A 72,089-nucleotide genomic window follows, 5' to 3' on the forward strand; every position below is an offset into this window, starting at 1 on the left:
CTTTGACAGGACCAGAAAATACAGATGAGTAGAAGCAATGTGAGTTAGAACTTCTGAGCTTACACAGGCAGATAGCCCTGATACTTCCTGTTTTGTTCAGCAGAGGAGTGAAGACAGAAGACAGACATGGGAAGCAGTATAGGGGTATGGGGGATAATGCAGACTTGCTTTGGGTTAGCATTTCCTGATGCTTGGAATATGTTTTTCCATCTCTTTCTCTCTCTACAGTTTGCACCTAATGTCTGGTTTGTATGGTAATAGTTCAGCAGCTCTTCTCCTTTCAGTTTCTTTTTCCTCAGAACAATTCAATTTTTCCTTTACCTTAATCTATATGTGCCTTAGAGGCAAAATGAGTGTCCTATAGACAGGACAGAATTGAATCTGGTGTTGTTTCCACTCAGCCACTATTCATATTTTGATGGATTATTTGATCCAGTCAATGTAATTGCCAGTAGTGAAGGGCTCCTGCCACCGTATTTCCTTTTCTTGTCTAGAGATCATTTTTTTTCTTTCTTCATCGTTCTTGATTTTTTCTCCATTATTCTCCCCCATTTTCTTTATTGTTATGGTTTGATTTCCCAGGCCCCTGCCTCTATGTTTGCATAGGCAAGAGTGTATCGATTATAATGTTTCTGCTTTGTGGTTAACATTTCCTTATAATAAATCACAACTTTGTTAAGGCTGCTTGCTTTGAAGAAAGAACACACTAAATTTTTCCATGGCTTTTCTTTATCCTTAAAATATATGAACCTTAAGGACATATGAAATATGATTATATCTGTCTTTGCTGAATTACTTTGGTTAAATAATAATGATTCTTTTATGCACTTATATTTGAATGATCTGCCACCAGGGAGTGGTACTATTTAAAACGATTAGACAAATTAGATGATGTGGCCTTGCTGAGAAAGTGTGTAAGAGGGTGGGCTTTGAGGTTTCAAAAGCCTATGCCAGCCTAATGTCTCTTCCTCTGCTTGCAGATCAGGATGTAGTTCTCATCTACTCTCCCAGTGCTATGCTTGCTACCATGCTCCCTGTCATGATGATAATAGACTTACCCTCTGAAACTGTAAGCAATCCCCAATTAAATTTTTTTGTTTATAAGAGGTGCCATATTCATGGTATCTCTTCATAGCAACAGAACACAGACTCCTTCCTTCCACCCAATCTCCAACATCATCCTCAACATTATTCATGCCCAACATCATGTCTCTTTCTTCTCCTCCTCCTCTTCCACCTTCTCCTTCTCCTCCTCCTCCTCCTCCTCCTCCTCCTCCTCCTCCTCCTCCTCCTCCTCCTCCTCCTCCTTTTTTTCATCTTTTATTATAATCCACTAAATTCAGTTAAGGTTGCATGGTGAGTCACCACTCACTGGAGCATGGGATCCTACCAGGGAAGAAACTGTCAAGTATCAATAGCTCTTCAGTAAGGAGTGGGCCATAGCAATCATCTTCCTTTCAGTGCTGCGAGTGTGGCTGGCTTGACCTTATGCAGGACTGTCCATTAACCACTGCTGCTGTGAACCTATGAGTGTAGTAGCTATGTGGTGTTTAGAAAAAGGTGTTTATAGTGCTCTTGCCCATCTTCTGCCTTTTACTTTCTGCCTTCGTCTTTCATGACATATCCTCTTTTCTTTAGTAACTAACTGCTAGCACTTTACTTTGTGGGTTGGATAATGTCATGGTTTCTCATTATTCTTCATTATGCCATATGACAAATGAATTTATATTCAGAGAAATACTTATTCCAGTTTCTAGAGACTGTCTTTATCTGGCATGTCCATTTAAAAAGTCAGCTTATATCGAGATTTGTAGATGGGAAACATCTGGTGTAGTTCCTAGACCAGAGAAATCAGTGGCTCTTGTGACTATCTCTCTAATTCTGACACTGCAGAGGCTATCACAGAGGTAGGATAGAATCCAGGACAACTGAGTTGGTGATCACCTGGGAGTACACAAGTCCCACAACTGTAGGAAACTACCCACTAATATGTCTCATCCAGTACTTGACACAGCTGTAGCTGGTGGCAGCAGCATGAACAGATTGAGTTTCTTGTGGGGATCTATTAATTCCTGCCTGGCACCAGGGAAGGTTTAAAAGCTCACTCTCATCTTCCCAGGGCTAGGTGCTAGTATGGCAGGTCTTCGGGGTCCCAGATAAATTCGTATTCTTGATTTCTCCAACCAAACCTGCCTCTCTACATGAAATATTGCCAAATATTCAGGGAATGGTGATATGGGTATCATCTAAGTTGTGTTTCCTATATTCTTCAAGACACTGCAAATCCCACTGTAGTGGTCTTTTATCTGGTTTCCTTCACTACTGTGAATGTATTTTCATGATTGTGTACTGTTCAAATTAATATTACTTTGAAAGGCAATTACTAGAGACTTTCATAAGATTAGTCCATCTTTCATTAAGTTATTGTTTCAGCCTCACTCTTCCTGCAGGTGGTATTGCAGGAGGAATCAAATAAGGGGAGCGACATTAAGGGTATCATAAATGAAGAGAGATTTTTTTCCTTTGTTCTCTCTGTAGGTGTTGGAAATTTTATCTATTATTTTAGTTTTGGTTCTCTTAGAAATATATTGAGGCAAAGAGTAAAATGCACACAGAAAACCTGAGTCAGAATGTTCTTTAGAGGAAAGCAAACTTGCAGAAAACAATTGTTCTATATAGATGTTGGTTTCTCACTGTTCTGGGTGAGAGAATCGAACTTGTATTGTTTATTAATCAATGAGTTAATATGAGTTCATGATAGATTGGGGTTTATGATTATGCACAAGGATAAAGGGAGAAGAATCTGAATCTTTTGGCAGGGACAATATAGCAATCAGAAATGCAGTTCAAGCTAAATCATTTTTATCTTGTCACATGCTAAAAACTAACCATCACGCTTTACTATATTTTCTTACACTGACATCTAATAACAATTACCTTCCTGGTCTTAGCTTTAATCTGTGTCTCTGGCTCTACCTCATAAATAATTTTGATGTAAATATTCTGTGTAGTTTATCTGAGAGTTTTGTTATAGAATGTGGGATGTAGGAGATCACTACTATCTAACCCACCCCATCAAATGAAATTCTGTAACGAAAGAATAAAATATGAAACATCCTATATCACCACAATATCTCCAATATTATCTGACCATGTAGAAAACCCATGATAAATGGGTTAATAGCATTTCTGGCTTAAGCATTCCTATATTACTATATTAATTTATTTTGCTGCCTGATATATCAAAAAGTCAATTTATTTCTAATGATTCAAACCCAGTGTGCTGGCTAGTTTTAAGTCTAATTGACATAAGATAGAGTTGTTGAGGGAAAAAAATCCAAATTAAAATGAATGTTTTCATATAACCGGACAGTAGGAAAGACTGTAGGGTATTTTCTGCATTAGTAATTGATGGGAGAGGGCCCAGCTCATTGTTGGTGGTGTCATTCTTGGGCTGGTTGACTGTACCCTATAAGAAAGCAGTCTTGGGAAGCTATGTGGAGTAATCCAGTAAGCAACACTCCTCGTTGGCCTCTGTATCAGTTTCTGACTCCAGGCTCCTGCCTTCATTTGAGTTCCTGACCTGAATACCTTCAATAATGAACAGGAATGAGGTAGTATAAACCCAATAAGCCCTTTTCTTCCCAAGTTACTATTCTATTTATCACAGTGTTTCATTATATCAATATCGACAGCCAGCCAATATTTTTGCTAAAGTCTTTATAGTTCAATGATTTTTTTCATATTCATAATATAAGAATCTCTATAAAATGATTATATATACCTTAGGAATACTTCTCAGGTGCATGTCAAAGCTTTTTTCTTTCATCTATGTGTATATGAATATTTATTTTAATGTTGATTATGTATACGTTGTATAATGTTTTAACTATATTATCATGTATATAAGGAAAATAATTGCTTGCATTTTGATTGACCAAAATAAAAAGTAATACTGCCTTAGAAGCTTCTAATGATATTTCTTAACTGAATTATCTAATATTTTCACCACATTCACAGAATTATCCTGAGTTATTATAGAGACAAAATAAAAGGTAGAGAAATTATCAATATAAGAACTATGCCAATAGGACATGAGCATAGGAAAAGTACCAGTAAAAATTTTGCCTAGTTTATATAATCAGAATATTTTACATATGAAAAAAATCTACCTTGATTCTTTTTTCTTTCCCAATATCACTACCAATCATATATTTTTATTTTGACTTATCACATGCAAAACACTTTTAGATGTTTTATATTTCATGTAGACTTTTACCTGAATGTGAAAGGATTGATCAATAAAATTCTGCAATGTATACAGCCATCTGTGGCTCTAGGAATTGGCCTCACAAAATTTTCCTCATCAGTCTTAGCTTTCTAAGTGAGCTTTTTAAAAATGAAGTCTACAGACAATCACACAATCAGAAAAAGATAATTATTCTAAAAACAAATACGGGTGCTTGGACAATATTGTGAAAACTTGATCTCTTTGTTGGTTTCACATTTACTGTTCGTTTTTCATACCGAAATGCAAATGACAACTAATTATCGGATTTGCATTTACATATTGTATTTTTTAGATTTTTAGTGGTACAATATAAAAAGAAAACTGTAATTGATTTATTGGGTATTATGAAATCAGCCATGCAGTCATGTTTTTTTTTTTTTTTTTTGGCTTATGTTATAAATGTTAGGAGAACGAGGGGTGTGTTAATCATTTTCAGGCTCTCTGGAACCTACTAGATATTAATAAATATTAGTTTAATGAATCGATTAATCCAGGTGAAGAGAAGGTTTTATCTGTAGGCAAATATGGCACTTTATATTTTCAAAGTCAATAAATATGCTGCTTAATGTTTCTGACTTGTTTTCTGCTGAAAATTCTTTTTAATCTTGAATATGCAAATGAAGCTGTGTGTATAATTCAACAAAAACAAATCCCATAAGAACAAAGATTTATGTATTTGAAAGAGGTTATGGAAGAAAAACCTCATGAATAGTTGTTTTTAAAAAAACTAATTGTTTTCGTGGAGCAATTCAAAGGGAATCAATCACAAAGTGACAGGGAACCATATGTTCGTCTTTGTTAAATGTAAGCAGAACATATTATTTTTCTAAACATGAATAGGAAGAGAAACAAAAATGATAACCCTCCTAACACAATATTTTCAAAGACCTGCCACAGAAAAGTATACCAGTTAGTAAAATAATTGATAGCAATGGAAAGCCAGAATACTCATTTCTCAAAAACATAATGAAAAACACATTTTTTTATCTCCCACTGCATTGTTTGTTTAAAATTGTATGCTTTAAGGAATTGCAAAATCTACCCTATATGTGTAGTGCTCTCACTTTTAACCTAAGATTGCACAGTGTTCACCAAGAAAACATAATGCCCAGCATACTAAATCAGACAAAAAAATAAATAAATCTATAGAGTATTCTTTTCTTAATCTCTGCTGAAAAATCCATTCAGAAGATAAGATTCATATTATTTTAAATTTTAGTAAAACTACAGATGAAAATGTTTTCTTTTTGTGGTGTGTCGTGTGTGTGTGTGTGTGTGTGTGTGTGTGTGTGCACATGTATTCCTTCTTGTGTGTATCAGTGATAGTAGTTGCCCTTTGCAATTTAGTCATCAGTTAAAGTCTACTTTACTTATAATACTATTAAACTAAAATGGAAATATGATGCTATTAGAAGATTAGAAGGAGAGAATTTTTAAAGTATTAATACTACTTATTTTTTAATTGAAAATAGTTTTTTCTTTCATATAATATATTCTGCCTTCACTTTCTCCTCCCTCCACTGCTCCCATCCCCCACCCCCAGGCCTCCCCTGTCACCCAGATCTACTCTCCCTTCATTTCCCTTCAGAAAACAGCAGGCATCCAAGACATAGCAGCCACCCATGACAAAACAAGATACATTAAGACAAAGCAAAAGCCCTCATATGGAGGCTGAACTAGGAAACCCAACAGGAGGACACAAATGTATAACTGGCAAATGCCATCAATTTGGCTTTGCAGCATGGCAAAGAAATAAGAAAGGAGACAAGGTTGTTGCAGATTGTTGTTTCAGAGTGTTCCTAGTGAGTGTTCGTTTGCACTCTGTTCCTCTCTGACCATTCTCTTAGCTGGGAGTTGCAAGCTCATCTGTGTTTTTTCTTAATTTTGATTTCCACAGTACCCAAGCCTTGTGTTGTTCTTTTCTTATTTCTTTGTGTGTCCTTTCACTCTTTCTCTGTATTCATGCAGCTAGATTGGAACCTTGCTGCCTCATGGCTGGGGGCTTGTTCTTCAGTTTCTGTTGTTCCTCTGGCATTCCACAAGGAACCTGAGGCGAGTTTAATGCCATAACAAAATGGCTTGTGTTTCCTTCTTTTTTTTTTAATTTATTTAATACTTAATAATAATTCTTTGGTTTCCGGGCAAACATCCCCCTCCCCCCTCCCCTTCCTTATGGGTGTTCCCCTCCCAACCCTCCCCCCATTGCCGCCCTCCCCCCATAGTCTAGTTCACTGGGGGTTCAGTCTTAGCAGGACCCAGGGCTTCCCCTTCCACTGGTGCTCTTACTAGGATATTCATTGCTACCTATGAAGTCAGAGTCCAGGGTCAGTCCATGTATAGTCTTTAGGTAGTGGCTTAGTCCCTGGAAGCTCTGGTTGCTTGGCATTGTTGTGTTTCCTTCTTGTCCTAGAATTCCAAAATACCTGTGAATTGTTTTTTCCTGCCATGTCCGAGTTATTTCTTGCTTTGCACATTTTTTCACAAGCGCAAGACTCATTTAAGTATTTCTCTCTAAAGACTTGGCTGAATCCCCCACATGTCACCACCCCAGAAGCCTCTAAGCCTAGTGCTCAATAATCCTTAAAACAGTTTTCTTTATTTTGAACTTTCTAGAACATCAAGAGAAGTCTGTCACCACCTGCTTCTGCAGCAGCGACTCTTGATACAAGCCTTCTCTTAGGTTCACCCCACCGCTACTTGAATGTAGAACTATTAATTTCCAACGGATTTAAATTGTTCATTCAATGTTTCCTTTCTTTTTCTTACCACATTGAAATACAAAGCCCTCTTCCGTTAGTACTCTCATTTTACATGAGATAAATAACTTTCAGAGCTCTCTGAATCAGTATTTCTGGCTCACAGAAAATACTCTCTTTTTTTTTTCCCCCAAATAAGCATTGCCTTCACTAATGATGATTATCTATTTAAGCAAATCGATACTACATATTTGTCAGTTAGAAGGATCTCCTTTATCTCAGGTATCAGGGAATATTTTCATTGCTTTACATTAACAGAATGTCAATGCAATTTGAAATCACAAATCTGGAATCAGCCCTCAGTGATGTCGGTCTCTATTAATCATAGCTGATCTTGCGACCACAGAAAAGAAACCACACATTCCCAATATAAACTACCACACAAACAACTATGATAGAGTATTCACTTATCTGTGAAATTTCATAAGCTAGGCCTCCATCATTAATATCTCATTCAACATTCTTTTCTTCCAAACTCCCACAGTAGTCGACTTAGCTCCAAAACCTTAGCAACCTTTATAGCTCAAAGTTCTAAACATGTCTACAACCCTCCAGGAAAACAATATGGTTAGGTCCATCACATCTATGGCTACGTTTTGTCCTACTTTTTTTTCCTATGACTGGGGCTCAAGGACAATTTTGAAAGCAGGTGTGGAAAGATTATAAGAACCCAAGGTTAGGAGGATAAGATCAAAGCTGCATCTTCTGGACATAACAGGATCAAGGCACTCATTAACTCATAACACTTGTGGTTGCTTGGACAAGACACACGTAAGATGAAGCCCATCGGCATTCTAGCCTGGAGTGGCAGGGGGCTCATGAGCTATACCCATACTTGAGGAACTGTGCGATAGTTTGTATATGACTATGGGAAATGGCACTTTTAGGAGCTGTAACCTTATTGGAGTAGATGTGGCCTTGTTAAAGAACACATGTCACTATGGAAGTGAGGTTTTGTGGTCTCATATATATACTTAAGTTTGGCCAGTGTGATCAAGACCCTCCTCTGGCTGGTAGTCCTATAACAGGCTTCAGATGAAGATATAGAACTCTTGCCTCCAGCACCAAGACTGCCTGCATGACACCATGCTTCAAATCATCATGATACTGGACTGAACCTCTAAAACTGGAAGCCAGCCCCAATTAAATGTTTTCCTTTATCAGAGTTATCTTGGTCATGGTGTCTCCTCACAGCAGTGAAATGCTAAGACAAGCTACTAACAGATGACTGTTTCGAGAGGAGGGAGAATCAGTTTTCCTTAGATGGGTAGGTGTACCAATCTTCAGTAAATGGCCCTTCATATTTCAGTGTATGGGGTGCAGAAATTGGAGTTAATGATTCTTAAAAATCAAACGAACACAAACAAGCTGTGGGGGGAATATTGGGGTGATCTGGATCTGGGATGAGTTCAGAGGAGGATTTGGGGATGAGCATTCCTAATACAATGGATGAAATCTCAAAATTAATAAAATATTTTACAAGAAAGATGTGTCTGTTCTGCCCCCACATTTTACATTTGAGCTTTGCTCTGGAGTCTATCTTTATGAGGGTAGTCTGTGGAAAGCAGCATTTTGAACAGCAGTCGTCCTTCACTCTGACAAGTTGCAGTTTGGGATGCTCTGTGCCTCCGTATACTGTTTTCTTCTCTGGTGCTCTTCAAGCTTATTTATTTCTGGAGGTCAAAAATTTCATTAAGTTTTCTGTTCTATTTTTGACCTTCTGTCTATCAGCATTTGTGGTGACAAGAAATTAGGTATTTTCAATTTCTTAAAATGGTCCTGAGATACAGTTGTCATATGAATTTGCCAATTTGCAATTCATCTTTTCGTAAAACATGTCTGTGAATAAAACTGCAATGCATAGCCAAAGTATGACCCATAGTTCAAAGTTGAGAGCACAAATTATGAAAACTGTTAATTTTATATGTAGTAACGGTTTATTAATTTAAATCTCATTACAAGCTGTTAGCATCTTAGAACGAAAATGAATCTCTTTCTATTTTTTCTCTCTATTCTATCTCTTTCTAGAACGGTTTCAAAGAGGACTGTAGGTAGAGGGGTTGAATGTGGTGACAAGGAGATATGTGAACTTCAACATAAAAGATTTCAAGTCTGAAATAGCCAGGCTATGATGCAGTATTTATCCTTCATTGAGAAGGGAACCAAAAACTTAACGAGTGGAGAGAAGCAACGTTTTCAAATTCACTTGATGAATAGAAGATTAGCAAGCAAAGCCAAGAAAAAAGGTGTTTAATAAAGCACATCTGCTCAAAATTGCTTGCCATGTTATGGGGAGGAAGCAGCATTTCTAATTATGTTTAACTCTTCTATTACTTAGTTGAACTTCACAGTAATGAATATTAGTGAACCTCTCGAATAAATATTACATTTCCTGATTTAATTTATAATATTTAAAGGCAAATTTATAAAGTCAATAGATACACATACAACTGTGCATTTATTCAATTATTCAGTAGCTAAAAATGATAGCATATTTTAAAATTCTTGCAAATACCAAGCAGGTCAATTCATGTGATAGAATAAATTCGAGGTTTCTAAGAAAGAACAAAATCAATCAGAATAATTTTCATCAAAGATAAAATTAATCTTTATTTTCATCATAAAGCATTGCTAGTAGAAAAGTTGTATCCCTTGAGATTCACTGCTCGTTTTCACAAATAAAATTGTTAAAGTCTATGGTCATAGCACATAAATTAAATTACCCATTGCTTTTAAAAGTTATTAATGTGTTCATCTCAGAGCGCTTGTTTATTTCTCTCCATTATAGGTGATTTATGTAATTCATTAGATTGTGGTAATTATCATTTAAGACTCATAAGACTTTTGTTTCTGTGAGGTTTGGTACTAGTGACGAAGTGCACAGTGATCCACAAAACAGGTTTGATAAGCTCTCTATATAGGATAATGAAGCCATTCACATTATCTTTAAGCTACAACTAGATGTAATTTATTTTATTACTGGTAAGACTATTCTAGAGAGGACTTAAAAAAAGCAGTTATTACTTAGTGGCTATTGTGAAGTAGAAAGAAAGAAAATTCCTGAAAATTGGTTAATTTGTCTCCAAGATAAATATATTGCTAGAGTAGTTGATTAGTATTGGTTTGTTTTGTTTTTCTCTCTCCCACCCCACATAAAAGAACTATATATTAACTGACATAACCTCCAGAGTTCCAGAGTTTGTCTGTACAATGCTATAGTTATCATAAAAAGGTGCATTTGAATCCTAAGACCAGCTAATGAAAAATTTATGATAAATATCATTTGTTAGGCTTATGTTATTATTATTATTATTATTATTATTATTATTATTATTGAAAATAGCTTTTCCAGATCATATACCTGCACTATGGCTCCTCCCCCTTTACTCCTTCCATCTCCTTTCTACTTCCTTTCCCATCAAGACCCACTCCTTTTCTGTCCCTCAGTAGAAATAAGCAGGTTTCTTTTTTTTGAACTGAGGACCGAACCCAGGGCCTTGCGCTTGCTAGGCAAGCGGTCTACCACTGAGCTAAATTCCCAACCCCATAAGCAGGTTTCTATTGGATAATAAAATTACAACACAATACAATAAAATAAGGTAAATACAAAAGCTAACAAACAAAAGAACAGAAGTCAAAGAGAAGTCACAAAAGAATCAGAGAATCACTGAGGAATCCCATAAATCACTCAACTAGAAACAGGTAATATATTTTAAAGGACCTGGTGTAGACCCACGTGTACACTGTGCAGACTGCCTCAATCTCTGTGAGTTCATATGAGCTTTGATCCTGTTAAATGAAAGACCTTTTGTGTTGCTGTTGCTGGTGCTGGTACTGGTGCTTGTGGTGGTGGTGATGCTGGTACTGGTTTGGGTGGTGATGGTGGTGGCTGTCCTTTATTTTCTCTGGCTTACACTCTTTCTGCCTTCTCTTTCTTGGAGCTCTCTGAGCTCTGAGGTGAGGAGTTTGATCCATTTAGGGCTCACTATTTTAAGGCTTTCACTCTGCATGATGACTGACTTTGGATCTTTGTTTGCATCTGTTCCAGGAAAACCTTCTCTAATGATGGCTGAGCAACACACTGATTTAGATGGATAGCAGATGAGAATAGGAGTCATTTTACTGCTACTGTTTTTTTTTTCTTTTGTTGTTTGTTTGTTTGTTTGTTTGTTTTTTAAAGAACCGTAGTATTTGGTTTTAACTTAGGTCCCTTGCCTATCACGTCTCAGGTTCTTGGTCATGTAGCAATGTTAGGGATATGGGTCTCATTTCATAAAGTGGTCCTTATATCAAACCAGATACATTTTGTGTGCTTCCACAAGCTCTGGGCCACCACTGCCCTCTTATATCTTGCCAGCAGAACATCATTGTAGAATAAAAGTTTTGTAGATAGTTTAGCATTCAACTCTTTGGGTTGCATGCAAAGTAACTTCCTATTCAAAAATGCAAGAACATAGGGGTGAAGACTTTGTGCTTTTCTTCTTCAGCAATTGGTCTTTATTGTCAGTTTGTGGGGAGTAAGCTATAGACTTGTCAACAGCATGTGATGTTTGGGGAGTTCCATGGGACTCTTTGGACCAAAACTCAATTAAATAGAACCCAATTCCAGTAATGGAAGTTTCATTTCTTGAAAAAAAACTTCTCCATATTTTCGGATTTGACTTAGATCACCATCATATATATATACATATATATATACATATATATATACATATATATATATATATATACACTGATTAGTTTTATGTCAATTTGACACAAGTTACAGTCATCAGAAAAGAGGAAGCCTCAGTCAAGAAAATCCCAAGATCTATCATAACTGCTCTCTGAAAGGCCCAACAAGCAGCTGAAAGATTCAGATGAAGATATTTACACCTGTCTAATGGAAAAAAGCTGGTGACCACTGTTGTTGAATTAGGGAAAAGCTGGAAGAAGCTGATGAGGAGGGTGACTGCACAGGAAGACCAGCAGTCTCAACTAACCTAGACCTTGAGATCTATCAAGACAAGAGCCACCAGTCAGGCAGCAGACACCAGTTGATATGAGGCCCCAACACACATGCAGCAGAGGACTGCCGGATCTGGACTCAATCAGAGAAGATGCACCTAACCCTCAAGAGACTTGAGATCCCAGGGAGTGGGGAGGTCTAGTGGGGTAGGGACATCCTCTTGGAGACAGGGGGAAGAGGTAAGGGATATGAAACAGTCAGAGGGTGGACCTGGAGAAAGATAAAGTCTAGACTGTAACAAAAGTTTAATGAATAATAAAAAAAAGGATAAAAGAAAAAAGAAAACCCCTTTCTAATATCTGACTGTAGGCAAACCTGTGTGACAATTTCTTTTTTTTTTTTCTTTTTTTTTTTTTCCGGAGCTGGGGACCGAACCCAGGGCCTTGTGCTCGCTAGGCAAGCGCTCTACCGCTGAGCTAAATCCCCAACCCCAACAATTTCTTAATTAGTGATTGATTGTGAAGAAACCACTACTGTTGATGGTGCCATCACTGGGCCGGTGGTCCTGGGTTCAATAGGAAAGCAAGCTGAGCAAGCCATGATGAGTAAGCCTGTAAGCAATATCCCTCCTGGCCTCTGTGTGAGCTCCTATCTCTAGGTTTCTGATTTGTTTAAGTTCCTGGCCTGACGTCCTTTGATGATGAACCATGATATGGAAATAAAACTGAATAAACTTTCTTCCTAAAGTTGCTTTGGTCATGGTGTTTCATCATAGCAATATTATTAACCTTAACTAAAACAATATAAGTATATATTTTAGGACCCTTCTACTATGATGTTGATACTGCCCCTCAAATTGCCCTTAGATTTGGCTGTCTCTTCCAGAATTCCCTCCCTTGCGGCCCTCTCACTTTTCCTCCTACTGTCCATCACCCCCATTGCCAGATCACTATCTACACTATTTCTCTTTCCTAATGGGAGCAATCTGTGCCCCCAAGCCTGTATTCTATAGCTAATCTCTGTGATTCTATGGATTATTGTTTATTATTGACTCAATCGCTAATGTCTACATATGAGTAATTGTGTACCATATCTGAATTTCAGAGACTGCGATAACTCACTCGGGATGATATTTCATAGTTCAATTAATTTAACTGCCAATTTCATGATTTCCTTCTCTTTTAACAGCTGAGTAATACTATATTGTGTAAATATACCCCACATTTTCTTTACCTATTCTTCAACTGAGGGACATCTAGGTTTTCCAATTTCTGGCTTCTTTGAAAGGAGCAGCAGTTAACGTGGTAGAGCAAATGTTTCTATTATATGACAAAGTCCAAGAGTGCTATGCTGGATCTTGGGATAGATTAATTTCCATCTTCCTAAAGAAACATAATAATAATTTCCAAAGTAGCTGTAGACATTTGCATCCCACCAATAGATGAGTATCTTCCTTACTCTCTGTCCTTACCAACATGATCTGTCATTTGTTTTTATTCATCTTACCCATTCTGATGGGTAAATGATGAAACTTCAAAGTAGTTTTTATTTGAGTGTCCTGATGACTAGGAATGTTTAGTGTTTTTAAGTGTTTCTCAGCCATTTGCATTTCTTCTTTTGAGGATTCTCTGTTTATATCTCTAACCCATTTTTAATTGTTTTCTTGATTTTTTTGGTGAGTTCATTATGTATTTTGAATATTAACCTTCTGCCATCTTTGTAGTCAAACATCTTTTCACTTTTCACAGTTTAATTTTACAGGTGGCTGTTTTGAATAACAGTGTCCTTTGTCATAAAAAAATGTTCAATTTTGTTAGGTCCCATTTTTTAATTAATGATTTTAGTGCCTGTGCTATTAGTGTTCTCCACAGAAAATTTTTTTCTATGCCAGTGAATACACAGCTATTCCTTACTTCCTATTCTATGTGATTCAGTGTATCTGGCCTTATATTGAGTTTGTGGATCATAAGTATAGATCTATTTGAATTTTTCTACATTCAGCCAACCAGTTGACCAGTGTCATTTGTTGAAGATACTGTATTTTTCCAGTATGCATTTCTGCCTTGTTCATAAAAAATCAGGTATTCATAAGGGTGTGAACTTATGTTACTTATGTTGATTACTTTTATCAACATGTGTGTGTTTGTGCCAGCACTATTGTTTTTAATACAATATCTCTCTAGTATAACTTTTAATCAGTGTGTGTCAATATTTGATTTTTTGTAACTTGGGTGTCCTTATGTCTGCTGTATTAAGAACTGTAATATACTCTTGGTGAATTTTTCCTTTGATGAATAAATTGTGCCCTTTTCTATATCTTCTCATTAGTTTTCCTTTGATGACTATTTTATCAGCTATTAAAATTGCTATACCAGATTGTTTTTTGGGTCCATTTGCTTGGAATATCTTTTTCCATACATTACTGTAAGATGCTATCTGTCCATGATGGTATATTTCTTAGATGCGGCAAAAGGGTGGAGTCTGTTTTCAAATCCATTCTGTTAGTCTTTGTCTTTTTATTGGATGTCATCAGAGCACTGATGTTGAGAGATATCAAAAAGGAATGTTTGTTGATTTCTGTTTTGTTGTTATCATTGATGGTGGTGGTGGTAGTGGTGATGGTCTCTCTCTCTCTCTCTCTCTCTCTCTCTCTCTCTCTCTCTCTCTGTGTGTGTGTGTGTGTCTGTGTGTGTGTGTGTCTGTGTGTGTGTGTGTGTGTGTGTGTGTGTTTTCATATGTGCATGCATGGGCACAAGCACACATGTGCTTCTCCTCTGTTGACTTGCTGGTCAGCTATGGAATTACTTAGTACTTGTGTGTTCTTGAGTGCAGTTAATCGTTTTAGGTTTGAATTTACCTTGTAGCTCCTTTTGTAGGGCTCTATTTGCCATGGTCCTGTGAAGGTCAAGTTCTTTTAGTGACAACGTAACTAAATGCATTGCTTGCTTATTTCTCTCTATTTGATTACTTCAATTCGATTGTTGACAGAAATTGGAATTTGACCACATATTTTTGATCAATAGTTTAAGCAATCCACCAGCAGTAAAAATGTATAAAGTCAGCCTTTTATAGAATGAATCTAAATATTTGGAGGCAAAAAAAACTTTAGAGCAGACATCATCAAAACATACCCCACTTATGTCTAGAAGAAATATACAAAATCTATATTATAAAAAGAGGTTTAAAATATTTACAAAATGTAAATAATTATATAATTTTAATATATATTTATTTGGCATGGTTCTATGACATATTGTTCCCTGACTATTCCATCAATTCTTTCTTCATGTGATAGTGATTAATGCGATAGTATATTCTGATAGGAATATTTTCAGTCTCATTTTATATCATAGTGTTTGGTTATTATTATCAATTCTTGTTTAAAATTCTTTTTAGCCTAAAACCATTTGTAACGTCATGTGAAATTTTGGAGATTTTTGTTGTCAACTCTAATAAATTCTGGTCAACTGCAATAAAATTTGGTATATAAATCTTTTCTAAAATGTGTCTGCATAGATCATGTATACTTCAGCTACAGTACTCAGATATCATTTCTACTATTCTATTCTACCTACTAGTCATGCATAGAGCTGAAGATTCTAAAGCCTGTTGGCAGGTATGTGCTTGTGTGCTATGATGCCACCAACATAAGTAAGAAACACTAATATTAATAATGATATTGCTACAAGACAAAACTACAAAAAATTCCAATAAATCTAAACCAAATATATAATTTTCACCCTTTTTAGATACCATCTAAATGGCAATAGCTAAGCTCCTTCTACCAACCTAGTCAGAATAAATACTGTATTAGCAATAAGAACAGAAAAAGAAATTCTACCTCAGTAAAGACTTTGTTATTGTTGTTTTGGATGATGAGGATGATCTATAAATGTACTTGATTTTGTAAAGACCTAATTTATATTTTTCTGTTGAAACATTATATGTAGTCTTAGTAAGTAAAGATTTCCACATTTTGTTATAGTCCCTGCACTGGCTAGCTTTGTGTGTCAACTTGATATAAGCTTGAGTTAGAACAGAAAAAAGAGCCTCAGTTGTGGAAATGCCTTCATGAGGTCCAGCTGTAAGGCATTTTCTCAATTAGTGATCAAGGAATGAGGATCCAGCCCATTGTGGGTGGTGCCGTCCCTGGGCTGGTAGTCTTGGGTTCTATAAGAAAGTAAGTTGAGCAAGCCAGAGGAAGCAAGCCAATAAGTAACATCCCTCCAAGGTTTCTGCATCAGCTCCTGCTTCCCAATTTGCTTGAGTTCCAGTCTTGACTTCCTTTGGTGATAAAGAGCAATGTGGAAGTGTAAGCTGAATAAACCCTTTCCTCCCCAACTTGCTTCTTGGTCATGATGTTTTTGCAGGAATAGAAACCCTGACTAAAACAGTCCTTAACATTAACTATTTATGGAAAAATTATTAACAACAGCATAGTAAATGCTCCCTAGCTAACAAAACCTATGTAGATGATATAATGCTTTGAAAAAAGATCCCTGTAAACTGACAGCCAGTGTCTGTAACATGTTCCTCTAAGGTGATCATGAACTGTATTCCCCCCAAAAAAGTTGCAGAAGTTCCTCATTAGAATAAAGTCACCCTTTCTGTTATTAGCCTCTTTGTATGTAAAGATTTCCTTCCACTTATTATGAACACTAGAAACAAAAGCCACTGAATAGATTGTAAAAACAATTTCCTAATGAATTGCTTACATTTCCTTGAATGTATTTTTTAAATTTTATAGAGACTGTAATAAAATCTTTGGATGAAAATATTTTTATTGTTGAATATGCATAGACATCGTCAATAATAATGATTTTCTCTGATGATAAGAAACAAATCCTGAAAATCCCCCCTGATACTTCTCTGAATATGCTGGGAGAAAAGAGATATTCTTCACTTATATCTTTATATAACAACTTCTAGTTCATTGCATATACAGTACTAATGCACCACTATAAAAACACTAGAATCATCTGCATAGAAGTTACTATCTAATTTTAATATTTGAAACCTCTTTGTCAATATTGTGCATACAAAGAATGAACAAAATTACATTTTACACTCTAAAAAATTTTTTCCCAAGCAACAGCACAAAAAAAGCTGTCAATAAATGCTGAAACCTAGTACATGTTTATAATGATTTAGCTCTTTTTCTAAGAATTGCCACAACATAAAAATGTAAAGAGTAGTGGCAATTTTGAGAATATCTTAATGACATAAGTTTTGTCATGAAAAATAATCAATGCTGATTTTATATATCTTCCACTCTTCCAAAGCAGTAATGCCTACTTAAAAGAAGAAAACAAGATTTTTGGAACACATATGAATTCTGAATTTTCATTTAATCGATAGTAATTAGATTTATGGTTTAACTGTACTTTCAATAGATTTTACCACAGCATTTTATGCCTTACGGTTTCTTGACAAATCTATACAATAGGAGTTGTTTGAACCTCATTTTTTGAGGGCTTGCTACTCCTGTGGAATTTAATTTTCCTCTCTACAGATGTTTTATATTTCTACAGTGGCTACTGTAAATTTTGGAGATAAAAAGAGCAATGTAACTTGGACATAAGTCTTCGGTGAAAATTTGCTTGTATGATTCATTCCAGTGAGTCATATCCTGAACTGACATACTGTCGTGTGTAATTGAAAGATAAGGACATCATGGATACAGTTTGTGATTCCCTGTATGTAACATATATTTTGTAGTGCTAACAGGGTCTTGAATGACTATTTTTTTTTTCAATCTTTAGTGAGTTCGAAGATACCACCAGTCAGAGTCATGTTCCCAATCATTTAAAGCAAGGTGACAATGATTTAGCACCTTTCTGAAACGCTTATATCAGAAGACTGTAGAAAACTGAAGAGGTGAAGTTACCTGGCATTAATAATGCTGTAAATCTTTCCAAGGAGAACCCCATTTATATTACAATATCCCTCTACTCTCTACCCAGTTGTTTCGCATCAGTGTGTCCCTGCTGGGAATCTTCAAACATTGTAAATTTTCAAGTAGTTCTGAATATTAAATGCACGTCATATCTTCCTAAATACCAGTTGACATCCCTGACAATTAAACCAATAATCCCTCCACACATTACACCGGAACATGACAGAGAAATAAACACCAGTGTCTAAGTGAGTCTTCTTTTGGATAATTATTTCAAAACAAATTAGAGACAAAAGTAAAAAGATTGATGGATCAAATTAATGACAAATATTGAAGCATAACCAGGACTTTATTCCTTCATATCTTATTGGAAAGAAAGTAGTTTTCTTTTATAATTCCTGGTGTGAGATAATAAAGCATTCTGGTTACAGTAAAGAGAAATACTGGTAGTCATATCAACAGACTTGAGTTACCATTCAAAATGATCTGGGCTTACCAGATGGCTCATCAGGTAAAGGCACTTGCCTACAAACCTGATGACCTAAGTTCAAGGCCCAGGCACCAGAGCAAAAGGAAAGAACTTAGCCTGAAAGGTGTCCTTTGATCTCTACAGGTATAGGTTGAAGGTGATACATATATTATGCCTTTACAAGACACATACACACACACACACACACACACACACACACACACACACACACACACACACAAATGCAATACAGTTGTTTAGGGGAGCTGGAAATTTGGCTCTTCAGTGAAGAGCAGAGAATGCTACCCCAGAGGGAATGGTTACTATTCCTAGCACCCACATGGCTGGTCACAACCATCTTTAACTTCAGTTCCTCGGGATCCAAAAACTTTTTCTGGCCTCTGCAGACACTGCATGCATGTGGTACCCAAACATTCAGGAAAAACACTCATACATATTATATATGCATGTATATGAGTAATGACAGCTCTGCAATAAGCTATCACATTGGGGAGGTCTCATCAAATTATTACTGGAAAAAGATGCTTTAGCTTATAGCTCCATGAAGAAAAGATGGTGAAATTTGATTTATTAATTTATGAAAACATTTGTAGAGTATAACATTTAAAGTGGTGTAACAGGCTTTTATTTTTGCATGTTTCCATATATTAAAGTATTGTTAATTAGGTTATGAACCGGAAATTTGGATTTCCCTTGGCACAATAAATAGACTATATTTATTCTAGAACAATATTCTAGAACAAATATTATTCAAGAACATATGAGCAAAACTCATAGGTGGAAAAACTATGCAAATGCCAACTATTATTAATAAAACAATAAAAACCATTAAGAATCACTTCCAACTCTCACTTCGCTGTTTTAATAGCTCTTTATCTTAGTGGTGATCGTATCTATTCACACAGAAATATTTGAACAGCCCGATGACATTTATACTAGCTTTTAAAAAAAATGACTGAATAATCCTTGTGACTTAGTTATAAGTAATTGAAGACCACCAATGTATCATACAATAACTACTGTATTGGAATCTAGTGAAGAGACATTTGTTTAGTAAGAGATCTACTGCACTATGTGTATTGTTAAAGTATCATGCTTATCACTGTATGCTGCTGTGTTCAATCTGGAACTGAATATTTGTTACCCAGTGATTTTGGATAATTGATTTACTCCTCTAAACTTTTTTGAAGCCCCATGTTAACTGAATCCTAATATTGTCATACAAATTAAAAATGCCACTTAGTTAATTCTCCACAAATAGATGTAGTGCTGGAAGGATTTTCAAGTACTCTGAAATTAATCTACATCTTACTGTGTTTGTTTCCTTATTAACAAAAAAGCAATTTGATAGTAGTCATGGGATGAATTTTAATTATAGAATTAAACAACAGGAAATGGGAAATCAGCTGTACATTTAATCAGTCTACCTTCCAGGACCATGTTAAGGACAATATACATTCTACAGAAAATCTCTGAAATGTGCTTTGCCAATTGAATATTTCACAGTGAACTGGACATCTGGGGGATTTCTATTATTCCTGGGAAAATTGGATAAAAATGGACTCTGCATTTCAATTTTCATGAAAAGGCAATATTAATTTCACTTTACAACTTATCTGCTTTGAATTGTTGTTGAGTGTATCCATAAAAAGTTCTTCAAAGTTTGCAGATAGCATGGTAACATTGGATTACCTCCACTAGTTTTTCTTAAATAAAATTCGTTCAAACTTCTGCTTCGAAGTAAAACAAAAATGTATAATTTTTATTTATGTTTGAACATAAACCAAGGAGTCAAATAACTCACAAATCCTTAGTTCATTTGAAGTGTAATTTCATATGAAGAGAATGTTAGTTAATGAAACATCTATGGCATTGCAGCCAATCCTTCTTTATGAACTCTGTTTGGCAGAGTACTCATGAACCCTGTGAGTGGAAAAAGAAGGAATACGATAGGGACAGGTTATGCTGCATGTTTCAGATTTTCTACTCAAGGTGGCTGGGCAAAACTCTAAAGCTACCATGAGACAATTTGACTCCTCACTACTAGCAGATAAGGCTAATCCAGCTGTAGTCCAAGAATACCTAAGCCCTCCAAAGACATGGTTTTCTGTTGAGAAAGGTAATAGAAGAAGGATATAGTGACCAAATTCCCAGCTTACAGCACTGATGTTGAACTTCAAACAGATGTCTACAGTGAAGTCCCAGTACTGTGAATTGGGATGAATTTCTATGGAACAAGTGAGAAAAGAGACAGTCAAAAATTAAATAAAATTAAATTAAATTTAATAAAAAAATTAAAAGTTCCACCTGTGGGTGGTTTCGCTCAGCTACTCATTTACCTGAAAGAGTGCTGGAAGAATCTTGTGTGCCAGAACTCCAAACCAATGAAGTTTTATTGGAGAAAAATTGGGAGAGTGCTTGTTTTAGTCTCATGTCTGTTGGTAAAATGGAAAATGAGGTTCCATATAATTTGTAAAATTTAGAATTTATTTAATGTGCACTTTTGGAGGCCAGGAAGTCCAAGGTCTAAGAACTGTAACTAGTAAGGGATTTTTTTTTTTTCGGAGCTGGGGACCGAACCCAGGGCCTTGCGGTTGCTAGGCAAGCGCTCTACCACTGAGCTAAATCCCCAACCCAGGGATTTCTTGCCTATGTGAACATTCTGTGAAGACAATGATTCTAAATGACACAGAGGATCACATGGCAAAAACAGTGGATGGAAGAATGACTATAACAATCTCATGATGACCTACTATTAATAAATACATTAATCATTTTCATTGATCATTCATTAATCATTTTCAAGGCAAGCCCCTCAGAAATAAACTGTTCATGGTACATATCTTGATACCTCAGAGTTAAGTTTCACTATTTGGGTAAAAGTATTTTCACCATAAAATCACCCAGAAGTCTATGATGTGAATAGCAGCAAGCAAGTCAGAACAGCAGACAATATAATGAAGAGAAGCAGTGCAGTGGGTGGAAAGCCAAGGGCTGTCAGAAAAGTATCCTCAACACACATTTTGAGAAAGAAATATTGAAATATGAGGGAGCATGAACTTATGAGGAATGAGGCGAAAACATTTCTGAAGCTTAATGCAAGTTAGTTAAAAAAAAAAAAACCTCCCAAGTCACATACACACAGAAACACGCAGAAACACAAAAACACACAGAGAGCACACACACAAACGCACATACCTGCACACACACATGAACATACATATACAGTTCTCAATTGGTTAACTTCATAAATATCTTCTGTCTTGACCATAATGTTTTACCAATCAGTGGCTTAGTATGGTGTAGATGGAAACCTTACAGAGCCAGAATTTTATGATATAAAAAAGCAAACAAATTGAGAAAAGTGATCCGGACTGTGTAAGAAATAATCTTTATAGAGGCATCTCAGTCATTTGCTCAAGACATGCCAATGAATTATTCAAACAAAAATCAAATATCTATCATATAGAAAAAGGTAAAAAAAGTGAACAGTTCTCAATGGTTGTATTTTAACAACATACATTTTTAAAAATATCAGTAAAGTGGAAAAATAGCCATGGATGACATGTGCACACAGAAAAAAAAAAAAAAAGGAGTGCAGTGGTTTGGAAGCTCGAACCAAAATTAGAAGGTACGAGCCTTAAAATCAGAACAGTTTGGAACGACAGAAATAGCTTCCTGACAAAGAGCATTGTTTCACTTAGAGAGGTTCTGAGTTCATTTCTCAGCACCCACATAGGGCAGTGTACAACCTCTGAAACTCTTCCTTCAGAGCAACTTAGAACACTCTTCTGGAAAGCATAAATACCTTCAGTCACGTTCACGTACCTAAACTCAGAAACACACATAGACATATAATTAAAAATGATAAAAATTTATTACTGACATCTTATGGATGTAGCTTTTAACATCATAGAAATGTTTAAGTGGACAGAGGAAAGCTGTGTCCAAAGAACTACAGGCAACTGAGAAGTGCTGAGAGCACAAGAAAAGGTCTTCCCTAGGGAAGAGCACAGCAACTTGTTACCCAAAACCAAATGGTCAGCCCTGAAAGCATATACACAAGTAATATTATATAGATTGGTCAAGGAATATCTATGTATATGCATGTATGTATGTAATAACAATTAATGAAAAATAGAGACAATGAGTTTGAAAGAGGGCAAGAAGGGCCTGAAAAGAAGAAAGGGAAGTGGAAAATAGTATAATTACATTCTTTAAAAAAATTGATATAATTTTAAGATAGTAATTTTAAGAAAATAGACTGTCAATATACCCTCAAGAATTAAGAAAGCACTGTATAAATTATTAATCAAAGTCGTCAAATAAGTAGTCACCACTGAGATGGAAAAGAACTAAATGGCAAATCATAGAGTCAAGAAGTACATCAATTGCAATTCAGTACATGGAAATTAGCTCATGTTGTCACACTATTCAGGAGTGACTCTCCTATATATGGGTCTCCTGTTTGGAAAGATCTCGTACACAGTAAACTCTTTATGTGGAAATGTATATTATCATCACTAATAATTGTTAAAATTCAGAATTATCTAGATACTCCTCAATAAGCCAGTGAGAAAACAATGGAATATTCTTCATTGGATATTTTCAATTTTAAAATCAAGGGCTGTCAAAGAATAAAAGAAATGGATAGATTTTAATACAAGGGTCCGATAGGAAGAATCACTGAAAAAATTTACCCATATCAGAGTGTAAAATCTGACATTCTAGAAAAGACAAAACTACATGTGTGTTTCTGTATGATAAGTTCTGAAATATTTCGTGCAGCAGAGGAGTAGGACTATGTGTTAAATGTTAAAGTTAATTGAGGTTGCACACCGCAGGCTGGACTGGAAGTAGAGTGGATGATTGAAGTGGAGCAAATCAAATAAGAGGCTTTTGCTTAATCCCGGTGAAAGATGATGGTAGATTAGACTGATGTTTGAAGTAAAGCTGCACGGAGTACGAGGTATATGAGAGCAGAAAAACTGTGGAAGAGTGGGGAAGATCTTATTCACAGGGCATAAACATCAATCAAGAGTGACTTACGGGGCGGCAGCAGCAATAAAAAAAAAAAAAAAAAGAAGAATGACTTGCGGCTCCAGCCTATGTTATTCAGAGCTTCGGAAGTGGTATTTGGTGAAAAGTAAAATTATTCCACATTAGCGCACCAAAGATATTCCTAACCATGTAAAATATTTAAAATGTTGAGCACGAGAGCCAAACACAATTGACTTCTTTGAATGTGTTATCTCTTCAAGTAGTTTGTTATTAGATTTAATTTTCCAATAAGCTGTAACATGTTTTATGATTTGTTAAATCCATACCATTCTACTTTTGTTTCAGATATTGCTTTTCTAAGTGTTCATTACACAAATTCATATCTCATACCAGCTACAAGGACCTTTATATTTCTAAAAAAATACTGAATAATATCGTTCTTGGGTGTTCATATTTTTAGATCACCTAAATTCATTTTGTGTTGGACTGATTTTGCTAGTTTCATAAAAAAAGATGTATTGTTGACTTTTTAAAAGAATAATAAAATTCTACTGAATGTATGAGCCCAAAATGGGATACATACAACTAAGATAATTCAGCATATAAATAAATGTTCTATGATTGTCATTTGTTATTAAACTAGCCATGAATCACTTGCCTCAGTAAGTATTTATGAGTTAAACAACTCTATTCTATTCTTTTTATTTTAAACATATATATTTAGGATGCTTCTACTTTATGAAAATGTTAAGAACTCTAAGTATATAATATATAATAAACTGAACATATTGAAGAAATTTATAAAAGCTGTAAATTAAAGGCAGTGTATATTTCTGTAATTATCACACAAATGTCAAAGGTGAATGTTAGCATATATTTATGTATCATCATAAAATGCCTTTTTGATCTTTTTATGAGTGTATACAAATTTCTATATCCGTTCTTAAACTCTTAACAGATAGATAAGACGACAGGTTAGTGACAAAATTGGGGGCCGAATACAGAAGTGCCTGCTTGTAATCTCAGCACTTAGAATGCTGAGGTAGGAGGATCACAGTGAGTTTGAGACTAGTCTGTGCTGCATAATGCGATCCTGCTGCGGCACAAAGAGCATGACGAAGTTGGAATAACTTGGCAATAAGGAGAATAATATTTGCTGAGCCTGATCTGATACTCCAAAGAATAATATTATGTTTTGCTATTTAATCAAAAGTTAGGCAGTTCTAAACTGGTATCATATGGGTGTATTGAAGTTTCTATAAGAATAAATGAGTTTGAATATTGAAGGAATATATACACATGCAAAGCAATAGGTCGTGTGTTTTAATGGAAAGACTCATATTTCCTGAAGCCGCTAAAATTTAACTAATATGTAAGAATTTTGTAATAATTAATGAAAATCATAGGAATTTTTAATTTAGGATCTTGCAAGGATGTTCTAATTTCACATTGTTCTCCAACTGAGTATTTTCCATACTTTAATTTTCTTTTCGTTGTTGTTGTTTTATTTGTCTTTGTTGTTTTTTGTTTTGTCAAACTGACACAGGGTAGAGTCAAACGTAGAGGTAAACTCAGATGAAAACACTGTAAGCCATGAAATCAGCGAAACATTTCTTGATTAATGACTGATATGTGAGAGCATAGTCCACTGGGGTAGAGCCTCTCTGGAAGGTGGTTTGAGTTGTATAAAAGCTGAGTAAACAGTAAGCCAGTACGGAGGGCTGCCCTGTGGTCTCTGTTTCAGTTCCTGCATTACTCACTGCCCTGATTTACTTTCATGATTAGGTCGTAATCTATATAATTAAACAATCCCATCCTCTCAAAGTTGCTTCTGGTAATGCTCTTTACCACATCCGGTAGCAAGCTGGGACAAAGTTTGGTACCAGAATTAAGAAAGGTTGCTGTGACAAGGCCATGGTTGCTGTTGTGGTGGTTGTTGTTTATTGTGGGGGAGGGGAATGATCGAAGCATTTCAAAGGTGCTGCACGCATGGAGTTTACTGAGCTACTGTGGGTGCTTGGAAAATGACAATATTGAAAGCAAACTTAGGAGTCTAGCTTGGGAAGTTTCAACCAGAAGATTGAGAGCTCCTGCAGGACTCTTGTCAGAGCAGGTCATGCAATATTTTGAATGAAGAACCTGTGTCAGTCCAGGCTCAAGCATCAGTTCTACATTATTAACAAGAGCCCAGTACCACTGAAGTGAGACTTCAGCTTCACTGAAACAAGTGATACTGTTTAGCTGAGGTTAAACGATTAGCTGTAATTAGTAAGAGACCACAATCTGATTCAGGCAGGTCTAGCAAACAGAATCAGTGGTATACAGTTTAAATGTCAATGCTTTGTCTCAAACTTGAAGGCCAACTGGGTACTGTGTCAGAGTCTCCCTTGTGTAGGAATTTAAAGGCATGAAGGGATCATGGAAGGCATGTGAAAGGTCAGGGGAGGGCACAGGTGAAGGTACAGCCTCAGCTACAGTTGAGACTCCAGCAGAGTGGAGAAGTCAGGACTGTGGAATCACTGGTAGGTATATACTGGAGTCAGCCTAAAGTTGTAAGAAAATCTAATTTTTCTGTGGATTGCAGCAGAGAGGTGAGACGAACCAAGCTCTCTGGAGACCAGGAGACTGTGAGGAGGCCCCAAATATGAGTAATTGAAATTTTTATGTCACTAGATGAAACTACTAGTGTGCCGTGGATAGCAGAACCTAGGAAGTAGAGCTGTACAAGTTCAGACCACAGAAGGTTATGCCGGAGTTACAGGCATCAGATACTGAGCTAGGAGATTTGGTACTACACCCTGGACTTGGGTTTGGGTTTGCTCCATATAGGTCCTCATTCTGAAAATTTCATACAAAACTTCCATTTTATCCAGATTTAGTTTTCACTGGTGAGCTCATTATGCTTTCTTGGATAGATTTATTTCTCATGAACTGTAATGAAGTGTGAAGGGTATCTTTGGTGGGCCTGAGTCAAGGTGCATCCCTGAGAAATTAGATAGCAGATGTGGTATAAAAGAGGTTTATTTGGGGAGGAGAGAGGAGGGAGGGTCTGGGGAAGGAGTAGAAGAAGCAAGAGAGGGGTAGAGGCAGAGATAGGGGGACAAGTGTTGGAGGGAGCATCAGAAAGAGAGAAAGAGAGAAAGACAGAGACATAGAGAAACAGAGACAGAGACCAAGAGCAGGGGTGGGTCCTTTTATTGCCTGCACACACCTTTGACTCACCTGTCAACAGTTGGAGCAGGTCATAACATAAAGAGCTTCTAGGTCCCTGAGGGTGGCCAGTGGAATTGATTGTATAATAACAGTATTTAAAACATCTTTGTGCCCATCATGAAAAGAAGAACTATGTGTGTAGGGGTGTGTATGTGTGTGTGTGTGTGTGTGTGTGTGTGTGTGTGTGTGTATGTGTGTGTGTGTGTGTGTGTGTGTGTGTGTGTGATGTTTAATGTTTGAAGAAAGCTTTTATAAAAATGAGTGTCAATCAGTGGCTGTGTTTTAAAACAATTTTAGCGATTTTATTTATTTAATAAATGAAGAAGAGAATTGGGTGAAGGCTGTTTATAAAACTTGCAAGAATTTTATTCTATATTTTTACTTAATTTCCTATAAGTGAAGATAAAATTAGGAAAAATACACTGTCAATATACCCCATATGAACAACAATGCCAACCAACCAGAGCTTCCAGGGACTAAGCCATTACCTAAAGACTATACATGGACTGACCCTGGTCTCCAACCTCATAGGTAGCAATGAATAGCCTAGTAAGATCACCAGTGTAAGGGGAAGCCCTGGGTCCTGCTAAGACTGAACCCCCAGTGAACGTGATTGTTGAGGGAGGGCGGCAATGGGGGGAGGATGGGGAGGGGAACACCCATAAGGAAGGGGAGGGGGAGGGGTTAGGGGGATGTTGGCCCGGAAACCGGGAAAGGGAATAACAATCGAAATGTAAATAAGAAATACTTAAGTTAATAAAGATAAAAAAATTAGGAAAAATAGACAAATATCAGTGTTTCTAAGGCTTTCAAGTATAAAGTCTCATTAAGAATATTATCTACCTTTGGGTTAATTTTATGTGTCAATTACTTCTACGTATGTCATTGATCCACTACCATAGCTGAGTATGACATTTTCTGTTTTATTATGCCACAGTTCCTGAACTGACACCACCTCAAAGCACAGAGTGCTATTAGACTGAATAATTAGATTCTGCTACAGGGATCTATCAGAGCCAAGCTATCACTTGTGTACAGTAAGTGCTTTTCTTTCACTTTGTTACACACTTTTAGATTGGCTCTTACATGCATCCAGCTTTTATTCTTCCAAGGTAACAAGATCACCAATGAATAAAGCGCACAGCATGTCATTCTCTGGGCAGGATGAAATGAGGACTGGCTGATGTGCTTCTTACCATTTCCTTACGACGTTGCCTATGTTTGAAAATCGGGAACACCTTAATGCAGGTGGCATTGTGTAGGAAAAGGGATGTCACGGTGTTTTTGTTTGTTTGTTTGTTTGTTTGTTTTGTTTTGTTTTGTTTTTTAAATATTTTATTTTTAATCTTTAATGACAGAATGTTCCATTATGTAATAATACATTTTCTTTTCTTTTCTTTTATTTTTTTAACTTGGTTATTTCTTATTTACATTTCGAGTGTTATTCCCTTTCCCGGTTTCCGGGCAAACATCCCCCTCCCCCCTCCCCTTCCTTATGGGTGTTCCCCTCCCAACCCTCCCCCCATTGCCGCCCTCCCCCCAACAGTCTAGTTCACTAGGGGTTCAGTCTTAGCAGGACCCAGGGCTTCTCCTTCCACTGGTGCTCTTACTAGGATATTCATTGCTACCTATGAGGTCAGAGTCCAGGGTCAGTCCATGTATAGTCTTTAGGTAGTGGCTTAGTCCCTGGAAGCTCTGGTTGCTTAGCATTGTTGTACATATGGGGTCTCGAGCCCCTTCAAGCTCTTCCAGTTCTTTCTCTGATTCCTTCAATAGGGGACCTATTCTCAGTTCAGTGGTTTGCTGCTGGCATTTGCCTCTGTATTTGCTGTATTCTGGCTGTGTGTCTCGGGAGAGATCTACATCCGGCTCCTGTCGGCCTGCACTTCTTTGCTTCATCCATCTTGTCTAATTGGATGGCTGTATATGTATGGGCCACATGTGGGGCAGGCTCTGAATGGGTGTTCCTTCTGGATGGCACGGTATTTAAAGTAAGTAGTCTCTGTATCGAATGAAGAAACACGTGACCACAGTGAAATGTATCTGATAAGGCAATCTCACCATATCTCCAACCCAGGGAGGCAAGTAACAGGGTTATGGTCTCTGTCTCTTATCACTAACACAATGGGGAGCTTTGCTGCCACTCATTGTCTGAGATTCACAGTTGTAGTTTATCCAAACAGGGTATTTTAAGGGACTTTGGGGAAAGGGCAAAGAAATGGAGAAGAATGCACAACTAGCTAAATTTCGATGTTTAAGCATTTCAGGAAGTTGATTACAGTGGTCAAGCACATTTATTTTATAGAGGAGTAAGAAAAAGGATTCTTGAGGAAGGAGGGACCAAGAAGGGGTAACAGGCACAAGCCATTAAGTCCATTTTAAGGAAAAGAAATGACTGAATCTCTCATGAAAGGAATATATTTATTCAGATAGATATGCCAGCAAGCAGCCCACATAGTCTAGCTGAAGCATAAATGGTGGCCTTGAAACAGTTAACCACAGTGAGAAACGGCCTATGGGTAGGTTCTTAGAAAGGAACCTGAGATAAGCAAAGATCAGCAGGCTCAGATGTATTTACACTGGGCTAAGAATTAAGTCTATAAATTGAAATTGCTATTAGGGAAGGAACCATCATCAGAAACTAAAAACCTCAGCCCTAGGAAATAACTGATATTTTGGACTTCTGGACCACCCTTCTCCATGACCACTTCACAGAGGATCCTTTTCTCTGTGTGATCAAGTTGCATGCCTGTGCATTTGCACCCCGGTAAACATTTATAGGAAGAACATGTTCTTACTGATCATGCAACTTGCTGTATAGTGCCAGGGAAATGTTAATTCCAAAAATAAAAACAGGAGCCAATCTGATGCAACTCTCAGCAGGGTCCTTATTCTATTCTAGCTAGCTCGAGCCCCTCCAATGCACACTGTAATGCACAACGGTTTTGTGAGTGGGTGGGGGATCCCTGAATGTCTATGGGGCAAGACTATATAGTAAGCAGCAAGTGCGTGTGTGTGGGGTGGGGGGGAGTGAGTGTGCAAGCATCTAATTGGAAAGGTAAGGCTTCCTTTAACACAATTGGTGCTGGAAATCATATCATAAACTTAATTTCTGTTCCTCTCCGCATTGGGGGTGGTCTTTAGGAAGGGGGTGGGCTTGTAACTCCTGGAGTGTAGGTTTGTTGTGGGTCTAATCTGGAAACTCAGGTTTTGTTAGTGATTAGCCTAGAGACTGGAAGTAGGCTCAGATTTTCTTGAGGGGCAACTTGAAAACTAACACTAGGTTAGTTTACCTGAATTCAAAATTATGTCAGATTCTCTAAAATGTAGTCTGAACTTAAAAGTTGGTCTCTCGGTTGAGCCAATCTATCAAGGAGGGTCCTACACACAGGAGGAAAAGGATGAAAGACATCCCAACTTCAGAGGTCATACTGAAAATGAATAGTCAGTCGCACTAATTGTGTTTTTCATAGAAGAGAATTTCTGTGAATTAAATAATTTTATGTAAATGTTTGTTCAGCAATTAATTTTTTCCTATTTTGCAGCATTTATTTCATTCAGTCTGACACTTTCCTACTGTCCACAGTTTGCTTTTTATACAGGAGACAATTCTCATATTACAATTTATTATTTAAATATTTATAAATTATAATTAAAGGATGAAGACTCTTCAAGGACTGTTAAAGTCTCCAACTCTGAACGAGAAACCTCTATGTGTCCTGGAGGGTCTCTTTTCTTTTCTTTTTTTTTTCTGCTAGCTCTATGTGTGCGTTTCCTCACAGCAAACAAAAGCTTTTTTTACAGGCTGATTCTATCAGCTCCTGATGGTTTTATTTGAGAATTTCCCTACTGTTCTCTGTGGCACTGGAGGTTTTTGTCTCCTTTAATTCTTTAACTGGCAGAGAAAATGAACCCAATCAAAACCCATAGGTGGTCACAGTACTTCTAATAGTAAACAGACATCTGGCATGATTTTGCATTTCTCTAAGAGTGTTTTCTACCGTTTAGGTTCACAGTAAAATTGAGGGGAAAATCAGGCCTTTTCCATATTTCCCAGATTCCACACAGACAAATCCTCAATGGACCTGTTTCTAGCCTAATATTTAGCTCTGAAGTTTGCAGCTTACAAAGTGATTCTATCTGAATGCTATGTGTCCTGGTGGTTTTGGAGGGTTAATAACCTAAAAGCCTCAGCTGGGCTGAGAATCTCCAGACGTTAGTGTCGACTTGACTGGTAACACCTGTGTTCTGTAAGGAGTTGGCAAGTTCCTGATAAGGAGTCCAAAGCCTAACGTGGCCTCTTAAACTAAGGAACCTTTCTTTCCCCCCAGAAGAACACCCTTCCCTCCAGGTGAGAACAACATACCCTACTCCAACCTCTTTGAGACTGCATGGAAACTGCCCTAAAGGTGGATCCTTATATCTGCCAAGTACCTTCTTCTCAAAGAAACCTCAGTCCACTGGGTCATATCACCCAGTCTCCACTAACTAGGAGAAATAGGTGCCCTCACTTATTAAAGTCAAAGAGTAATTCAGTTCACGTAGAATTTGACCTCTCATTTCCTTGGTCTCCAAGTCAACTCCATCAGTCGTGATTTAACAGGTTCATGTGAATTTCACTATGACCTACAAGCACACAGTATCTACCTTGTCCTAAATTCACTGCTTTCCACTCGTTCATCCCCCTTTTCACCAACTGTACCAGACACTGATGTTTTGCGTGATTGTGAATTTTTTGTTTTCCAGAATATTTTAGGATTGTAGTAACACTGTATTGAGATCTTTAGTGTGGCTTCTTTCATAGACTAATGTGGTTTCTCATTTGAATTGTTTTATTTTTCCCAGTCTCATCAGACATTAACCCAGCCTCATGTCCTTATCTGGGTGAAGTATCATATACACATTTATTAGCTAAATGCAAAATATTGAGAGATCCAGAAAACATGGGATTTGGTAACAAGGCCTTAAAATCTGCCACCCACTTTGACTAGACCACTCTTGCCAGCCCACCTTGATCATGTTTCCTGCATTCCTGGCTGGCTTACCCTGGGATCATGTTATTCAATTCCAGTCACCTCTTCTGCAATCATGACCTCTCGATGTCTCCATGGTGACAACTGGGACCACATATATTGGTTCTGCTTGATGGGGTCCCCCTTTGTAACAATAAAGTCTATTTAAACCTTGAAAAAAAATCTGCCATCCAAAGAACAGCCTAGAGATAACCACAGGTTACATGAGTCGGTTTCTGATTGACTTGTGTCCAGGTGGTCAAAGGACTGCATTCCTATGTCATGAACATTAAACACAGGATGAGATACACAAACCACATGAGGCCACTCAGCAGAGATGGCCCATCCTGAGATAAGATAAAGTTTAGAGTGCCTAACCCTAGCTAAATTTCCCCAACTTTCTTACAAAAAGAGTTGTGCACATTGTGTGGCGTCACCGTTATGAGCAATGGTTGACCGCTACATACTGGTTATTTCTGCAGAATAAGTGTCCTTTGCCTTTGCCCATTACATGGGTCTGGGGTCCTCCTTCATAAGTTCTTCGACCCTAACAATATCTCAGATTACCTGTGAATATGTATAGATTGTATGTTGTCAGGAGCCCCCTAATCCTTTAGACCAATACCAACATGTACAAATGTGTTGACATTTGTGGTTCATTTATTTTGTTGTTTTTTGTTTTAGTAAGAAAGTGGCAAAATGTCTTCCAAAGGGACTGGGCATCCCTATCTACCACATCATATTTTACTCTCTATTCTTAGTTGTGTCTAAGTTTTTAAGTAAACTTAAACATTGATATCTTAGGCTACTGGGTCCTATATATTAATACGAATATTTGATGCTAAGTTACATAATAAAAATGGAGAGATTTATTTAACTGCTATCAATTAGAGCATGCAGACTGTGTTCGGAAGATCTCGAATATCCTTATCTCCATGAAAAAGGGAAAAATAAAAATAATTTAAACAAAGTGTTCAGTGGAACATGTGTAGCTGAAACACTTGATTTTCCCTAAAATATCTGAATAATTACTTGAATTTCCTACTTTATCATTTGTCCGTGGACAGCTGGTGTCAGGCTATAAAAACAACAGTAATTGGAGGCACAAATAGTTCTTTAAATTACCCTAAAAATCTGAAATTCACATTTTTTGTTGTCCAAAAGTGTTCTAATATGTGTAACAGCTGATTAGCAATTGGTTCATTTTTATGTTGTAGAAAAGTGAAATGAAAATAGAAAATTGAAGAGTAATTCCAAACCAAGGTGAGTTATTGCTGCTTTTCAGCACAGTTACTATTTGAAAAAGTGTGATTTGACAGAAGATCATTTCCACTTAGAAGTGAATAGAAGAAATATATTAAAAAGGGAATAGGCCTATGAATTAATGTCATAGACTTTAAAAAATATTCACAACAATATTTAAGGCTTCATAAATATAAATTATCTTATTCTGGAAAGATGTACAAGTACATTTTTCTTTTATAATTTTTTATTTTACTTTGTATTGGATAGTTAATGTATTTACATTTCAAATGTTATCCCCTTTCCTGATTCTCCCCTCTCCTACCCTCTCCCCCTGCTTCTATGAGGATGCTCCCCCACCCACTTCCACCTCAACACCCTGGCGTTCCTCTGCACTGGGGAAAAGGCTTCACAGGACAAATGGCTTCTCTTCCTATTGATGGCAGACAATGCAGTCCTCTACTATGCATGCAGCTAGAGCCATGGCTTCCCCATGTGTACTCTGGGTGGTGGTTTAGTCCCTGGGAGCTCTGGGGTGTCTGGTTGTTGATATTGTTGTTCTTCCTATGGGGTGGCAAAACACTTCAGCTCCTTTAGTCCTTTCGCTATCTCCTCCATTGGAGTCCGTGTGCTCGCCCGATGTTTAGCTGTAAGCATCTTATTCTGTATCAGTAAGGCTGTGGCACAGTCTCTCAGGAGACATCCATATCTGGTTTCTGTCAGCAAGCTCCATATGCAAAAAAAAGGGAAAAAAAGAAAAAATGAGCAATTGGACTTTGCAAAGTACTTGGAAAGGAAATGGAATGAATGATCATGATAAAAGAAATAAATCTTGACTTTTTGTCGCTAACACCAGGCATACCCACACATGTGTATTACTGGAGCATTGTTGAGCAGAGGCCTATGGATCCAGAAGTCCTATTAGCCCACCTTGAAAATGTTTTAAGATTAATAGGAGACCTTGTCTCAAAAACTAAGATGAAGTACAAAAAAAAAAAATAGGACACACTCTCTCTCTCTTTCTCTCTCTCTCTCTCTCTCTCTCTCTCTCTCTCACACACACACACACACACACACACACTCCAGGAATAATAAAATAAAATTAAAATAATAAGAATTGACAAGCTATGTTTGCCATGTCATGGCTTTTTCAAAGTACATACTAACTATGTATTAAAATAGAAAAGGAATCAATTTAAAAAATTCTGAGTTTGGATATTTTTGATCAGTATTCTAAGTAATTTGCCAATTTTATTTGTATCCTTTTGACTCATTGATGATTCAATTCTGGTCTTATATGTCTATGTTTTGCATTTCCAAGTTCCCTTCTGGTATATATATATATATATATATATATATATATATATATATATATATATATATATATATATTTCTATTAATTGCATTTTTTATATCTGTGATAAAAGACCATGACTATGGTAACTTATAGACTATTGTATTTATTTTGACTTAAGGTTTTAGAAGTTGGAATTCATAACAGAAGCCAGAGGAAACAGGAAACTATGGTCAGGCTTTCAGGGATTCCACTTGGGATTCAATAATACAAATACAAAGGCATATGTTTAGTATAAGGCTATTAGCGTGTTTTCTGGGGAAGTCCTTCAGCTACCCTTATTCTGCTTCTGTCCCTCTGCTCAAGCTGCCTATATTTTAGTTATCAAAAGCCACATTCCTTTCTGCTATAATAAATAATAGCATAGTTGAAGATGTTCCACAGTTTACCCATTCTGAGCAGATCTATGCCTTAGTCCGGATTGAAGGCAATGTGACCTCCTATGACCTTCCCTACTGAGGCATGCTTTTTAACATGACAATCTCAGAGCATCTTCTTTTGGGGCAGGTGAGGAAGTGACAAATATTTAAATATCCTGCTAGCCAGGTGCTGTACAGCAATCAACAATTGAGAACCCAGTATAATAGAGCCAGTTGATACAATGTGTGTGTGGAGACCCATCATCCCAACAGGCAACAGAAACCTCCCCAAACAGCACCACCAACTGGGAGCAAGTTTTCAAATGCCTGAGACTATTGGTGACACATATCATTCAAACCACCACAAAGTCTTTCTATTCAGCAAAGAATATGCTTTATCTATCTTTAGTTTTAATTTGCTACATGTGCTCTGTCTTTTACCATGTGGTATAACTGGGAAGATGTTTGTTGTCACCTACCAATGTACTCTCTATTACTTTCTGGAAAATTCTCAGTCTCTCTTACTGTCATTGTTTATACTACTCTTCAGTTTGTTCTTTATTGAGTTTTGTCTATATATTATAGCCATAATTGACAATGTAGAGTATGCCATTCATTTACTTGTTTGCATCATATAAACACACAAAGCAGAATTAGAACTATTAAGGCATCCCCCTATAGAAAGCATTGCTAATATATAGGTTATCTTCCAAAGCTTCTTTTTTATTTGTTTACATTTTTTGTTCAAGGCACTTTGAGATCAGTATGGAAATCACCCTATTCATTTGTTGTTCACTCAGAGTATTTTTTTTTGTGATTCCCACACTAGGTTTACTATAGTATAAAGTTTTCATATTACATGTACTCATGTTTTTTGCTTATGCTATGAAGCTTAGTTGGTCTTAACTAACACAATGTTCTCTATTCAAAAATATTGTATCATAGAGAATACTGTCACATCCTATATGGGTTTTCTATAATTCTTGCTTCTAACCTGTCCAAAATTACACATACATACTCTACTTGTAGAAATGTTACTTTCATAGTACATCACCATTTTAAAAATTTTCATTTGCTGATAAGAACTGAAAAGAAAACATGTACAGGTCTAGGGTGCTGAAAAAGACAGGCAAGGTTGTTTTATTATTTATTTATTTTTGAAGTATGCCACAGCTGACTAAAAATAAATCTACAACAAGTGTTACAATAGAAAGTCTTGTAGAAATAAAACTGAGGTAAAATAAAAGTGTGAAAATGTATGAAATTAGATTTATGTGCTATTGTCCTGGAATCTGCATGGAAGTGTGTCAAGTTGCATTAGTTGTATCTGTTCTATTGTGAAGAGCCTGGGTGAGAAATGTGACTCTTCTAAAGAAAATCACTTAACCAGGGACCAGCTTACAGTTTCAGAGGGTTAGTCCATGACCATCATGGTGAGAAGCAAACAGACAAAGCACTGGAGTAGTAGCTGAGAGCTTTACAATGACAGGCAGTAGGCAAAGAGAAAGACCTTTTGTATCCTCAGTGCCCACTCTCAATGACAGACACTCTCTAATAAAGCCATGCCAACCAGTCATACCTCCTAATCCTTCCCAAACCTTTACACTCCATCAGGACTAAGCATTCCAATATAGATGCCTTAAGTGGGGGGTGCAGTGTATATGTGTGTGAGGGGGAGGGATTCTTAGGATTCTTCTGAGAGGAGGGATGCTCAATTAAGGAAACGTCTCCAGGAGATAGGACTGCAATCAACTCTGTAGGACATTTCCTTCACTGGTCATGGATGGGGGAGGACACAGCTCCTTGTTGGTGGTGACATACATAGGATGGAGATCCTGGGTTCTTTCTATAAGAAGACAAACTGAGCAAACTCTAGGGAGCAGGCCACTCAGTAGAACTGCCCATTTCCTCTGTACCATCTCCCGCCTCCAGGTTTCTTGCTTGTTTGATTTCTTCTCCTGACATCTTTTGATGACGAATAGTGATATCAAAATAGAAGCCTAGTAAACGCTTTCCTCCCCTGCTTGCTTTTTTCGTTAGAGTGTTTCATCCCAGCAATAGTACCCCAATTAAGATACCTTTGTTTATGATAAATTTATCATTTATTACTCACAAAGAGTTTGAGCCATGAATCCTAATATTAATATTTGTTTTCTTTAAACTGTGATCACTTGAATTTGATTATATATTTGCACATTTTCATGAGAAAAAAGTCTTCATAGTTTTGAGTAGATTTTTTGAAAGAAAAATGTTTTGCAAAATAATGCGTAATGCCTTGAAACGAATGGACCTTTAATAGCTTTGATACCACTGTTTTCAAGCTGAGTGCCAAAGATCTTCCAAGGGCTATCACTCCTTGATGTGTGCTTTCGTGAAGGTTAAACTTGCTGATATCTCTGTGTGATTCAAACATCCTGTAAATATGAGATATTTGTATAATATTGTTCTATAGTAAAAGAGGTATGTAGGAAGGATTCAAATATAAGGAAGATCTGAGAATGAGGGGGTAGATCTGTTTCCTATATACAAATAAGAAAGAGCTTGACAAATCATTCAGGGTTGTTTTACTAATAAAGAAGCAAAAGTGATGTGTGTGACTTTTAAATAATATAAACAAAGGAAAGGAAAACCTTCCAGTTTCATGAGCAGTAGATACCCATGCTGCTACCAATGAATGATATTTTGTGTTTCCCATGCCATAACAAATACAGCTCCATTTTCCTCATATAGTTCTACAATTTATTGAATCAGACTGATAAATTTCATGAGATATGAGTTCAAGTGACTTCTATTTAGCCAGAAATTTGAATTTTCATGAATCAAAACAGTACTATTCTTCTCATCAAGCTTTATTTCCTTTTGAAACTGTATCTTAAAATAACATATTATTTGAATTTCCATTTAGTGTATTCTTTATTATGTTATTTTAAGTGAATTAATAAGAATTTGATTTGTTGCAGCAATCAACTATGTCTCTATTCTTAATAACTTTTGAAGGAATCTTTACAGTCTTAAAGGCATAGAAAACAAATATGTTCTCAAGCTTACTTACCCAGCATTGCTCAACTTCCAGTGTCTTCTTTTTTACTCTATGTATTTACTAGTTGATCTCTGATACAACTAAGGGGACTATGTCCTTGTTATTTGTAACCCATGCTGAGTCCAAACGTTCACTGGCCACTGCAGAGAGCTTTACCCCTGTACAGTGGACTCCTGACATTACATACACGTGTGGCATTAGATGACTTAAATTTGATATTTCCTCCTCTCAAAAACATTTCCTATGCCATGGTCATATATCAGTTTACAGGATTTCTTTCTCTGAATAGGTGGTTGTCCCAGGCAGAGAACTGAGTGAAACTCTTCTCAGAATCTGAAGCACGTGTTGTATGTGGTCCTTTGATGAAGCTCATTACCTCACATACATTGCCAAAGGTTTTGGTTGATAATGATGAGAAAATTCATCTGATAGGAGTTACTTCTTTAAACCTAAACCACTTTACAGTATTTTTTCAATACAGTGCTTATTCTCTTGGATATTATCATATTAACATTTTCCCTTCTTCAAGGAAATACAGATAAAATATTCATATTTTAGTAATAAAATTTATTATGGTCTAAATTGTGATACACTTTCTGTAACTTCAAAACAGTCATTATTATATTGGTAGTCAAGATTGTTTATACTTTTAAATGTACTGCATTTAGGATAATAATTTATGTACATTAACATATTTTTTTAAAGTTTCTACTTCAGGTTGTAACAAAACTAAATAGTCATATGAATACCAAGAAAATCAAGATGTGGTTGAGTCTGAAATTATTATGTTTTGAAATATCAAATTACTACTTTTCCAGATCATTAAAATGTTGAGCTATTTTATGGCCATAATGCTTTTCCCTTCCTCAAAATATAAAGTAATTTGAATCCTACAGAAAAATCATTTTAATCCTTCTAGATTTGCTATATATTACATATAAAATTTATATTTTAACACATAAATAGCTTGTCATTTTTATTGTTAGTAACTAGGTTTCAGTTTTCCATTCACAAGCTAAAGTATGCTTGATTTGTTTATGATTTAGATGGATTGTACTTGAAGATGCTAACAGCAGGAAGAACCAATTCTTGTGTAAACATTTATCTTAAAATGTCTTGGATATGTATCCAAGAGTGCAAATAAAGAATTATGTGGCATGCCCATATTTAAGTAATTAGAAAATAGACAAGTATTTTCCTAAAGGGCAATGCTAGCCTGTCTTCCTTTGCTAGTAGAAAACTTAATAACAAAATTCATTTGTTCCACATTCTAATAAGAATTGTTATGATCAGATTTCTATTCTAATATTGTGCGTGTATATTGATGCTTACTAATATTTTAATTTAAATCTCTCAGTATCTAATATGTTATTGCTTTTAAAAAGAAATCTAGTCTTTAAAACTTTTTATTAAAAATAAAAAATAAAATAAAATAAAATAAAAATTAAAAAATATTGCTATTTTTAATTGTGTAGATTTGGCCTCTTGCTATGTATTGTAATGCTAAATATTAGCCCCCAAGTCCTATTACCTAAAAGGAGAAGAGAATCCACACATACAATGTGACTTTGATCCTTATTTGAAACTATTGGTTAAATAACAATACTGACAGCCTTTAGATGTATAAGAGATAGGCAGAGTTTTGGTTCCTAGGCTAGGGGTCTGCGGAGAGAACAGAGAAGAACAGGGGGAACAAAAAGTAGAAAGAAGACTATGCCATGGGGTAGGAATCATGAAAACATGGGCATGAGGGCTGGTTAAGAACAAACCACTGAACTGAAAACGGGACCCCCGTTGAAGAAATCGGAGAAAGGACTGAAAGAACCGAAGGGGCTTGAGACCCCATATGAACAACAATGCCAACCAACCAGAGCCTCCAGGGACTAAGCCACTACCCAAAGACTATACATGGACTGACCCTGGTCTCCAACCTCATAGGTAGCAATGAATAGCCTAGTAAGATCACCAGTGTAAGGGGAAGCCCTGGGTCCTGCTAAGACTGAACCCCCAGTGAACGTGATTGTTGAGGGAGGGCGGTAATGGGGGGAGGATGGGGAGGGGAACACCCACGTAGAAAGGGAGGGGAAGGGGTTAGGGGATATTGGCATGGAAACTGGGAAAGGGAATAACATTTGAAATGTAAATAAGAAGTACGCAATTTAATAAAGATTGGGGGAAAAAAGGATAATCAAAAAAAAAAAAAAAACCAATCAACCAACCAACCAAACAAACAAACAAACAAAAACATGGTAAGTCCTATTGTGAGTGTATTGATGGGAAAGTAGATTTTAGTACTTGAGAGGGTCGATGTTTGTCCAGCTCTAATAGAGGATAAACTATTGACCTTTACATTCTATATTATCAATGTGTACCAAATTTAATCTTTAGCAGGTTTTAAAATAATCAATAATATAATTAGAAGCATATGTTTAAAAGTTATGGCTTCATTGAGATAAATTCTCTATATACATTAAAATAAATTTTCATTCATGAAAAGATTAGCTATTAGATTGCCTTTTATTATAATTTAAACTATAAGATCAAAAGCACTCTTATGATACCCAAGCAGAATTATACAACAAAAACATGAAACAAATGTTTCTAAATTGAATTTAGAAGTATAAAATATACAAAATCATAGAAATGTTTTTGAAATGGACAATGAAGTTTGAAAAGGACAATATAAAATGTTAAACCTTTTTGAATTGGCAATGAAACAGCTGATAGTCTGCAAATGGACCTGAACGTGTATAATTATATATATATATATATATGTACACACATATACATATTCATATATATGTCTTCATATAATAAACACATATGTATGTATATAAAATGTGTATGTGTGTGGGGTGTGTGTGTGTGAAAGAGAGACACCATTATCTAATATTCGTACTAATAAAGACACAGGAGGTGTAAACCTGATAGCTCAATGAGATAACTTTATTTTTTTAACTATATATAAAAGATCTACTTACACACCTGATTCTACAACTAAACTGTTAGCTTGTTAGACAATGATTTCTGTTTCATTCAAACCAAAGCAGGCTCCTTAGCTCTCTTTCCTAGAATAGTGTTTGACCTGTGAACTACCAGCTGCCTCTCTGTTGTTCCTGCCAGCCCAAAGAGAAAAATCCCTATCTCTTACCTAGACCTTCTTCCATAAAGGCTTTATTAAGAGTGACAGAGAGACAGATAGACAAAGACAGAGAGACAGAGGGGGAGGGAGAAAGTGACTTTTAAAAGAAGTCTCTAACTCCTCCCCTACAGTCTTTTTGTTTGTTTGTTTGTTTGTTTTATTGATAGCTTTTTTTTGTTTTTTTTTTTTGTTTTTTTTTTGTTTTTTTTTTTTTTTTATTAACTTGAGTATTTCTTACATACATTTCGAGTGTTATTCCCTTTCCCGGTTTCCGGGCAAACATCCCCCTCCTCCCTCCCCTTTCTTATCTGTGTTCCCCTCCCCACCCTACCCCCATTGCCGCCCTCCCCCCAAAAATCTAGTTCACTGGGGGTTCAGTCTTAGCAGGACCCAGGACTTCCCCTTCCACTGGTGCTCTTACTAGGATATTCATTGCTACCTATGAGGTCAGAGTCCAGGGTCAGTCCATGTATAGTCTTTAGGTAGTGGCTTAGTCCCTGGAAGCTCTGGTTGCTTGGCATTGTTGTACATATGGGGTCTCGAGCCCCTTCAAGCTCTTCCAGTTCTTTCTCTGATTCCTTCAACGGGGGTCCTATTCTCAGTTCAGTGGTTTGCTGCTGGCATTCGCCTCTGTATTTGCTGTATTCTGGCTGTGTCTTACAGGAGCGATCTACATCCGGCTCCTGTCGGCCTGCACTTCTTTGCTTCATCCATCTTGTCTAATTGGATGGCTGTATATGTATGGGCCACATGTGCGGCAGGCTCTGAATGGGTGTTCCTTCTGTGTCTGTTTTAACCTTTGCCTCTCTATTCCCTGCCAAGGGTATTCTTCTTCCACTTTTAAATAAGGAGTGAAGCATTCACATTTTGATCATCCGTCTTGAGTTTCATTTCTTCTAGGCATCTAGGATAATTCAAGCATTTGGGCTAATAGCCACTTATCAATGAGTGAATACCATGTATGTCTTTCTGTGATTGGGTTAGCTCACTCAGGATGATATTTTCCAGTTCCAACCATTTGCCCACGAATTTCATAAAGTCATTGTTTTTGATAGCTGAGTAATATTCCATTGTGTAGATGTACCACATTTTCTGTATACATTCCTCTGTTGAAGGGCATCTGGGTTCTTTCCAGCTTCTGGCTATTATAAATAAGGCTGCGATGAACATAGTGGAGCACGTGTCATTTTTATATGTTGGGGCATCTTTTGGGTATATGCCCAAGAGAGGTATAGCTGGATCCTCAGGCAGTTCAATGTCCAATTTTCTGAGGAACCTTCAGACTGATTTCCAGAGTGGTTGTACCAGTCTGCAATCCCACCAACAATGGAGGAGTGTTCCTCTTTCTCTGCATCCTCGCCAGCATCTGCTGTCACCTGAGTTTTTGATCTTAGCCATTCTCACTGGTGTGAGGTGAAATCTCAGGGTTGTTTTGATTTGCATTTCCCTTATGACTAAAGATGTTGAACATTTCTTTAGGTGTTTCTCAGCCATTTGGCATTCCTCAGCTGTGAATTCTTTGTTTAGCTCTGAACCCCATTTTTTAATAGGGTTATTTGTCTCCCTGCGGTCTAACTTCTTGAGTTCTTTGTATATTTTGGATATAAGGCCTCTATCTGTTGTAGGATTGGTAAAGATCTTTTCCCAATCTGTTGGGTGCCATTTTGTCCTAACCACAGTGTCCTTTGCCTTACAGAAGCTTTGCAGTTTTATGAGATCCCAATTGTCGATTCTTGATCTTAGAGCATAAGCCATTGGTGTTTTGTTCAGGAAATTTTTTCCAGTGCCCATGTGTTCGAGATGCTGCCCTAGTTTTTCTTCTATTAGTTTGAGTGTATCTGGTTTGATGTGGAGGTCCTTGATCCACTTGGACTTAAGCTTTGTACAGGGTGATAAGCATGGATCGATCTGCATTCTTCTACATGTTGACCTCCAGTTGAACCAGCACCATTTGCTGAAAATGCTATCTTTTTTCCATTGGATGGTTTTGGCTCCTTTGTCAAAAATCAAGTGCCCATAGGTGTGTGGGTTCATTTCTGGGTCTTCAATTCTGTTCCATTGTTCTATCTGTCTGTCTCTGTACCAATACCATGCAGTTTTTATCACTATTGCTCTGTAATACTACTTGAGTTCAGGGATAGTGATTCCCCCTGAAGTCCTTTTATTGTTGAGGATAGTTTTAGCTATCCTGGGTTTTTTGTTATTCCATATGAATTTTGAAATTGTTCTGTCTAACTCTTTGAAGAATTGGATTGGTATTTTGATGGGGATTGCATTGAATCTGTAGATCGCTTTTGGGAAAATGGCCATTTTTACTATATTAATCCTGCCAATCCATGAGCATGGGAGATCTTTCCATCTTCCTAGGTCTTCTTCAATTTCTTTCTTCAGAGTCTTGAAGTTCTTATTGTACAGATCTTTTATTTGCTTGGTTAAAGTCACACCGAGGTACTTTATATTATTTGGGTCTATTATGAAGGGTGTCGTTTCCCTAATTTCTTTCTCGGCTTGTTTCTCTTTTGTGTAGAGGAAGGCTTCTGATTTATTTGAGTTAATTTTATACCCAGCCACTTTGCTGAAGTTGTTTATCAGCTTTAGTAGTTCTCTGTTGGAACTTTTGGGATCACTTAAATATACTATCATATCATCTGCAAATAGTGATATTTTGACTTCTTCTTTTCTGATCTGTATCCCCTTGACCTCCTTTTGTTGTCTGATTGCTCTGGCTAGAACTTCAAGAACTATATTGAATAAGTAGGGAGAGAGTGGGCAGCCTTGTCTAGTCCCTGATTTTAGTGGGATTGCTTCAAGTTTCTCTCCATTTAGTTTTATGTTAGCAACTGGTTTGCTGTATATGGCTTTTACTATGTTCAGGTATGGGCCTTGAATTCCTATTCTTTCCAGGACTTTTATCATGAAGGGGTGTTGAGTTTTGTCAAATGCTTTCTCAGCATCTAATGAAATGATCATGTGGTTCTGTTCTTTCAGTTTGTCTATATAATGGATCACGTTGATGGTTTTCCATATATTAAACCATCCCTGCATGCCTGGGATGAAGCCTACTTGATCATGGTGGATGATTGTTTTGATGTGCTCTTGGATTCGGTTTGCCAGAATTTTATTGAGTATTTTTGCGTTGATATTCATAAGGGAAATTGGTCTGAAGTTCTCTTTCTTTGTTGGGTCTTTGTGTGGTTAGGTATAAGAGTAATTGTGGCTTCATAGAAGGAATTCGGTAGTGCTCCATCTGTTTCAATTTTGTGGAATAGTTTGGATAATATTGGTATGAGGTCTTCTATGAAGGTCTGATAGAATTCTGCACTGAACCCGTCTGGACCTGGGTTCTTTTTGGTTGGGAGACCTTTAATGACTGCTTCTATTTCCTTAGGAGTTATGGGGTTGTTTATCTGGTTTATCTGTTCCGGATTTAACTTCGGTACTTGGTATCTGTCTAGGAAATTGTCCATTTCCTGCAGATTTTCAAGTTTTGTTGAATATAGGCTTTTATAGTAAGATCTGATGAATTTTTGAATTTCCTCTGAATCTGTAGTATGTCTCCCTTTTCATTTTTGATTTTGTTAATTTGGACACTCTCTGTGTCCTCTTGTTAGTCTGGCTAAGGGTTTATCTATCTTGTTGATTTTCTCAAAGAACCAACTTGACCAGCTAAACCGTGTAACTGTCATGGAGGGGGCTCCAATCCAAGTCAGTAGGAGTCGACTCATTTCACCTTTAAGGTGAGGTAGGTTGAGTCTACCAAGCAAATAAAAGAACATAAGGTGTATCCCAAAATCTTACCTTAAGTAGGCAAGAAATATCCATTCTTTAGCATTTTTCTCCTATATCCAGACTTGGTAGTACTAGAAACTTAACATCATTTCAGAGTGTGATAACAAAATTCAGTGATAGGAAAAATCAAGTCACTACATTATATAACAAATCAGTTGGCTCTATGTATTTATCTAAGAATAAACATAGACATAAGTAATGAAAGCATAATAACAATAGATAAATATGAAGTACTATCTTTTAAACCATGACATAATCAAATACATTAAATAAATCTGCATATATTACAGATTATTTATTTTAAATGGTGGTATGTTGACAAAATCTATTTTCTAAATTATCAAAAGAATTTTGGACAGAACTCAGAATGTATATGTATACGATGTGTATACATATGTATTTATGTATATTCAAAAATTAAATGAGGGACCTATATTCTAATTGGGAATGTTAGCTCACATTTTAGAAATGATGCTTCCTTACTAGTAGGTGCATGTAGAAATATTTGCAAGAGATCTGCTCATTAGTTAAATGTCAAACAAAAAGTTCATTATGCATCCTTCAGTTTTAATGGTGAAAATTGTAACTCTTAACTACCAAGAGAAATTTCTAGAGCTCTCAGCCCTTGAATGTAGTTTGTAAAATCATATGTTGCCTTTAAAGACTATTCAGTAGCTTTTCATAATGTTGTAGATTAACCCCACTAAGTTTGCCCTTTCTACTCTTTTACAAACAAAAGGAGTTATATTAAAATATTCCCCATTATATTATAACAACAGATAGATATTTATTTTATTTTGTAAAACTGTCAAATTCATACAAATGTGAGCAAAATATTCTTTGTCAAGGGAAGAACGTAGACAAGAGCAATAATGGTATATTCATATCTGTAAACTCTTTTTTCCCCAATCTGTAAGCTCTTAATACAGAAACACTCTTTAGATATAACAATAATAAAAGATCTTGAGTGCTTACTCCACAAAGGTATTATTGTGACTTAGAAGAAGTTCTGTATTTAGTAGCTAAATGCAAAAGAGTTTGACAATGCCCATAAAAATCAGCTAAAGTCTGTTGTAGACAAAACTGAAATTAACGGTACAGAGATTGATAGCAAACAGAGAATCAGACATGGCCATGCATGTATAAAGTTGCTATACCTATGGATATATAATCTTTGGAATTAGTCTGTGGATTTTAAAGATAATAAGCAGTGTCAGATTCATTTTTAATGTATCCCTTTAATTAAATAGCTATCATGTCCATCCCTTTTACAAGTCTATTACATTTTGAAATAAAAATTAGCTTTCTACTTCACTGGCATATAAATAATAGAAAACTATTACCATACACTTTAAAGTCTAAAGCAATTTATATGGTAATTTATGACTTCTTAATATCTCAAAGAAAAGTCATCATATGGGATCTATAATAAGATTGCCATCACTAGTTTACAAGTAATTTAGGAAAAGTCTCCAGAGAGCATCCTCCCTTTCTGGAACTGGCTAAATGAGAAATAGTGCTTTAGTTTTAGGTGCATGAGAAAGAAACTTTGTCACTCATGTACCTAGAGATTTGGCAATACAGTCTTTCTAACACCCAAGATTCGTGTTTAGCTTACTAGGTATTTTGTTCAAATAAGAAAAAAATTTCAACTCTGAAACTTATTTTTTCCCAGACTCTGTCTTTGTATTGTAGTTTTCTTGCATGTATACACCTTAAATTTGCTTTTATTTCCTGCTATCCCTCAGGTAATTTTCTCATTTTTTCCATTCATTTTAGTACAATGTAATTTACTTTTGTCTGTTTGTCTGTCTATCAGTTTGTGTACTGTCTATGATATAATTATATGTAATTATAAAAATATGCAAATGTCATACACACACATATGTAGTGATAAGAAATCAAAATACACTTTCGTTTTTGGTTTGAAAAGTATGCCTAAGCCTATAGGAAATACTGAGAAATAGAATAGACGCTGGAGGATGAGCTCCATTTCAAGTCTCCGAATTGGTCTAAAGCATGATTAGACAATAATTTTTTATTGGTTATTTTATTTATTTACATTTCAAATATTATCCCCCTTCCTAGTTTCCCCTCTGAACAAACCCTTCCCCATTCCACTCATTCGTTTCTGTGAGGGTGTTCCCCAACCCATCCACTCATCCACTCCTGCCTATTGCCCTAGCATTCCCCTATGCTGGGGCATAGAGCCTCCCTACAACAAAGGGCCTCCCTTCCCACTGAAGCCAGATAAGACCATCCTCAGCTACATATGAAACTGGAGTCATGGGTCCCTCCATGTATATGCTTTGTTTGGTGATTTTATTTTATTTTTATTTTTTATTTGTATTTATTGGATACTTTTATTTGCATTTTAAATATTATTCCCTTTAACGGTCTCCTGTCCACAAGCCCCCTAACCCATTCCCCCTTCTACTATAAGGGTGTTCCCCTCCTCATCGCATCCCTCCTTCCCATACTCCATCCCGAGATTCCTCTACACTGGAGGTCCAACTTTGGCAGGACCAAGGATTTCTCCTTCCATTGGTGCCCAACAAAGCCATCCTCTGCTACATATGCAGTTGGAGCCATGGTTCAGTTAGTGTATAGTCTTAAGATAGTAGTTTAATCCCTGGGAGCTCTGGTTGTTTGGCATTGTTGTTCTTATGGGGTTGCAAGCCCCTTCAGCTCTTTCAATCCTTTCTCTAGTTCCTCCAATGGGAGTCCTGTTCTCAGATCAGTGGCTTGCTGCTAGCATTCAGCTCTGTATTTGACATGTTGTGGCTGTGTCTCTCAGGACACATCTATATATGGTTCCTGTCAACACGTACTTCTTAGCTTCATCAATCTTATCTAGTATCAGTCATTGTATATATATATATATATATATATATACATATATATACATATATATATATATATATGGGCCACATGTGGAGCAGGCTCCTTCAGTCTCTACTCCAAACTTTGCCTTCATATCTCCTCCTATGAATATTTTCCCCCTTTTAAGAAGGAGTGAAGCATTGCATTTTGGACATCCTTCCTCTTCAGCTTCATGTTGTCTATGGATTGTATTTTGGATAATTCAAGCATTTGGGCTAATATCTACTTATCAGTGAGTATATACCATGCATGTTTTTCTGTGATTGGGTTACCTCACTCAGGATGATATTTCCTAGTTCATTCCATTTGCCTATAAATTTCATGAAGTCATTGTTCTTAATAAGTGAGTAGTACGCCATTATGTAAATGCACCATATTTCCTGTATCCATTACTTCATTGAAGGACATCAGGTTTCTTTCCAGCTTCTGGCTATTATAAATAAGGCTGCTATGAATATAGTGGAGCATGTTTCCTTGTTATATGTTGGAGAATATTTTGGGTATACGCCCAGGAGAGGTATAGCTGGGTCGTCAGGTAATGCAATGTACAATTTTCTAAGGAAATACCAGACAGATTTCCAGAGTGGTTGTACAAGTTTGCAATCCCACCAACAATGGAGGAGTTTTCCTCTTTCTCCACATCCTTGCCAGCATCTGCTGTCACCAGAGGCTTTGATCTTAGCCATTCTGACTGATATGAGGTAGATTCTTAGGGTTGTTTTGATTTGCATTTCCTGGATGACTAAGGATGTTGAGCATGTCATTAGGTGCTTCTCAGCCATTCGCTATTCCTCAACTGAGAATTCTCTGTTTAGCTCTGTACCCCATTTTAATAGGGTTATTTGGCTCTTTGGAGTCTAACTTCTTGAGTTCTTTGTATATTTTGGGTATTAGCCCTCTATCAGATGTGAGATTGGTAAAGATCTTTTCCCAATCCTAATCTTGTCCTAATGACAGTGTCCTTTGCCTGGAGCACATGGGACTTGGGAGTTGCAGGACAGCCTAGGATAGGACCCTTCCAGTCTCCATCTGCACTCAGACCTGGGGATGTCCCACAACTTTGCAGTTTTATGAGGTCCCATTTGTCATTTCTTGATCATAGGGCATAAGCCATTGGAGTTTTTTTTTTTTTTTAAGGAAAATTTTCCCAGTGCCCATATATTGAAACTCTTCCCTACTTTTTCTTCCATTAGTTTAAGTGTATCTGGTTTGATTTGGAGGTCCTTGATCCACTTGGACTTCCAGCTTCAATCTCCAGAGGTGGGGCTGTCCCACAGCCCTTGGACACAAAAGCTGCCCTCCCTCCTAAGCCCACAGCCCACATGTGGGGCTCTACTTTCCATTGACTGTCTAAGAAGAGAAATGCCTGGAGCACATTGGGCTTGGGAACTGTAGGACAGCCTAGGATAAGACCCTTTCAGTCTCTATCTGCACCCAGACCTGGGGCTGCCCCATTGCTCTCAGAACCAAAAGTTTCCAGCACAGAGCTGGCCTGTCAGGCTCATTCTCACAACTAAGATGACAGGTTTACAGGCCCACAAGAGGAACAAGCTCCATTCAGAGACAGAAGGACCAATTAACATCAAAGATAATTAGATGACTAGAGGTAAGCACAAGAACCTAAACAAAAGAAACCAAGACTATTTTGCATCATGTGTACCAGGTCTCCTACCACAGCAAATACTGGATATCGCAACACACCAGAAAAGCAGGATTTGGTTTAAAATCAAAACTCATGATGATAGAGGACTTTCAAAGGGCATAAATAATTCTCTTAAAGAAATACAGGACAGCACAGGTAAACAAGTAGGAGCCCTTAAAGAGGAAACACATAAATTCCTTAAAGAATTACAGGTAAAAACAAACAAAAAGGTGAAGGAATTGAACAAAACCATAAAGGATCTAAAAACTTAATTAGAAACAATAGCAAAATCACAAGGGGAGATAACACTGGAGATAGAAAACCTAGGAAAGAGATCAGGAGTCATAAGGGCACACAAGCATCACTAACAGAATACAAGAAATTGAAGAGAGAGTCTCAGGGACAGAAGATACCATAGAAAACACTGAACCAATAGTCAAAGAAAATGCAATATCAAAAAGCTCCTAACCCAAATCATCCAGGAAATTCACGACACATTGAGAAGATCAAACCTAAGGATAATAGGTATAGAAGAGAGTTCAGACTCCCAACTTAAAAGGGTCAGTAAATACCTTCCATGACAAAGTTATCATTGAGTAGAGATTGTTCAACTTTCATGAATATATAGGCTTTCTGTTGTTTTTTGTTATTTAAAGACCAGTCTTAATCTATGGATGGCTGTGTTGAGCACCAATGGAAGGTGAAGCCCTTGGTCCTTCCAAGGCTGGACCCCCCAACCCCCAGTGTAAGGAAATGTTGCCTGCATGGAAAGGGGGATGGTTGGGGAAGGGAACACCCTTATAGAAGAAGGGGAGGGGGATAGGATAGGGGTTTAAATCCGTCTTAAGTTCTTTGTTTTGTATATTTGGTGTTTTGACTTTTATGTGATGGGAGGAATTTCTTTTCTGATCCAATCTATTTGGAGATCTGTAGGCTTCTTGTATGTTTATGGGCATTTCTTTCTTTATGTTAGGGAAGTTTTCTTCTCTAATTTTGTTGAAGGTATTTACTGGCCCTTTAGGTTGGGAGTCTTCATTCTCTTCTGTACCTATTATCCTTAGGTTTGATTTTCTCATTGTGTTCTTGATTTCCTGGATGTTTTGCGTTAGGAGCTTTTTGCATTTTACAATTTCTTTGATGGTTGTGTTGATGTTTTCTATGGTATGGTCTGCACTTGAGATTTTCGCTTCTATCTCTTCAATTCTTTTGGTGATGCTTGAGTCTATAAGTCCTGATCTCTTCCTTAGGTTATCTATCTCCAGAGTTGTCTCCCTTTGTGATTTCTTCATTGTTTTAATTCTCAGTAGTTTTGTTCAATTCCTTCAACTCTTTGGGTGTATTTTCAGGCAATTCTTTAAGGGATTTTTGTGTTTCCTCTTTAAGAGTTTCTACTTGTTTGCCTGTGTTGTCCTCTATTTCTTTAAGGTAGTTATTTATGTCCTTCTTAAAGTTTCTATCATCATCTTGAGATGTGATTTTAAATCCAAATCTTGCTTCTCCGATGTGTTGGAGTATCTAGGGCTTGCTGTGTTGGGGGAACTGGGTTCTGATGATGCCATGTAGCCCTGGTTTCTATTGCTTAGTTTCTTGCCCTTGCCTCTTGCCATCTACTTCTCTCTGCTCTTAGCTGGTCTTGCTGTCTCTCACAGAGACTTGACCTTCCTTTATGCCTGTATGTCTGCACTCCTGGAAACTGGCTTTCTCCCAGTGTAATCTGGGTAAAGAGCTGTGTCATAGGGTCAGCTCCAGGCACAGGTAGGAATCAGAATTATCCTGTCCCAGACTGCTCCTGTGTTCCTGTGTCCTAAGCGCTACAGATAGGTCCCTCAGAGCACAATTGGTGGCCTTACCTCTGCTCTCAGCTGTGTCAGAGCTTCTGGAAACTGACTTTCAGCTCTGGGCACAGGCAGACACTGGAAAGGATCCTGTTTCCAGAGGGCTCTAGGCAGGTTCCTCTTGGGTCAGGAATGTGAGCAGAAGTGGTAGTCTCCCCTTCTCAGGATTGTCCACACTTCTGAGAGTCCAGTTCTCTCCTCCAGCGCATTTTGGTACAGAGAGAGATGGGACCAGGTCAGCTCCTGGCCCAGGCAGAACTGGAAGGCTTGTTTTGTTGTGTTTTGAAACATGTTTTTTCTGTGTAGCACTGGCTGTCCTGGAACTCACTCTTTAGATCAGCCTGGCCTCGAACTCATAGAGATCCACTTGTTTCTGTCTCCTGATTGCTGAAATTAAAGGTGTGTACTACCATATCTAGCTTTTTTTCTTTTTAAAACATATCTAATCTATCTTGTCTTACCCAATACTGCTCCATATTCTGTTAGCCTGAATATGATTAATCTATCAGAGCTCATATACCTAAAAGCAATGGACTTTTTCTTTCCCAGCAACTATCAAATGCCAATAGTTCCCTAGCGACTGCTGCAGATCCTAGCCCCCCACCCCATCCCCATGAAGAAATTTTTCTTGCTTTGGTCTTGTGTAGGCCTTGTACATGTCACAGTCTCTGTGAGTTCGTATGTGCCACTGTCCTGTGATGTCCCAAAATGTATTTTGTCTTTGGGCTAGCATTTGTTTACGTGTATCATTGGGATAGCATGCTTTGGTGTTTGCTTTCTCCAGAATGTGTACTTTCAGACTTAATATTTTGGATTGATTATGCCATAAATTATACCAAGATTGTTTGAAAAGCCAAAGGGAAACATCATTTTATAGTTCTTTAAAAATACATGTGACAAATATGTGTGTGCTGTCTGTGTGTGTGTAAAATAATTTAATGGTGTTATGCCACACAAGCAATTGTGATCCCCCAAGAGTCATGAATTATTTAACACACCTGTTCCTTCCAGTTGTGGAAAAACTCTCTGGAAGTATTAGTCAGGGAATAGAAGAGATTTTCCAAACTATGTAATCTATTTCCAATATCCTTGTTTGCCTTACCCACACTTCCTACACATTACATAGAGAAATTGAGCTGGAGCTGATCTGAAAGCCTCCTACCTGAAGATTGGTTTACATAGTATCAAAAAGTATTGTGTAACCTGCTAAGGAGTGTGACGATAGGTGTCTTACCCAGCTATACCTCCTAGAAACCACAGAGAGGTGTTCACAATGGTACAATAACAGCATGTTAAGTTTGGAAGTAACCAATGGCTATTTGACTTAAGACTCATTCAACAGAAGATAATTCAACCACCTAATGACTGGGATGTCATAGACCCAATAGGAGAACCTACCACTGCTGTTCTCCTAGACTAACATTGTTCTGGTTGTATTCTAAGTACTTATCTACATTCCTACAGGTAAGTGAAGTGTTACCCCTCATCAAGGAAGCTTCCTTTTGCAATGCAATTTTTTTTTACAAAATCAGTTGAGCTGTTGGCTGAGGGGTTCCTAGGTAGATTTCTGCATAATCCAGGCTGATGCTGCGATTGAGGGTCACTATGCAAAACCTGACAACAGGGCTCCAGTGTTGAGGACAGCATCCATACAGCTCATTGAATGTAGAAAACTGGAGTTGGCACTTGTATAGAGTCTTTACCCCTACATTCTAGACTCTTTAGTGTGAGAAGGTACTTTGCAGGTTACAAAGAGAGAAGCCTGGACATCAACATAGACACAAAAATCTCAAGCTACAGCCTGTCTTGCCTACAAAATATTCTGGGCAATGGTAGCACAGAACTTATTGGAATGGCCAACCAAAGTCTTATTTAAATTTGAGACCCACACAAAGCCCATGCCCTACACTGCCTGGATAGAATAAAAATCTGAATATACAAGAAGTAATATAAAACCAAAGAGGACTGGCAAAAAAAATCGATGAAATGATTTCTAGTGATATTCGGATATGTTCATAGAACAGTGCCTTGTCCATTTGTCATCAGAGAGACTACCGCCAGCAGCTGATGTAAGCAGCTGCAGAGGCCCACAACATTATTGCTGAAAGGAAATCTAAATTGGAGATCTCCATCAAATGCCTATCATAGAAGCACCGGTAACTTCTGAGAAGAGAGGTGAAAGACTGTAGTAGTCAGTCAGGATACCAGGAAAGCATGGTCCAGTGAAGCAAATGTGCAGGGCTCACATCAGTTCACAGACTGAAGCAGCAACTACACGGACTGATTCACTCTGCACCTGGTTTTCTATACATATGATATAGCTGGTGTAGCTTGGTGTTTCTGTGAGATTCCTAAGGTTGACTTTTTTGCCTGCTCTTGAGACATTTTTCCCTTCAATTTTGGGTTACTATGTCCAGCCTCAATAAGAGGGCTTTAGCCGGTCTTATTGTATCATGTTTGTTAACTCTTCTTGATAACAATAAATTTCTTGGGGAGATGATGCTGTTTCTTAGCGGCGTGTTCTTTTATGAAAGGAAATGGAGAGAAAGTAGATGTGGGGTCGAGGGGCGGTGGTGAGGATTACTGAAAGTAATGAGTGGAGATGAAAATGTTATCTGGGTGTGCTATATGAGAAAAGAAACTATTTTCAAATAAACAATAAAAAAGAAAACAAAACAAAAATTCCATAATAAAAATGTTGGAGACTCTGTCTGAAAACTGAGTAAATTTAGTGCCTAGCCCCAATTTTTAGTGCAACTCCCTAACCTAAGGTTCAGAAATCATCAAAATACAAACGAAAAATGGTAATAGCCAGAAGACTATATACCTGCAATTTTCTAGTGTCCTCTGGAACAGGGATGATGCATCCACACAATCTCAACAATACTGTTATCTAAATGAGAAGTGGACAATGACAAAAGTGAAAAGGGGAAGTTTTGCAAGGTCCTCATATAGATGAATGCTGCATGCAGGTGGCTTCTGAGAAAGGTGGCTTCTTTATAGATGAGTCTCCTCGTATGTAGTCCAATCCAAAGTGGTCATATTTGGGTGGTCAAACATGAACATATACTCTATAGGTTGCATATACATGTTCTCTCTCTCTCTCTCTCTCTCTCTCTGCGTGTGTGTGTGTGTGTGTGTGTGTGTGTGTGTGTGTGTGTGTGTGTGTGTAAAACAGCAATAATTTACCAAAGAAGAGGTCATGAATTTGGAAGAGTGGGAGGGTTACAGGGGAAGTTGCAGAGGCATGAATGGTCTGGAGCAATATAGATGCAGTTCTTATATATAAACTTTTAAAGATAATTACAAATATACAGTAATGAAAGATAAAGCCATATTGAAAGCAATTTAAATACCAAGTAATTAACAATTTCAAATGTTCTTGTTAGGATAAAAAAGAAAAATTAACTGGCAGTACAGACACAGACAGAAAATTGTATAGTAAAAAGCCTAACAAAATTTATGACATCCCTATGTTTTAAAATGTTAAAAATTTTCCATGATGGATAAGCAGCGACATCAGCAGTTTCTGATGTCCTTTTGTGGGAGAAACTTAGAAAACTATGTGGCCACTATATTTATGCTGCACCTGAGGAAAAGGGTCTAAATCTACAAGAATCATAATTTTGTTTGTACACACAATAATGAAACAGTCACCATGAGTAAACACTTTGAATGTTAACTTTTCTTGATAACAGTGAATTTCTTAGAGAGTTTATACTGGCTATCCAATGTGACAACTTAAGCAGAACAGAGGTCTTAGGAGCATGTAGAGTGTGGTTTTGTTCCTGTTCTCATTCAGGATCTGTTACGTCACCAACATGACCTGTTGGAGAATGTTGCCATCATCAGTTTTAATTAACATTTTCTAACTTGTCAAAATAGTGTTCTGTTTCTTTTTTATTTCCTCTTGTTAGCATAAAAATGGATTTCACTTCTAACAATTTATTACTGTACACATAGAATAATGCATCTCTCAATGTTCATCAGGAAAGCATCTTGTGGTAGAGAACCCTTAACACAGAAATCCTAAATGCCCTACATGTGGAGAACAGGAGACTGAAGAGTGCTTAGCAACCTAAATGGAACATCTATACCTTACCCCCTTTCCCCAAGATTCATATATGATTGTGAAAAGTGGGTGGAAAGAGTAGATGAACCAGAGGCTGTAGATGACTGCAAATAAACCATACTGTACATAGCATAGCAATGGCACCCATGAACACACAACAGCTGTGACACTACGCACAAAATCTATACAGGCGCAAGCAAGAACATTCCAGCATGGAGGGTTGTAGTAAACTCCTACCCCTGGCCTAGGAAGTGTTGGTGATAGTTACTGATTAAGGGAGACTTCTTTAACGAGATGCCTTAATGGGTCAAGCAGGATTCATAGCAGGCCCCACACCCAAAAATAGTTGGACAGCACAAACTGGACTTAAAACTGGTTGGGTAGGGATGTGAATGTGGATCAAGAATGAACTGGGAGAAAGAATAGGATTTTTAAAAATCAGAATTCTGAATTAGCAAAAGCATTATAAAATACTTATTGCTCTTTAAAAAACATTTTAGAGTAGGAATAATACATTCTATTAATAAGAATACTCTTTTGTACCTTTGCAAGGTTCTTTTCTCTCTGTTTTTCTTTGTTGCTTGAAATTTTTGTGCATGTATTTAGTGAGAGATGGCATTTTCTACCCAATATAGTTGAAATTTATTAACCCCTTTGCAGCCTGTGGTATTTTCAGTAATTATAACACCAAATATTCAGTAGGGAAGGGTAGTAGGCTTAATTCAAGGATGAGTCTAATATTGACAATCTGTGCACATTTCTTCACTGTGGCCTCCCATAGAGACTTACAAAACCTCATATAGCTGTGCAGATCTGCACTTCTGTTTGTTTGAGAGGATTCCTCATATTAAAAGTAAAACTAACCATACATTCTTGTAATATTTTAAACCAAAATAGACCATAGAATGCTTGTGTTGGCAAGAATGGGGTTTTAACGAACATTGCATTGAGGGTTACTTGAAAATTATGCCCAATGAATTGTGTAAAATATCAACAAATATTGAAAACAAATATTTGAGCCAATTTCAATTGTGGTTGAACACACCCTCTATGAATTCACAATGTCTCACTTGCTGATGCTCCATAGGACATTGCAAAACATTCTCAGATATTAATTCCCTATAATAGTTTAAGTTGTGTGATACGATTAATCTATAATTTTAAGCTATTAAAATAGTTTCATGATAAGTGATATGCTTCAAACTTTAAATAACTAACACAGTTTGATATTGTCAGTATAGGGAAATAAACTAAAACACACATTTTCTAAAGATACCACACATAATTTTGTAAATGGGACTGGAGAACATCATAGTTCGTTTAAAGGAAATATTAGGACTTGCTCTTGAATTTTTCACTTCCAAAAGAATTGAAATGTTGCCATCCGTGTGAGTTAATACATTTTTTTCTAACAACATTAGACTCAAGCCAAATCCATATGATACACTAAAAAAATGCACAATGATAAAACTAGTTTGGGGTCTTCAGAACACAGGAGCATTCTAAGATCCCAGAACAGAGGTCATCTTCCGTTGGTTTTTCCATATCCTGTCCTTTTAATCTAAGGTGGAATATGATGTAACATAATGGACTCAGATATTTGGAAACAGCTTGAAGACTGAGGTTTTAACTCTCTGGTCTTCTGCTATGTTATATCAAGAATTCTAATGAAAGAGATCAAATTTTTTTAAGAATATGTATTATACTATTGAGATTTTTAAACAATTTCATAATGCAATGATTATCAGTTCTAATAAAGAAACCTTTTTATTAGAGAAATTATTCATAGTTCCATATATATCATTAGAGTATATATTACATAAAAATCGATCTGGATTAACATTCTTATTTTACCTAGAAGAAACATGGTAAATACCATTTTGTGTACGTTAGTGTGTGCTTCGGTGTGTGTGCACGTTCATATACAGAGGACAATATCAGCACAGAGTGTCTTCCTTGGTTATCTGGCTGTGAATGCCTGGCTACACTGGCCAGCTAACTACAGAGGTCATCCTGAAGGCCTCTGCCTTCTAAGCCCTAAGATTGCAGACATGTACCAACAACTGGGTTATTACATAGTTATAGAAATCTCAGTTCCTCATACTTCTATAACAAATACTTTGTAGACTGAGTAATTTCTTCAGCACCAGTGTTCTCTTATTTTCTAGGCAATTTATATATAGAATTGTGATATACAATCTGGAACTCTTGAACTTCTGGGTTGGAAAAAGTGAGCTATATTGTGATATTCCAGGAAAAGCACTTGCTGTGGTGCTGAAGTATAATTCCAAACTGGTTAGATTTCAGGTTTTAAGTCTCAGTTTCCCTTCATCCTACTTGTTATTTTATTTTTTAAACCAAGAATTGGAAGTCCAAAGTAGAGTCTTTCACATGCAAGTAGTTACAAAACAGAAGACAGAACAATTCCGTACTAGGTAAGTGGTATTAGCCAGGAAAGTGAAGACTAACGTCAGCGCCCAAACCATGCATAAAATGGCTAAGTCTGCATAAAGACATATCAAGAATCACTTGCCTAAGACTGCTTGAAGGCATGTAACAGCCCTTGAGCTGCCCTTAAGAAGCCAATTCTGTTTGTGTAGGGACATCTGTACAACGAAGTATTTAAAGTACCTACTGGTTATGTAAGATAATTTTCCTGCAAGGATTCATTGGGTCCCTGTAGCACTTATTGATGCTGTTTTTATAAGAAACAAAATCATTGCATTTAATAATTAATTAATAATTAATTCCTGAAAGGCAAAATTCCTGAAGGTTACCTCCAGGCAGAGAAGTCACTACATAAGGTAATACAAGGAATGTTAATATACTGGCCAATAAAAATTTGAAGGGAAAATAAAAATAATTAAAAATGAATAAAAGAAATATCTCTTGGTATCTTTATATTAATGTGTTGACTATATTAAACCACATTGTACATTATCAAATTGCTTTAAAATGTGTTCTAATTATCCTAGAATGTAGTGTCTCCATTATTATATTTCAAGCTATAATATGTTAAATTTTAATACCTAACAGAAAACAAATCTCAGTGCAAAGAACAATGAAACGTCTCCAGTGGAGGAGTTAGAGAAAGGGCTGAAGGAGTTGAAGGGGTTTGCAACCCCGTAGTAAGAACAACAATATCAACCAACGAGACCCCCAGAGCTCCCAGGGACTAAACAGCCAACCAAAGAGTACACATGGAGCAACAGGTGGCTCCAGCAGCATATGTAGCAGAGGATGACCTTCTGGGACATCAGTGAAAGGAGAGGCCCTTGGTCCTGTAAAGACTCAATACCCCAGTGTAGGGGAATGCCAGTGTGGGAAGGTAGGAGTGGGTGGGTGTGCAGGAGAGCACCCTCATATAAGCAAGGGGAGGGGGATGGGATATAGGGTTTCCAGAGGGCAAACCTGGAAAGGGGATAATATTTGAAATGTAAATAAATAAAATATCCAATGAAAAAATAACTGCATGCACACACACACACACACACACACACACATACTCGTGCATGCAGGCACACACACACACACATGTATGCATATGCACAAGAGAGAACAATCAACTTTATGGTTCTAAATAACGATAAAAAGTATATTGATGTTCTGACTGCTCATATAACCAATATACTATTGTCTAGGTAGTTTTCCTTTTGTTATTATGTATTTTTCCTGAAGTTTTGCTTCTTAAATGAAGAATTCACATTCCAGAAAGAGCAATGTTAGAAGTAAAAGGAATGTTTTAATGTGTACAAACACATATTAAGAGTGTCTCAATTTTTAAAGATTTAAAACAGAAGTAATTATGGCTAAATTATTCTTGGTAGGAACAGGAATCCAGTTGACTTTTCATTGACATAATTATTTACCTATCATTTTATGCTTATAAATGTCTGTGAGTCATATGTCAGCCAGATGTTGATTTTAAGCATCTAAAATGAAATGTGATATCAACTATCTTTATCCATTATCATCTCTCTCACCCATTAGCGAGTGAGGATTATTTGTAAGATGCACACTTATTACTATTAAATGAGTCTGAGAATGTTTAATAATCAATTACAGGTGACATTTTGGAGTTTTCAATTGAAGAAAGTCTCCAGGAAGTGGCCAAGGAGACAAATAAATTTTAAATGAAAAGGAGGATCCATCAAAGATACTGTCTTCAGAGGTATTGTTAGATGGTGTCTACCACTTCTAGGGAAGGTCAGGCACTGGCTTGTGCTGACATTAAAGTAAAAGTGTACTCAATAAGGGATAACTAATCAAAGAAGAATGAATCCAATCAATGTGAAATTTATATTAGAAATTAACATAAAACAATAGGTTCATCATCAATTATATTATTTAATGAACAGTCAATAAATCAAAATTTAATATAAGAATTTATAAAGCATTTAATATGTATTTTTAACCAGACCAACAAAGAAATAGGAATTGCCTACTTTTCAGATTGTCATTTATTTAGTTCTAAATCATAACTTAGTAATTTGTAGATACAACAGAATTAGATATTTTATATAGCTGTGACTGACCTACTTTACCTCAATTTATAATAATAAAAATAATATAATACTTAAATTGCAATTAGACCTCCTTGTGAATATCAGGGCAACATAATAAGGGAAGAAATTTGATAATAAACAAATACCTTAAAATCGGTTCTTCTTTTATTAATAGAAATTATGTATATTCTATTTGTTGAATATAATAATGGTTTTGCTTTTCAGATGAAATAAGAAATTTGAAGTTATTTCACCTTGTTTGGCATCAGTGGAAGGGGAGGCCCTGGTTCCTGTGGAGGCTTGATGCCCTAGTGTAGGGGGAATGCCAGGATGGGGAGGTGGAAGTGGATAGATGGGTAGGTAGAGGAACACCCTAATGCCCAGAGTAGTCAGAAGGTAGTGTCAGAGTTACTGGAACTGGAATTTTGGATGGCATTAGTCAATATCCTGGTAATGGGAATTAAACCTGGGTCTTCTGTAAGAGTAGTAAGTGTTCTTTGCCATCATGCTGTCTCCCTGGATCTCGGATAATTCTTTAATGTAGCTAAATGTTATAAAAAAAAACCTATATTGCTATGTGTACTATTTTGTTTTACAAAGTATAAAGCCAATGTAAACTCATGGGCAAATAATAGCCAGTCTTATAAAACATTTTAGTGTCCTGAAAAGTTCAAATAGTTATTCCAAAGACCTATTTAATTTTACAGGCTAAACATTCCATGGTGTAAAAAGATTATACTGAATTTTACAACAAAGTCAACTCTGTTTACAAACATTTATTTTTGAGAAAACAAAATAGAACCAAAATGCTGAAATCAAAGATAGAAGACAGATCAGTCTAATACCATTATACTCCTCTGATGTTTAAGAAATACATAGTCAGAACCTGTAAAGAGTAGATTATAGTAGAATGGCATGTTTTATAAAATCCAGCAAGAGTAACCATTATGGTCTGTTGCTTTGTTATGTTATAGGAAGTATGAATGGAAGATCAGGGTAGATCAGAGGATCAGGATACAAGAAACACAATCTCTTTAATCATATTTTAAAGTATTTTCTCTGGGTTTGGCTTTCAATAGAATAGATCCTTAAATGACCCATCGCTCATCCAAAGTTAAGCCCACAGGTTTCTGCACAGTTGAATGCATCTTAGCCAAAGCTGTAATCTGAAGGTTATATAAAATATTCCAAAGTGGTTATTCATCAAGTTGTGATTATCTAAGACAACCATTCTTACTAAATTTGCTAAAAAGTAATTAGGCAAAGAAACTAGAGACGGATCAATTTTGATTTTTTTGTTCATGTACTTCATCTAATTGGCCTCTACAAATACTATATACATTATGCCTAGAATATAATAACTTGGTAAATGAATTTATTTTATATTTAGACCAGGATTATTGGAACCTTAACATTTTAAAATATTTTCTTAGAAAATTCAAAATACTCTCTTTCACTCACTAATAAAATTATGGTAGTTTCACTATAGTGACCACATCACACTATAGATTATTATTGATGTTACTTTCAAGAAACTGTACATTGGTGTTCACTGTCTGTTCTTTCTTTCTTCTGACCATATGTATTATTTACTGTGTAGATTGCTATACTCTATGTAATTACCACATTTAATTTAAAACACTTAAAAGTCCTATAAATGTCCATTTACATTTATGATATCCTGTTATGGGCTCAATATTTTACTTTCTAAATATAATTTGTACATTATGTATGAAAAATGGTTTACACTGATTCTCAAATACATTTTCTCTTGTAATTTTATAATTGTTTATAAAGAGTTGAAGTAGAATTTTGCATGGGACATTAGGTCAATCTTAATGGAGAGTTAAAAAATGGGATTCAATTTCAAGTTGTTAGTTGACTTTTTCATAGTTAGAATGAGACAATAACCACTGCATGTGAAGAATAAGCCCGAGGAGAAGGATCAGTGTGCAAAGTGCCTGTCTCACAAGCATGCTTACTCCATTTTGAACTTTAGTACCTAAGTAAAAACAAGGGCATACATCGGTTTTTTTTCTAGTGGTTTTATTTAGTTTTGCATTGTTCTGTTTTTGAGTAAGGGCCTCTATTATGTAGAGTCTGAATGTTCCTTAATGACTGTCCTGGAACTGCTATGTAGACCAGGTTGACCCAGAACTCATAGAGATTTGCTTACCACTGCCTCCCAAATGATGGTATTAAAGGCATGTGCCAATACGCCCGGTTTAGTATTCTCAATATATGTTGGGTGCTAACTCTTGGGCAGATTTTACTTGTGCCAGAAAATACCATGAATTTATTATAAATTTTGCATGTAATGTGGATAAGGAGCAACAAGCACTTTCAATGTCATCCTCAGTTATATCAGCTACATATTTGGGGGACTTCATAAAAGTGTATGTTGTTATACTGGTACTTTTAATTGATTAGAATAGTAGGCATTGTGGTTAGAATCTGAAGTGTTCCTACATTTCATGTTTTGAGCACTTAGTGTCCAGCTTAGGGTAAACATTTGATGGTGGTCAAAGTCTGTAGAAAGGGGACCTTGCTGTTCACAGAATGTCATTAGGGGTCATATCTTTCACAGTGACATCCTAATGCAATTCAGCCTTGTGCTTACTGCTTCCTGGTGAGCAAACATGTGAAAGTAAGTGACAGGACCTATGTCCATGGCAGAACTACCTAGTATTCTCAGTCATGAAGAACCACAACTAATGAATCTAACGGCCAAATAAACCTACCCTCCCTTAAGTTGTCCCTGCTGTAGTTTCTTAGTTATTAAACTATGCAAAGTGCAGGTCACAATAAAAGGCAGAACTTTTTTCTTTGACTATATCCCCGTTTTTAATGTTATGAGGTATATACATAATTATATGAGTTGTTAGTTAAAAATGTACAAAAGAGAATGATGGTGCATTTTTGTATTATGATTAGGAAGAATAATACATATCTGCTCTCATACTTTCTCTGTAACTTAATAAAATCTCAGAGATCTGTGTGCTTATACTTAATGAGGGGTGAGAATGTAATTCAAAGATGCAAAGTAGGGAGACAAGAGTGGTGAAGCATAGATAGCTCTTCTAAATGTGTAATTAATGTGGGTGGCTTGTGAATGAGTGAGAATTAAAGTTTTTTTGAGTGTTACTGAAACACTTTAGGGTAAGTCCACAATAATGCATAAACTAACAGAGACTTCACAGAGACACTTTTTATATGCTGTAATGTCCCAAGGAAACACGTGAGAATAAAGACTCTCACTGTGTTAGCTCAAAAACAGACTTTTAAATTTAATTTATACTTGACTTTTTTGACATTGAACTTTAGGAAATTAGACTTTATTTCTGAAGTTATTGCTGGAAACATGGGAGTAAAGTAGATTTTAATTAGGGAAATGGACAAAACAAGAAATAGCCTCGTGAACACATGTAATTTTTGTGTGTGTCTCTGTGTGTGCATCTATGTGTGTGTCTATGTGTATGTATTTGTGTGTGTGTGTGTGTGTGTGTGTGTGTGTGTGTGTGTGTGTCTGTATCTAATTCTTGCTCATTTTCAAGCCATCCACACTAATTGCACATCTATGCCGCCTCATGTGGATGCTTGCAGAGGTCACAACAAGGCATCTAGTACCTTGGAGCAGGAGTTATAGTTGCTTCTAAACTTCCTGATGCTGATGTGGGTGTTGGGAAGCAGACTCTATCCCTGTTTCAGAAGAGTCAAAATTCTTAACTGTTGGGTCTCTTATTCAGCCCATATGGGAGCTATTATTTCATCTTTCCTTGGCAGCATTTTCACAGGGATTACATGGTGCTTATTCTACAATAAAAACCGATTGTACTTCTAAAGTATGCTAAGCTAATTTTAGAATCAATCAAAAATCATCCATCCAACAAATATGGTTATTTTCAATTCAGCATTATATTTTGTTTTCCATAATTTTTATTTTTCACTATTAATAACTCCCATACTACATGTTCTCCTCTTGTTTCCTTACATACATACATATGTGTTTCTTCTGCATGCATGCATATGCATGTGTGCTAGGCCATACTGGCATGTGAAAGGCACAAGTTTATTTTTAGATGTCTCTCCTCAACCACTTACCTATTTTAATTTTTTACTGTGTGGTCTATTATCGAGTCTGAGAACACCATTTCAACTAGAATGGGGGAATCCCTGACCTCTAGGATTATTCTGTCTCTAACTCTGAGTCCTGGGTATAAAAGCGAACCTGACATGTAGGTAGGTGTTTTTCTATAGGTGCTTGGGGTCTGAACTCAATTCTTCATGTTTTCACAGCAAATCACTTTATCTGTTGAAGGATGTCACCAACACTCACTGGAACTCACCTTCCATGTATACTTGAGAGGAAAATACATTATATTTGGTAATACTATTTATTTAAAAGCAGTGAACATATTTACTTTAATTAATAGTTAAATGATTATATATTTATTATTTAATCACTATGTATTCATCCAAAATGTGTAGACATATTTAGATTGAAAATTATAATCTCAGATATTCGTTCAGCCTTTGATCTGCTATTCTACCTGCCATAGGAGTATATTAGGTGAGTTTTAGATGATATGATTAGCACGTAATAATATTTATACCTTTTCATGAGCACCATACCGTGTACCTGAAATAAGAGCTCTGGAGAATATGATCATTATCTATATTTTAGGATCCCAAACAGTTTTTGCTAGTAGTTATACCCAAAACACATTTTATATTACATTAGATAAAATAAAAAGGATAATAAAATTAGTTTTCTATAAGTACATGCAAACACTGAAATTAAACACAAAACATTAAATCACAAATTTAGTGTGCATTTATTTACTACATACAATAAAGCATATCATGCTTAAATAAATATAAAATAGCATATAGACATATATTCAAACAATGCCATATATTTACTGTACTGTTTTTGTTTTACTTTGCAATTAACTGAACTAATATTTATAAAATTCTAGGTCAGCCGTGATATAAGAGTGAAACATTGTGGTAAATAATATATTGGTGATGATAAATTAATTGTATGAAAAATAATGCTGTCGACATTGCAACCATCATTTTGATTTCTCTTGAATATTCTTTCAAATGTCTTCTTTTCATACCACATTTACTGGACAGCCAAAAAATGAATGAAGAGATTTCCCTACTGGGAGTAGCTAAGAGACTGAACAAAGAACAAGGTGTTGCAAGAGCTAACACACCTATTGGCTTTATTTATTTATCTTTTTGTCTTCTATTTTGATACTTGAAATACTGGGGACAGTGAATGACATAGGGTTATTTACTATAAAAACTTCTTCGGTTACACATAGGTGGAAATATGTGTAAATAAAAACGTTGCTGTTATTTATTGCTTCAGATTCCTGGGGTCTGGTATTTTTTTCTTTCCTGGTTAATGGTACAAGTGGCTGCCATATTGAGCCCCTGAGGACTTTCTGTTGGAGATTCAGTCATGGGTAGATTACTGCCATGCTTTTTTGTTTAATTTTGTTGTTATGGTTATTGTTTTTGGACAGCTTCCAGGTCAGAAGCAAAGGATTGGCTGTCAGGTGGCTTTTCTTTTTTCTTTTTCTTTTTTTTTTCTCTTGACTTATCTTTCTTTTCTCTTATTTATTTATTTATTTATTTATTTATTTATTTATTTATTTTTGGTGTGGTATTGACTGAATCTTTTTTAATTTCTGTGTGCTGAGTCTATTCTACACCTCTATCTATCCTTTTCTAATGAGTCTGACCTCAACTCAGCAGATTCTTCACCAGCTGCACATCACAGGGAAAGGACCTTACAGAATGACTCCAAGTTAGTAGTCAGATCATGATGTACAAAAAGCACTCTACACAACATTGATATCTCTTCAATACCCTATTAAACAATTCAATGGATATTATTCAAAGTCAACAGCCCCCCCAAATAAGCTAAAGTTTCAGAGCTAAATTATGGAATAAAATATGTTTTCAATGGTAAATAGCAGAATTGAGAAAAGGATCAAGCCGCTTGTTAATTATCAGGACCTCGAACAGCACACAGTGTCAGGTGGAAATTATGATGGAAAGATAAGTACTGTGCTTGTTTTAACCCTGAGCCTGCAGAAGATGTTTGAGAGAACCTGAGATGCACTGTTTCCTTTTAAAATTTTTGTTGTTTTCATATTATCTTAATTTTTATTAAATTATTATATTTATTTACACTACAAATGTTGCCCAATTCCTTGTCTGCCCCCTCTAAGATTTCTTTACCCCCTCCCTTTTAACTCTATAATGGTGTCCCCCTACCCCTACCACCTCACCACCTCCCTCCCAGCACCCCGCTTCCCTGGGGCATCAGTTCTCTACAGGATTAGGCACATTCTCTCCCACTGAAGCTAGATATGTTTTTAATGGCAATAGAATTAAATAACTTTGGTCCCTCCCTTCTCTGCTTCTAGCCACTTCCAATTACCATCACCCAAACTTTCCCATGCTCCCTTCAAGTTGATTGCCTCCTTTGACTGTTATTGTCACATACAATGTTTGTATGTACAAATGCGTATAAATAATACATGCTGTTTATTTCAGACGCTTATGCATGCATGGTGTCTGGATTGAATACTCTGTATTGACTAGCTAATTAGGTAGTTCATCCATGTAACAATCTAATTCTCTTTGCAGTCAGTAGTTATCTATAGTTTTGTGTTTGGGGGATAAAACCCACAAAAATTTTTTCTCGTCTACAGGAACATGTACATTGAAGTTGCCATTGATTTGGTCTTGTTAATGTAGCCATTTCCAGAAAAGACTGTTTCACAGCAGGTTTCCTGGTGTTCTGACATTTGCAATCCCACCTCTCTCATCGGTGATATTAATTCAGCTGTAACTGGAGGACTATGATGTAGATGCATTCATTTTGGCTGAGATGTCACAATCTACTGATCTCTGCATTGTGTCCAGTTGTGGTTTTAGGTAATGATCTCCTTTTGCTAAAAGGAAAACTTCTTTCATGAGGGCTGGGAGCTATACTTATATGTGGATTTAGATGTAGTGAAGCATTATTTTGGGCTAGAAAAGTGACAGTAATAGATTTTTTCTTACAGTTCATAATGTCATGTCTTCGTTAGGGTTTCACTGCTGTGAACAGACACCGTTATCAAGGCAACTCATAAAGAACAACATTTAATTGAGGCTGGTTTACAGGTTCAGAGATTCAGTCCATTATCATCAAGGCAGAATCCAGGCAGACAGGGTGCAGGAGGAACTGAGAGTTTTACATCTTCACCTGAAGGCTGCTAGCAGAATACTGGCTTCCAGGCAGCTAGAATGAGGGATGGTCTTAAATCCCACACCCACAGTGACATACCTACTGCCACAGGGCCACACATTCAAAAATGTCATTCCTTGGACTGAGCATAAACAAATCAGCACATGTCACTAGCTCCAGGAAGCTTACTAGGCATGATTTCCCTTCTGTTGAATGGTCACAATACCCACTTAGACAGCTTTTGGTTGCTATCAACAAGCGAGTACAATTTATTGCAAATTTCTGATTATATTGCCATGCTGGTAATTGTTGTAGTTAATAGTTGTTTCAGCTGTGGAAGGAAGCAATTAAATACCCCTAAAAAACTACAGGTATTTTTGCAACACTGAATTTTTTTTCCTAGAAATTTCTTTCAGGTATTCTTACACATAAGTGAAATGTCAAAGACAAGAAACATTTGGTATTCCAGTGTATATAACATGACAAGAAAATGAAGGGACAAAATATTTAGTAGCAGAGAAATACTACAAATACAGATAAATATTAAATAAGTAATTTTAGTGGATTATAAAAGAGAAGATCATGTATGAAACTTTAATAGATATACAGTAAAATAATGACGTCTACAACAAATCTAAACATAATAGAACATTTTAAAGGACTATACACACCAGTGTAATACTGTTCTTACATAAATAGTTGTGGCAAGGCCTGTCACTGCTGCCAGTATACCGTTAAACTACTTTATTTGCAATTAAATATGCATTATACATAGGAATCTAGAGATTTGAGAGATGAATATGTTTTTCAGACTTCATCAGTTGCTTAAGCAGCCATGGGACAAAGTAGAATTAATGCATTATATTTATTACTTACTGTTGTTGCTATGCATCTGCTAGCATTTTTCTATCAAGCTAAGCTTTAATGGGCAGAGTTAGATATATATCTCTACACCAAAATAAAGAAACAATGACTTTATGAAATTCGTAGGCAAATGGTTGGAAATGGAAAATATATCCTGAGTGAGCTAACCCAATCACAGAAAGACATATATGGTATGCACTCATTGATAAGTGGCTATTAGCCCAAATGCTTGAATTACCCTAGATGCCTAGAACAAATGAAACTCAAGACGGATGATCAAAATGTGAATGCTTCACTCCTTCTTTAAAAGGGGAACAAGAATACCCTTGGCAGGGAAGAGAGAGGCAAAGATTAAAACAGAGACTGAAGGAACACCCATTCAGAGCCTGCCCCACATGTGGCCCATACATATACAGCCACCCATATAGACAAGATGAATGAAGCAAAGAAGTGCAGGCTGACAGGAGCCGGATGTAGATCGCTCCTGAGAGACACAGCCAGAATACAGCAAATACAGAGGCGAATGCCAGCAGCAAACCACCGAACTGAGAATAGGACCCTCGTTGAAGGAATCAGAGAAAGAACTGGAAGAGCTTGAAGGGGCTCGAGACCCCATCAGTACAACAATGCCAAGCAACCAGAGCTTCCAGGGACTAAGCCACTACCTAAAGACTATACATGGACTGACCCTGGACTCTGACCTCATAGGTAGCAATGAATATCCTAGTAAGAGCACCAGTGGAAGGGGAAGCCCTGGGTCCTGCTAAGACTGAACCCCCAGTGAACTAGACTGTTGGGGGGAGGGCGGCAATGGGGGAAGGGTGGGGAGGGGAACACCCATAATGAAGGGGAGAGGGGAGGGGGATGTTTGCCCGGAAACCGGGAAAGGGAATAACACTCGAAATGTATATAAGAAATACTCAAGTTAATAAAAAAAAGAATATAATCACACAAGTGAACAGAGACATTTATAAAATAATATTTTGAAGTTTTGATTATGAAAATAAAATACAGAAAATAAGTAACTTTCTGAGAGGATTGAATACAATGTTGATTCAATTTAATACAGAATTATGATGGAATGTGTTACATTAAAATATTAAAATATACTATCACTACAAAAAAAAAAGAAACAGGTGCTTTTTACTGGTAAACTGGACAATGGTGGCTGAGGCTTCGTTGTTGTCTTCCTGCTTGACCAGTTATGGGAAAAATATTTCTTCCAGAAAAGCATCAAATTTATTGTGTGATTCTTTTAAAACCCTCTTGTGCTTATGCTACTTAAATAATCTTTGAGTTTCACAAGTGGTTGAATTTATTTGTCTCACATAATTTTGAGTTGTTCTTATTGCCCAGAAAGGGGAGCAATTTTTAAACTTTCTCATAATGAAAATTACATATATGAATATTCTCCAACTGAAATGATGTTTGTAAATTCATCTTTATATTCAAGTAATATAGGGAAAATTCAGGACAGACACCTGATTCAGTGGGAATGAATAGTGTGAAAAAGATGATTATGAAGATGACCGAAGGGTAAACGTGACACTCTTTTTGGAAATATTCATGGGTAGATGAGGCTATCTTTTTTTATCAGTAGATAGAGATTTTGCTGGACACTTCAGTGCCTTTTAGTGCCGATAGTAAAGTTAAGGGAATCTAAACTTTCCTATTTTATCTAGGCCTATAATCAATTAATGTTCATCAAATCTTAAACTATAGGAAGTTTGTAAACAATAATTAATGGCATAATCACTTTATGGGTGAGCTCAGAAGGCAAGGCATGGGAGACAATGATGAGTGGATGGAAAAATGGCCTGAGAGTTAAGAGCACTTCCTGCTCTTGCAAAAGGCCAGAGTTCAGTTGCTACCACTCACACGGTAGCTCAAAGTTGCCTGTAACTCTAGAGTTAGGTGTCCGGTGCTATTATGTCATCCATAGGTATTGCACATATACAGCACAAACACATACATGTAGTCAAAACATACATATAAAATAAAAATAATTCTACGTTTTTTAAATACTACAGTATCTAGCATATGTAATATGGACGTAGAGGACCATTTAGGCTTTTGTTTTCAATGACAGATTTGTCATAAAATTCTGATAGAGATCCCTAAATATTGCAAGGATGACTTCTTGTTGTTTTGTTTGTTTGTCTTAGCACAGATTAAGAGTGTGATTAATTCTGATAACAGACTTTTTTTGTTTTTTGTTATAAAATCAACTAAACTGATAAACGACAAATGCCATGAGTATTAAAGCTCTTAGATGAGAAGCAAGGAGGTTTGGACAGCCAGCACATGGCAGCTAGCCAAGGTCCCAGTTCTCTCTCAGCTACTGTGACAGCAAAAGTGGCAGTGGCAGCAGCAGTGGCATGAGCCTGGCTCATGTTGGTTCAAGGTCTAGTGATAAACGCTTCAGGAGAAAGAACTCTTCCCTACATTTTATAGCTCAGTAAAAAGACCAAACTTTCTGATGATCCTCTGTGAAATGCCCTGTGTGCTTCATTCCAACGTGGACAGGAACCGTCTAAACACTGAGGAGTGGGGTGAAATTTAGGGTTAGATGTTTCCTAATGACTCAGTTTGAGATGTTAGTGATGCTATATTTGCATGGTGAATGACTCTGGAGTTTTCTTGTCTGGCTGGCGTGGTCCTCTCAGTGGGGTGTCATGGTTAGAGAAATGGTGGGAGCAGGTACAGAAGTAAGTAGAGTAGCTTGACTTCTGCCAATCTCAAGTCTAAGGATCCCAGGGTATGAGCTCATTCAACCTTACCAGTTCTGTCTAGTGACACGATCTACTTGTTCCACTGATGTGTATTTAGGATGTTGTATGACAATAACAACTTTGGGGTAAATGGTGATGGTAAAATCATAAGTTGCCTGGGTGCAAGAAAAATCACAAAATTTCTTTATAACAGTAATTAGAGAAATGGGTTGATAGCTGAGGGGAAAATGCAGTAAAAATAATTATTTGATAAAATAAATAATTGAAACATTTTATGATTATATGATAATTTAAAGAGAGATAAATTGATAATAGAGAAATAGAAGCTCTGGTTCCTGAACACGGAGAGGTATCATTGATGCATAATAGGAGTATGGATCTAAGATGGATATAAGAAAATTATACATGGATAGAATGAAGTGTGTGGGCTCACAAACAGGTATCTATTTGTTAGGGTTTTCTTTATATTGCTTCAGATTATTTTTGTTTTGTTTTTTGTTTGTTTGAAATTTATTTATTTATTTACTTACTTACTTATTTTACGCTCCAGATTTTATTCCCCTCTTGGTCCAACCTCCGACTGTTCTACATCCCATACCTCCTTCTCTACTGCCCCATGTCTCCACGAAGATGTCCTCACCCCATCCACCCCTCCATACCTCTGCTTCAGATTCTTAATATAACCAAAGAAACAAGCACCCAGAATTGCACAATTACCCTCATGTCAGGAATATATGAGGTCCCACAGAAAGTCATTAATACTGTTTCAAGTGTTATTTAGTTGTAGTTGAGAGATGCTATTCAAATTTGTCCTCAACTTCAGTGAGGGAAACAATAGGTAATATACAGAAAGCTACATTTAAAGGGCCATTCACTTTTCTAGGAAAACAAGGCAAAGTCACAGAGAATCAAAAGACTTCAACTCGATTCAAGGCAGATACTCTCATGAAGGCAGTGATTCCACTGATAATCCCTGTATTTTAAGTTTGAGAATTTGGGAGTCTTATGATAAAGATTGGTGAAAAGTGTGAATAACTGATCAGAATTCCTGGTGAAACTGAACGTTTGATGAAGGCAGAGCACAAAAACATTTGGTGACCTGGGAAAATTAGTAGATATTGGATGGAGACTATTAGCATTAAAAATTGAAATTAAGATGAGAGGGGAGGCCTCGGGCAGCCATGAGACATACAGACAGAAGCTTTGTGCCTTCTGAGAGGCTCCATCCATCAGACTTAGACAGATACAGACTCCCACAGCCAAGCAGTGAATAGAGCCTGGTGACTCTTATGGAAGAATAGAAGGAAGGATTTTGGACCAAAAGGAGATAAAAACACCACAGGAAGAACAAAAGAGTCAATAAACCTAGACCCTTGAGAGTCTAACACAATAGCGAAAGAGCATACATGGGCCTCTCCACTCATATTTAGCAGATGAGTAGCTTGACCTTCATTTGAGTTCTGGACAATTGGAGCAGAGGCTTTCCAAAAAGCAGTTGCCTATATATGACATATGTACTACTAGCTGGGTTGCCTTGCCTGACTTCAGTGAGAGAATAAGCACCTAGTCTAGCAGAGACTTGTAGTGCCAGGGAGGGAAAGAGATATACCCAAGGTGGGGGGGAGGGACCTGCTCAGAAGAAAAGGGGAGTGGGGAAGGGGAAGGATTATGGGAGAGTGTGACCAGGAAGGGGCTTGTGAGTGGGGTGTAAACTAAATGAATAAAAAGGTAAAATTAAATTTAAAAAAATGGGAGAGGCTAGCAAAAG

The sequence above is a fragment of the Rattus norvegicus genome, chromosome 18 (genome assembly GCF_036323735.1).
Source record: "Rattus norvegicus strain BN/NHsdMcwi chromosome 18, GRCr8, whole genome shotgun sequence".
Classification (NCBI taxonomy): domain Eukaryota; kingdom Metazoa; phylum Chordata; class Mammalia; order Rodentia; family Muridae; genus Rattus; species Rattus norvegicus.